The 68,362-nt window shown below is 49.1% G+C and overlaps 6 protein-coding genes across 6 annotated transcripts; 3 read left to right on the forward strand and 3 right to left on the reverse strand.

Annotated features, from left to right (window-relative positions):
- The first annotated feature begins 4,682 nt into the window (after nucleotides 1-4,682).
- Wbp2nl (WBP2 N-terminal like) lies at nucleotides 4,683-19,128 on the forward strand. The gene is made up of 6 exons (XM_051159409.1): nucleotides 4,683-4,744; nucleotides 14,457-14,565; nucleotides 15,152-15,293; nucleotides 15,433-15,525; nucleotides 17,197-17,301; nucleotides 18,638-19,128. Exons 1-6 carry the CDS (start codon nucleotides 4,683-4,685, stop codon nucleotides 19,126-19,128), a joined length of 1,002 nt encoding a protein of 333 aa, XP_051015366.1.
- A 9,686-nt stretch (nucleotides 19,129-28,814) lies between these two features.
- On the reverse strand, nucleotides 28,815-37,436 carry Naga (alpha-N-acetylgalactosaminidase). Its single transcript, XM_051160070.1, has 9 exons — nucleotides 37,263-37,436; nucleotides 36,353-36,488; nucleotides 35,705-35,876; nucleotides 34,795-34,972; nucleotides 34,427-34,521; nucleotides 33,659-33,820; nucleotides 31,731-31,928; nucleotides 29,460-29,603; nucleotides 28,815-28,984 (listed from the first exon to the last, which is right to left on the reverse strand). The coding sequence occupies exons 1-9, from the start codon at nucleotides 37,276-37,278 to the stop codon at nucleotides 28,838-28,840; spliced, it is 1,248 nt and encodes a 415-aa protein (XP_051016027.1). The 5' UTR covers nucleotides 37,279-37,436; the 3' UTR covers nucleotides 28,815-28,837.
- A 3,044-nt stretch (nucleotides 37,437-40,480) lies between these two features.
- Nucleotides 40,481-43,745, forward strand: Pheta2 (PH domain containing endocytic trafficking adaptor 2). The gene is made up of 2 exons (XM_051160071.1): nucleotides 40,481-40,595; nucleotides 42,663-43,745. Exon 2 carries the CDS (start codon nucleotides 42,867-42,869, stop codon nucleotides 43,644-43,646), a length of 780 nt encoding a protein of 259 aa, XP_051016028.1. The 5' UTR covers nucleotides 40,481-40,595; nucleotides 42,663-42,866; the 3' UTR covers nucleotides 43,647-43,745.
- Nucleotides 43,746-45,608: 1,863 nt separating this feature from the next.
- On the forward strand, nucleotides 45,609-48,103 carry Smdt1 (single-pass membrane protein with aspartate rich tail 1). Its single transcript, XM_051160072.1, has 2 exons — nucleotides 45,609-45,875; nucleotides 47,929-48,103. The coding sequence occupies exons 1-2, from the start codon at nucleotides 45,690-45,692 to the stop codon at nucleotides 48,064-48,066; spliced, it is 324 nt and encodes a 107-aa protein (XP_051016029.1). The 5' UTR covers nucleotides 45,609-45,689; the 3' UTR covers nucleotides 48,067-48,103.
- A 3,702-nt stretch (nucleotides 48,104-51,805) lies between these two features.
- On the reverse strand, nucleotides 51,806-55,014 carry Ndufa6 (NADH:ubiquinone oxidoreductase subunit A6). Its single transcript, XM_051160073.1, has 3 exons — nucleotides 54,847-55,014; nucleotides 52,599-52,714; nucleotides 51,806-52,021 (listed from the first exon to the last, which is right to left on the reverse strand). Exons 1-3 carry the CDS (start codon nucleotides 54,980-54,982, stop codon nucleotides 51,890-51,892), a joined length of 384 nt encoding a protein of 127 aa, XP_051016030.1. The 5' UTR covers nucleotides 54,983-55,014; the 3' UTR covers nucleotides 51,806-51,889.
- Nucleotides 55,015-60,928: 5,914 nt separating this feature from the next.
- On the reverse strand, nucleotides 60,929-65,552 carry LOC127201478 (cytochrome P450 2D4-like). Its single transcript, XM_051160078.1, has 9 exons — nucleotides 64,999-65,552; nucleotides 63,699-63,870; nucleotides 63,307-63,459; nucleotides 63,077-63,237; nucleotides 62,576-62,752; nucleotides 62,252-62,393; nucleotides 61,856-62,043; nucleotides 61,291-61,432; nucleotides 60,929-61,189 (listed from the first exon to the last, which is right to left on the reverse strand). Exons 1-9 carry the CDS (start codon nucleotides 65,185-65,187, stop codon nucleotides 61,011-61,013), a joined length of 1,503 nt encoding a protein of 500 aa, XP_051016035.1. The 5' UTR covers nucleotides 65,188-65,552; the 3' UTR covers nucleotides 60,929-61,010.
- Between the last annotated feature and the right edge of the window lie 2,810 nt (nucleotides 65,553-68,362).

The following is a 68,362-nucleotide window of genomic DNA, read 5'->3' on the forward strand; positions in this document are numbered from 1 at the left end:
CTAATGGAAAATACCCAGTGGAGGGCAAAGCCCCCTACAGATGCATGAATGTTTGCGAGTGTTGGCTGCCACTGCCCCACACACTGTGTCTTTATAGAACCCTCCCTCAGCAACCCTGCCTGCCATCTCCACCTGGATACAACTCGCTGGTGACTTGGGGGCCACTCATCTACAAGTCCTGATGGAACAAGAGGCCCTAGCCTAGGGGATGCTAGCACGACCCATTTTTAAAATGTTATCAGTCCCAGGCAATGTTTTGGTATATTCCAGTTTATTCTCCCAGCTGAAAACAAGCCAACAGACACTCTGACCTGGCTGTGTAAATGTTGCTGGCCTCTGTGTTGTACAACTAAAAGTTACTGTTTGAACAATAACAGCCTGGCCTTTGTCTTATTTGCGTTTCTTGCTCCTTGATCAAGTCAGCCACCAATGACACCCGTGTGTGAGCTAGGGACACTTTTGGCAAGAAGTAGCCACAGATATTAGATATTGAACAGGTGGCATCTTTGTTTCTATGTGACGTGAGGCCATATACCACGCTTTTCCTGGAACTTTCTAACCCCAAGTGAGTGGGAGAGCTGACACTTGATCCCACAGGTCCTGTGCTTAAGTATTTAGTCCCAGTTATTCAACTTCTTAGCATCTCCTCTGCCCTGAAGGCATAAGGGACAAGTCCATAAATGAAAGCCTAGCCTTGCCTAGAAAATGATTTTACCATGAATATATTAAGACTGTAAAGAAGTGCGGCTGGGAAGGGAACTTGCTGCCCGGGCTGACAATCTGAGGTCATTCCCTGGGTGCTACATGGTGAACAGAGAGAGTTAACTTCTATAAGTTGTCCTCAGACCTCTACATGTCCTTGTGCGTCTGTGTGTGCCACGTGCACACGCATGAACAAGGGCTCTCTCTCTCATACATAAAGGAACCTGGGAAATGGCTCAGCTGGTAAGAGTGATGGCTGCACAAGTATCAGGAGCCCTAAGACCCAGCCAGGCCTGGTGGCACACACCTTTAATCCCAGCACTCGGGAGGCAGAGGCAGGCAGATTGCTGTGAGTTCGAGGCCAGCCTGGTCTACAGAGTGAGTCCAGGACAGGCAAGGCTACCCAGAGAGACACTGTCTCGAAAAACCAAAAAAAAAAAAAAAAAAAAAAAAAAAGAAAGAAAGAAAGAAAGAAAGAAAAAAAAGAGCCATAAGACCCATATAGAAAAAAACAGGACATGGACCCAGAGGCTCCTGCCAGCCATTAGGTGCTGGTGTGGTAGATGAGGCACAGGTGCCACTAGGATGAGCAAGTATATGATGGACAGATGAGAGAGAAAGAGAAGTGGAATGGTTTGTGCACTATGAAGAGAGGCAGGACTGGAGATGTGAGGGTGATGAGGACCAGCCTGATGCGAGTGGCCTGTGATGCTACCTGAGGCCATTGGCGATGTTCTGGCCCGTGCTGTCACCAAGGACCATGTCTGGGTCCGAGGCCCTGCTCCATCATCTGCAGGGGTCTGTGCCGATGTTCATGGCCTATGTCACCAACAAAGGCCATGAAGACGTCCCTGGTCTGGGTTGCCAGCTGGGGCCGTGTTAATGTTTGAGGACTGCACACAGCTGGCTCTGCCCCTTGCTTGGGAAGCTGGAAGAGATGGCCCTGGTGGCATAGGCATGGGGAGAGCTGGGCCCAAGCTTGAAGAGATGGCCCTGGTGGCATAGGCATGGGGAGAGCTGGGCCCAAGCTGGCCCTGCCCCTGAAGAGCTGCCCACGAGGGCATGAGAGTGAGAGACTGCCCTGCACCCGGCCTGGGCAGCACAGTGAGCCAGCCCCAACGGTGTGAGCATTGGAGAGCTGGCCCTGCCCCTCACTGAGGCAGTGTAGGAGGCCTGGCCATGATGGCATGGATGCAGGATTGCTGGCAGGCTGACTAACTCAGATGCCATCCAGGCCCAGATCCTGGGCTCTGAGTTGGCCCACCCCAACATCTGCTCCATTTATGAACTTCTGGAGCACATGAAAGGGCCAGTTCTGCCGAACCAAAGCTGCAGGATCTCCATGACACAAGGCAGCAACAGGCTATCTGAGGAGTCCTGGTGAGGATCCAGTATTGACAGTGTAGCAGAAGCCAGAGGCTTCAAATCAGGCCAATGACACATTGTAATATTTTTTTGGGGGTGGGGGAGGTTGCAAGGGTAGAGGATGGATATGGAAGGATGGGGAGATGAGTGAGATTGGGGTGCATGATGTGAAATTCACAAAAAAACAAACCAGGTTTGGCCCCATGGGCCTTGCTGGTCAACCAGCCTACTTCCAGGTTCAATGAAATATTCCTTCTTAAAGTCTTTCTTGAAGAAAGAGGAGTGATAGGACACATGACATCCTCTTCTGGCCTCTTCAAGTGCACACAGGCATGCACAGTCAAACACATAAAGTGTACAAACACTACACATGGGCACAAAGGTAAACTAGCATTTTTCTTGAATTTAGGATGATCCTTCCCCTCATTTGTGGCTTAGTAAAATATTACAACTCTTATCTGTTTATAATTTGCCTAAATTGTAATGTGAATTTTAAGCAATTATTTGGGACCTTGGCTTTCTTGTGAGGTGAATTATAAAGTATAACTAAATGGAGAGACACAGTTTGGAGGGGCCAGAGTGGAAGAGGAGTCAAGAGGTTCTTGAATCCATGCAGGAAAAATGATGGAAGATGGCAACACAGATGAAGGGAAGTGAAATTTGAAAGGCAGAACTGTTTGGTGGACATCAGCGATCACAACGGCAAAAACCTAAGCTCTCTTCTGCCTCAACACATGTGGAAGGTGTAATTCAGAGAACACAGTCTTCTTGTTCAAGGTTGTATTCATCATGACGGGAGAGGCTAGATCTTGATGCTCGCACCACTGCAGTATACTATTCCTATTGAATTATTATTATTATTATTTTATTATTTTATTTTGTTTTTGTTTTTTTGAGACAGGGTTTCTCTGTGTATCCTTGACTGTCCTGGACTTGCTTTGTAGACCAGGCTGGCCTCAAACTCAGTGATCTGCTTGCCTCTGCTTCCTGAGTGCTGGGATTACAAGCGTGCTCCACCACTGCCTGGTTGATTTTTAATTCTAGTTAAGTCTTGTACTTAAAAAAAAAAAAAAAAAAAAAGCCTGGTGCTGGGTGTGGTATGCACGCCTTTAATCCCAGCACTCGGGAGACAGAGGCAGGTGGATTGCTATGAGTTTGAGGCCAACCTGGTCTACAAAGCAAGTCCAGGACAGCCAAGGCTAACACAGAGAAACTTTGTCTCAGAAAAAAAAGAAAGAAAGAAAGAAAAATTAGCCTGTGCTATGTGTGGTGCCACACGCCTTTAAAGCCAGCATTTGGGAGCCAGAGGCAGGAGAACCTCTGTGAGTTTGAGACCAGCCTGGGCTACATACCGAGTTCAGTTGAGCTGCATATAGGACAGTCAGGGATGCATAGAGAGATCCCTGCCTCAAAAGAGAACGAAACAAGACAAAAAATCTGAAATCAGGACATGTCTTAACAATGATAACATGTCTGTTACCTGGCAACTTTCGTTTCTTCTCTGGTGGGCACACTGATACTCTAGAGTGTCTTGAGTAATACAGTGTGACATAAACAAAGGCTCAATGGATCCCGGAATAGGACCCACTCAAGGCTGAAATTCACTGTCCACTTCCTAACCCAGCTCACCTTTTCTAGGTGTTCTCTCACAGGACCATCGGTTCTGGTTCTAGGCCTTCTTTGTTTCCTGTTTTTTGTTTTTTGTTTTTTTCTTTTTTGAGACATGGTTTCTCTGTGTAGCCTTGAGACCAGGCTGGTCTTGAACTCACAGCGATCCGCCTGCCTCTGCCTCTCAACTGCTAGGATTAAAGGCGTGTGCCACCACCAGCCCAGCCCGGCCCTAGGCCTTCTTTGATGGAAGAATGCTCTGGTCTTAAAAAAGTGGAGGAAGGGGGCTGGAGAGATGGCTCAATGGTCAAGAGCACTGGTTGCTCTCCCTGAGGACCTGGGTCCAATTCCCAGCACATGTGGTAGCTCACAACTGTCTGTAACTCCAGGATCTGACACACTCACACAAGCATGCATACAGGCAAAACACTGATACACAATAAATAAATAAATAGTAAATAAATTCTTTTTTTTTTTTTTTAAGTGGAGGAAATGTAGACCCTCAATTTGGGTTGGTTTAAAATAATCTGGACTGAGCTTTTGAGTTAATGGGTACTTTTAAAACCATCAACTCCTAGCAGGACCAAGGCAGGCAGGATCATGCCTACACTATGGAGTCTATTCACCCATCCATCAGCCCCTCCCTGTTCTAGGGGGTGGAGCCAGTTCCATGAACACACCTCTCTCTCTCATCTCTTTGTCTCTCTCCGTGTCTCTCTCTCTCTGTCTGTCTCTCTCTGTCTCTGTCGGTCTGTCTGTCTGTCTGTCTCTCTTCCCCCCTCCCTCCCTCCCTCCCTTCCTCCCTTTCTCTCTCCCCCTCTCCCTCTCCCTCTCTCCTGACTCTTGTGACAGTTCCTCTTGTGACAGCGGCCCACTCAACTCCACGTTTCTGCGCCATAATCTCCCCGCCCTCTCCTTAGGGCCCGCCCCCTGCTTTGTAGGCCCCGCCCCTTCCCGTTTGAAGGGAGGGCGGCGGAGGGCGGCGGCGGGAGGGGACCGAGAGCAAGATGGCGGTGAACCAGAACCATACGGTGGACCGCCGTGGGGCCGCCATCCCTTCTGGCGAAAGGTGCCTGAGGGGACTTACAGGCTGCTGTTGCGGACTGAGGAGATGGTCATGGTAGACACGCGCGCTAGAAAGCGCTCGGCGAATCGAGGACTCTCCCGCCCTTTCCGTGCGCGTTCCTCTGAGCTCCGCCCCTGACGTCTGAGGCGGCTGCTTGGCGCATGCGCGGTGTGCTAGGGTCGGGGTGGGGGCGCGCAGGCATCCTCAAAGGAAAGGCCAGAGAAGAGTAGGTCAGCAAGCGTCAAACAACCGCCATCAGTTGTGCGTGTGACTTTAGGGGGAGGGGGTTGGCAGTCATCCGAAGGGCCCTGGTTGTGCCTCACGCGATCAGGAACAAAGGCCCAGGCCAGGCGAGTTGGAAGAGGAGCTAGCATGTAGCATGTATGTAACTGCAGGAAGACTCAGAGCCGTCACAAGCTTTCTCAGAATTCCCCCGCCCCCCAAAGCTTCCTTTCTTTGTTGTTTCAACCTGGGACATGACCGCATCGCCTTTATTGAAAAGATTGGGAACAAAAGGACGAGTGTCCAGGAAGAATGGCACCCCCAACCTCTCATGGTGCTGGTGTTAGGCCCACATTTTGAGAGACTCCCCAACAGACCACCCAAGAGCCGAGGGTCCAAATGCAATTGCAAGGAAGTCTTTTTTTTTTTTTTAAGTTTTTCAAGACAGGGTTTCTCTGTGTAGCCTTGGCTGTCCTGGACTCTCTTTGTAGACCAGGCTGGCCTCGAACTCACAGAGATCCGCCTGCCTCTGCCTCCCGAGTGCTGAGATTAAAGGCGTGCGCCACCACACCCGGCCTGCAGGTTTGAGCCCGGGCCACCGCTCCTAAGCAGTGGCACAGCAGATACAAGGAAGTGGCCTCGAGTCTCAATTGAGAGGTTTTTTTATAGATTTTAGACAAAAGAAATGAGTTTTACAGTATATGATAGGCCGGCATTTGGGCAGAAAAGCTGCAAGCAGGGAGTTATAAGCCTTGGTGTTTCGTTGGTTGGGTAATAGGTGTGAGGGCAAGTTGGCCTATAGAAAAGATTGGTTGAAGCAGTCATGGGGGCATTAGGAACTTGGGCCTGCCTTCTAATTGGCTGTTGCTATGTGCCAGACCACCTGCTGGTCAGCTTGACCAGCAGAGAGTATATTTGGACTTTCCCAAGGTGAGCTGATTGTGTTGCTAGGGGAACATTTTTCTGTTTAGACTAGTTTGTGGTTTTTATGGAATCTGGGTTCAGCCCTCGGCCAGGTTTAACACAAAATGGAGTTTCTTTTTCAAAATGGAGGGTGTCTGGTCCTTACACTGGGACTTGTAAGGTGGCTTCTGTCTGAGGAGAAGCCCATCCCTAGACAAACTTAAGAGCTTGCTGCACTCCCCTCTCTAACCCACCACTCTCCCACTTCCCTTGCGCTGTCTCTGCCTCTCCTGAATTACATCCTCTCTGTTGAGTTTCCTTCATTTCCCCACCAGGCTGTGAGACTCAAATTCAAATCATAGAACTCCTGAGAACAGTTTGAGGCCAACCTGGTCAACAAAGAGCTGCAGGACAGCAAAACCTCAAAAACCCCAAAAGAAGCTGGGCGTGGTGGTGCACACCTTTAATCCCAGCCCCCCCTTTTTTTAAAAACTTTTTTTGTTCCTTTGACTTTTAAGAATCTGTGTTCTTGAATATGCAGCGATAATTTTCACTGAACAGCTAATTATGGCAAGCATTGTTCTTTGTCCTTCTAACTGTTGTGTCTGCAGTGAGGACAGAACGAAAGTATTCTCATTTCACAGGGAAGAAAATGAGAAATCATTTGTTCAAAATCCCTTGCAGTGCATATGAGAGAGCCTGAATTTGGATTTGAGATTACATGCTCTGCATCAACTTCTCTTGCTCTCCTCTTCATCAAAGGTTGTTTCTCTGACTTTCCCAGTTACAAATGGCTGTAGGGAAGTAATTTGAGAAGGGGAAATTGCTTCTATTTTTAGTTTTCCTTATAGTAACAATGCACATTTGAAAGTTTAATTGCAATTGTGCAATTGAGAGTGTAGCAATGGCCGGTGTGGGAGGCAGCACTCAGGGGCCGGGTGTGGGAGGCAGCACTCAGGGGCCGGGTGTGGGAGGCAGCACTCAGGAGGCAGAGGCAGGTGGATCACTGTGAGTTCGAGGCCAGCCTAGTCTACAAAGAGAGTCCAGGACAGCCAAGGATACACAGAGAAACCCTGCCTGAAAAAAAAGAAGAAGAAAAAAAAAAGAGCGAGTATAGCAACAATTGAGTGTGTGGAGACCAGGTCTTCGTGTTTGTTTAGCTAGGGCTGGCCCTGAACTTGTGATTCTTCTGCCTCAGCCTCCCAAGGAACGTTTGTAGTAATTAAACTACACCAAAACATCCCAGAAAAATCTCAGATTTGGAGTCGAACAAGGATTTATTCATACCAGAATACCAACCATTGGCATATTGGCTTAGGTAGTAACATTGAGAAACATCCTCAGCGTATTGGTAAACAAGGAAAAGACATTACAGAGAGGGGGGTGGGGTGGGGGTGGGGAAACATATTTCAGCGATGAGGAAGAATGTAGTGACTCAAGCTGAAATTAAAGTGTCTCGTTTCTGTCTTGTGTTGGCACAGACATGTTAAACATCCCTAATCTAAAAACCCAAAATGCTCCATTGAAGCCAGATGTGATGGTACAAGTCTGCTGGGATTATGTATGGCATTGTATCTGCCTTGTAGAGAATTTGTCAGCATGGCCTGAGAAGGCCAGGCTGTGTTGTAAAAATGGAAAAGATTCTCAGGGAGGCAGAGGCAGGTGGATCTCTGTGAGTTCGAGGCCAGCCTGGTCTACAAAGTGACAGGACAGCCAAGGCTACACAGAGAAGCTCTGTCTAGAAAAATCAAACAAACAAAAAATAGTACATTGTTTTATTTTATCCATTATTTAAAAATTTGTTCAGATAATACTTGATATTATGGTAGGAAAGTCAGGGGGAAAAGTTCATTACCCGAATTCCAACATTTAGTGGGTTTGCACTGTGGTGTTGCTTTCTCTGTACTTCTCCCTGTGGAAGCTCATACTTGTTACCCCCTTGCCACAGGCTTTGTAACTAACTTACATTTGCTAATAACATATCGGGTTATGTATCCATATCTATGTTATTAATGTCAATGGCTGATATTCCAGTGTGCATAAATTTTTGCTTAATTCTCAATATGAACTATTCTGAGATTTTCCCCTTCATTTGTAAGCATTATTATTTGGATTTTTAAAGAAAAGGTTTATTGCTTATACAGTACTCTGCCTGGGTACCAGAAGAGGGCACCGGTCCCATCATAGATGGGCCACCATGCAGTCACTGGGATTGAACCCAGGAGGTCTGGAAGAACAGCCAATACTCTGAACCTCTGAGACATCTCTTCAGCCCTACTACTAGGGATTAAAAAACAAAACGGGCTGGAGAGATGGCTCAGTGGTTCAGAGCACTGACTGCCCTTCCAGAGGTTCTGAGTTCAATTCCCAGCAACCACATGGTGGTTCACAACCATCTATAATGTGACCTAATATGCACTGTATACATAATAAATAAACAAATATTAAAAACAAAACAAAACAAAACAAAAAACAAAACAAAACAGGTCAGGTGTGGTGATGCACACCTTTAATCCCAGCAGAGGCAGGCAGATCTCTGTGAATTTAAGGTCAGCCTGATCTACAGAGTGAGTCCAGGATGACCAAGGCTACACAGAGAAACCCTGTCTCAAAAAACCAAAAGAAACAACCAACCGAAACAAAACAAAAAAATCCAATGTGTGTGTGCGCGCATATGCATGTGCCACAGCACATGTACAGGTCAGGACAACCTGTGGGAGGCCTCTTACCTTCTACCGTGGGAGTCCCAGGGATCAAACTCAGCTCAGTGGCAGGTGCCTTTGCTCATGGAGCCACCTTGCCAGGCTTTGCTTGAAAACATAGCTTTACCCATCTATCAAAATGTATCTTTGAGCCTGGTACCACCTGGCTCTGTGCTTTACCTGTGATGCTGAGGATGCTGTGAGAGGCAGGGAGGAGCCCGGGTTGAGCCTCTTTTCTGGTGTCCCAGTCCTACCCCATGTGAAAAAACCAGTAGTGACTTGGTTTCCAGTAATAGCTTAATATATGCGTCCAACTTGCCCTTTCAGCTGATGAAAACTTACCAGATGTTTTTCAAGTGCAGTTGTATTTATCTGACTTTTGGATAAAAAGTTACACCAGGACGGGCGTGGTGTGATCCCAGCACTTGGGAGGCAGAGGCAGAAGGATCGCTGTGAGTTCGAGGGCATCCTGGTCTACAGAGTGAGTTCCAGGACAGCCAAGGCTACACAGAGAGACCCTGTCTTGGGAGACGAGAACCAACAACAGCAGAAAGTTACACAGTTGTTTAACGAAGTGCTAACGGTTAGCGGTGCTGTCAGCGCTGGAAGAGTGGCTGAGTGCATCTGAAGGTGAAATGCCTTGACCAGGAGCCAGGGCCTGTGCAAGAAGGGGACCTCCAGGTTGTTTCTGTCCTAGAAATATGCTTGGAGCGAACCAGCCTCCAAAAAGAAAGAAAAACAGAGAAGTTGATATGAAGGGAACACCCTGCTCAGTCAGGCCAAGGCATCCCAAAGAGCTGAAGCCAAAGAAAATGATGAGTGGAAAACCGGGGCGAAGTCTCAATGTCACATTCACTACGCCCAAGGATAAAGGAAGAACTTAGGGCTCAGTGTTAATAATGGTGTTAGTATCACTCATATAAACGCCTTGCGGAGTACCAAGCTCAGTTGGGCTGGAAACCAATGATTACCTTTAGGATTTGAGCACAAGAACATCTACTACCGAACAGGTTTTGTTGGTGGTGGTGGTGGTGGTTTTTTGAGACAGGGTTTCTCTGTGTAGCCCTGGCTGTCCTGGAACTCATTCTGTAGACCAGGCTGTCCTTGAACTCACAGAGATCCATCTGCCTTTGCCTCCCAGTGCTGAGATTAAAGGCCTGCGCCACCACACACGGCTCTGAGTAGTTTTTTAAAACTATAAAATAGTTCATAGGAAAACATTTAAAAACTTTAAAGTGTTATGTTTCTATCTTGTCTTCACCCAGTACAGGCTGAACATTCCAGATCTGAAAATCTGAAATCTAAAATGCGGCAGTGAATTCAGGGGTGTTAGGGTTGGAGGGACGGCTCATCTATTCAGAGCATACCCTGTTCCACTGGAGGACCCAGGCTCAGGGCCCAGAACCCATGCTGGATGGCATGCAAATGCCTGGAACTCCAGCTCTAGAGGGCACTGGCCTCCTCTGGCCTTCAAGGGACCTACAGACATGCACATGCCACTCTCCCCCCTCGAGGGCAGACAAAAACACTTTTTAAAAATTCCAGGGGGCTGGAGGGAAAGCTCAGTGGTTAAGAGCACTGCCTGCTCTTCCTAAAGGACCCGGGTTCAATTCCCAGCGCCCATATGGCAGCTCACAACTGTCTGTAATTCCAGTTCCAAGGGATCTGACACCTTCACACAAATGCACATAAAATAAAACTAAATAAATTAAAAAAATAAAAAATAAAAAAAAAATAAAAATAAAAATTCCAGGTGTGGTGGTACATACCTGAAGATGAAACCACCTTGAAAATGCTAACACTCGGGTTGATGCAGGAGGATTGTGAGTTCTAGCCTAGCCTGGGCTATAGAGCAAGACCCTGTCTCTCCAAAACAACCCTTGAGTGCCACCAAATACCCCATCTGAAAAATTCCACTCCATGATACTTTGTTTTATGCATAGCATTGTTTAAAGGTTATATGTGGAACGTATATATGGAACCAATGAATGCCACATTTAGACTTGGGTCTCATTCCTCCCAAATCTCCTGTATATGCAAGCATTCCAAAGCCTAAAACTGTTCAGATTCTAAATATTTCATTAAGAAACACTCAAGTGATACTAAAAAACCAAGACTTTCTAGAAACTATTTTTGAATTCATTTTAAGAAAAGTAGGAAAATAATATAACTACCACATTGTTAGTTATCCCATCATAAAGGCTTTATTCATGTCTGATTGGCTTATGTGAGATTTTGCTTTTGTTTTTGTGGTGGTTTGAATGCCAATGGCGCTCATAGGCTCACAGAGAGTGGTACTATTAGGAGGCGTGGCCTTGTTGGAGTAGGTGTGGCCATTGTTGAAGGAAGTGTGGCACTAAAAGTAGGTTTTAGGGTTTTGGAGGCTCAAGCCAGGCCCAGTGTCACTCTGCTGCCTGCCAATCCAGACCTAGAACTCTCAGCTCCTTCTCCAGAACCTTCTCTGCTTGTGAGATGCCATGCTTCCCACCATAATAATGGACTAACCCTCTGAACTGTAAGACAGCCCCAATTAAATATTTTTCTTTTTAAGAGTTGCCATAGTCATAGCATCTCTTCACAGCAATAAAACTCTGCCCCACTCTTTTTTTTCCAATTAGTTTGTTTATTTGTTTTGTCTTGTTTTTCTGAGACAGGGTTTCTCTGTGTAGCCTTGGCTGTCCTAGACTCACTTTGTAAACCAGATATCTTAGTTTACAGGAATATAATTCAAACAATTACCACCTTATTTTTAATAATATAAAAAAATATTTTGTCCTATAGAGCTCTGCCTTCTCCCAAAACTTTACTGTCACAAACTACAGTTTTATATATTATCACTCTCACAATAAATATATAATTATTATTTTATCATATGATCTTAAACTGATCTTTGCACTATACCAACCTTCTACTGTATCAGCACATCACCATCTCTTCTTCAGTCATGTAGCTTCTGTGCCAAAAAATCTAGAGCTTGCAGTTTCTTTTTGTCTGCCTAGGGAGTCCCTCAAGTTCAAATCCCAGACAGCTTCCCAACTTGGTCTCACGGCTCTTCCTAGTGTTACTCATGCCGTGGATTGGTTCATGCCTATGGCATCTTCTCCCAAGTAGACAGTTTGCTTTCCATTTCTCCATCGCCGTTAGGGCTGTCGACTTTCCTGTCTGAACTGCCCCTGTACCATTCCCTCTGCCTAGTTAAACACTACCTATTGCTTTCTCTTTTAATTCTTTTGGTTTTAAATTTGGTTTATTTTGTTTTTTGTTTTTTGTTTTTTGAGACAAGGTTCCTCTGTGTAGCCTTGGCTGTCCTGGACTCGCTTTGTAGACCAGGCTGGCCTCGAACTCACAGCGATCCGCCTGCCTCTGCCTCCCGAGTGCTGGGATTATAGACGTGCGCCATCACATCGGGCTCCATTACTTATTTCTTAGCTTCCTAGAGTCAGCTCTAGCCACACCCTTTTTATGAGATCTTTCACAATTGTTTCCACCATAAATAACCCCTCCTGTTAAGTTACCGGGATATTTTTGTGCCATTTACATATGTCTCATTATTTGCATTATGTTCCGGGTCCGTGGTTTTTTGTTTGTTTGTTTGGTTTGGTTTTGGTTTTGGTTTTTGCTTTTTGCTTTTTCGAGACAGGGTTTCTCTGTGTATAGCCTTGGCTGTCCTGGACTCACTGTGTAGACCAGACTGGCCTTGAACTCACGGAGATCCACCTGCCTCTGCTTCCCTGAGTGCTAGGATTAAAGGTGTGTGCCACCACGCCCAGCTCCTCTCTCCTTTTAAAAGTAAACATTTAATGACTTACCCTTTGCTAGAGACAGAGTAGTGAAGCAGGCACTTCTTGTTTCTTTTTTTAAAAGATATTTACTTATTTATTATGTATATGAGTAGGCTGTCTTCATGCACACCAGAAGAGGGCATCTGATCGTAGTACAGATGGTTGTGAGCCACCATGTGGGTGCTGGGAATTGAACAAATACACTTAAAAACCCCAGCCAGACTCTGCAAGTGAGGAAAGCATGAGTCTGAATTACTCACATTTAGAGTGAAGACGGCATGGGGTGCTGGGGTTGTGGCAGTACCTGTCTGCCTGGCCTTCTACACACCAGCTGAGTAGCCCAAGAGCCTAGTTCTTCCAAGTTACGGCACAAGAAGTTTAAAGTTAGTGACACACATTGAGACTAGAACTAAGTTTGAAAAGACAAAGACCCATAAAGGGAGAAGATGTGTAAACCTAACTTTTATTTACCTGTTTCAGTTGTTTGTCTCAGAAGCTTACTGCCTCTGTCTGCTAACATAGGCCTAATCCTGGAAGCTTCTAGCCTCCGTACAATCTAACCTAGGCCTAGAATGTTTTCAGCCTCTGAGACTTACTGCTGAATAAGCTCACCCTTTCTTGTTCTTACTGAGCTTATAGCTGGCTCGTTCAATTTAGCTGTTCTGGCTCAAGCTTCTCTCCCAGTTGATTTATTCAATCTGGCTTCTCTCTTGGCCTCTAAGTTGCTTTTCTTGACCTCAAACTAACTCCAACAATCTGCTCTACTCCTGTGGCTCCTTCTTATTCTCTGGCTCATTCTGTCTTCACCCATGTCTAGTTCTTTCTCTCATTCAACCTCTGTAAAACTCTCGAGGTGAACCTGCCTCCCCCCTCCCTTTGCATTGCCCCTTAAGTAGCTTCCCTTTCCTCTCTCTTCTTGTGAGAGTTGGGCGTATCCTAGTCTGTCAAATCTTTCTCTGATTCGTGACTTTTTCTGCCACTCAATTAAACATCACTTTCAAACATGGGTGCTTCCTTCTACAGACTAACTTTGCCTTCATTGTAAGGTGTGCACTACCATGTCTGGACCTAAGCTTTTCTTTACCTGAAACTTGCTCTATACCAGCCTGGCCTTGAACTTAGATCTGCTTGCCTCTGTCTTTTTATTAAAGGCATGTTTGTATTCACCCTGATCACACAGAAATAGAAGGTCTTTGGATGTGATCTCTTGCCAGAGCAGCCGTGTTCTGAATTAAAATTCCTCTACAAAAAGGGCCTGGAGAGATAACTTAGTAGGTAAGAGCCCTTCTTGCTCTTCTGAAGGACACAAGCTTGGTTCCCGGCACCCGTGTCAGTCAGCTCACAACTACCTGTGACTCCAGTTCCAGGGGGGCCTAAAGCCCCCTTCTGGTCTGTGACCATCCACACACCCATGACCCACCCATGCATAAACTTAAATTTATAAAGAAGAATAAAGCCTGTTTATTTTAAAAATTATTATTTTGTGTGAATGGGTATTTTCCTTGCATGTGTCTGTGCACCATGTATGTGAAGGTTCCTTGGAGACCAGAAGAGGGCATCAGCTCTCCTGGAACTGAGATGCTAACTCTCGTGAGCTGTCATGTGGTGCTGGGAATCAAACCTGGGTCCTCTGAAAGAGGAGTCAGCGGTCTGAACCGGTGAGCCATTGCTCCAGCCCCCAAAAAATCTCCTTTAAAAGGGAGACTAGGAGTAAATTGTTCAAGAATAACATTGTTTGTCCCTTCCATTGCCCCAACTGTGAGTAGCAGCTAGTGCCTCTCAACTGACACCTTTGTTTGTGCTATTTTGCTGTGCTCTTCGGCAGTGCTGGGGATGGCATTTCGCCTCACGTGTTCTGGGCAAGCACTCAAGCCCAGAGTTGCATGCCCAGCCCTGTGTGTGTCATTTTATGTGCTTCCCCCCACCCCCAAACAAGGTCTACTATATAGTCCTGCCTGTCCTAGAACTCACTTTGTAGACCAGGCTGGCCTCGAACTCAGAGTACCTGCCTCTGTCTCCAGAGTGCTGGGATTAAAGACGTGTACCACTGCTGCCCTGCTCATTCTGTGTATTTTAACACTCGTTGCCTGCCTTGCCTTTCTGCAGCCTCTTGAAGAAGAGTTCAGATGTGGACCTGTCCTTCCCCCAGCCACCGCCAGGCTCCAACCTCTTCAGTGGTACAAAGAGGGGAACCCTGTTTCTTACCTCATACCGGGTAATTTATACTTTTCTTTTGATTGACTGATTAGCTTATATTTGTCTTTTTCTTAAGCTTAAAAAAAGTTAGACATGGGGCTGGAGAGATGGCTCAGAAGTTAAGAGCACTGGCTCTTCTGCCAACGGTCCTGAGTTCAATTTCCAGCAACCACGTGATGGCTCACAACCATCTGTAATGAGATCTGGTGCCCGCTTCTGGCATGCAGGCACAAATGGGGGACAGAATACTGTATTTAAAAAAAAAAGTTAAACATCTGGACTTGGTGGCACATACCTTTGTTCTCAGCACTTGGGAGCCAAAAGTGGGCGGATCTCTCTGAGTTCAAGGCCAGCCTGGTCTTCAAATTGAGTTCCAGGACAGCCAGGACTACACAGAAACCCTGTCGGGGGGTGGGGGGGGGCGGGGTGGTTACACCTTGGCTTTTAAAGTGTGCTACTGTGAGACTTCCATTTTGAAGAAGGATGGAAGATGACCTTTTTTTCAATTGGGCCACATTGCCCAAGCGACCTTGGCCTTGCTTTTGCAAGTCTCTACCCATGGACAAATTCTGTATTCCTTTTCCAAAGTTTCCTTTCTCACTTAGGTGATTTTTGTGGCTTCACGTTCAGACAATGACCCCATGTTGTCTTTTATGATGCCTTTCCATCTCATGACCAACTGCACTGTGGAGCAGCCAGTCTTTGGTGCAAACTACATTAAAGGGACAGTTCAGGCAGCTCCAGAGGGTGAGTTTTTTTCTCCTAGAAGGGCCTTCCCCACAACCCAGAAAAGATTCTAGAAAGGTTCGGTCTGGTTTCATGTTAGAAACTGCCCTACTCCAGTGTGTTCCCCGCATCTGTAAGGATTTGCCATTTCTTCCCCCAGGTGGCTGGGAAGGATCCACTCCTTTTAAAATAGTCTTCAGAAAAGGAGGTGCTATCGACTTTGCCCAGCTGATGGCCAAAGCTGCGGCTGCTGGTGAGTGGTGCCCACAGTAAAAGCTTTAGGGGTTAAGGAGCAGAAACAAGACTATTACCCAGCAGAGACTGGCTCGCCCTGCGTGGGTTGGTGTTTCTCCATGAATTAATTACACAAGCATTTCCTGAGTGTATCTGTTGTGTGTCAAACCCCACACTGTAGCTTATTAACCTCCCCCTGTCCTGGAGGAGCCGGGAGCCTGTGGTCAGACATCTACATGACTAACCTGCCTGCCTCTTGTGCCACGTCCTGCACACCATGGTCCTGGATGCCTGAGTAAAGCAGCCTGGGGATAAAGAACAAATAGCTGGGATCTGGTAGGCGGAGCTTGCTCTGAGGGAGCGGCAACCAACGGACAGACACAGCTCATAACCTCAAAAGTGTTTATAAGAACAGCACAAAGCCGAGCGTGGTGGTGCACACCTTTAATCCCAGCACTCAGGAGGCAGAGGCAGGCGATCGCTGTGAGTTCGAGGCCAGCCTGGTCTACAAAGTGAGTCCAGGACAGCCAAGGCTATACAGAGAAACCTTGTCTCGAAAAAACAAAAACAAAAACAAACAAAAAAAGAACAGCACAAAAGGAGAGGTCTGGCCTTCTCAGCAGGAGTCTCTGTGGGAGCAGTCTCAGGCTGGGAACACAAACTATCAATGTTTGCAAGTGGATTAGAGCAAGGCTTTGCCAATCCCCTGTGCCTGAGGGAAGACTTTGCCAGGTTTCTTTTGATCTTCTCACCTCAGCCTTGGTCTTGCGTCTCTTTTGTTTGTTCTTATCTTCCACGAGAGGGGAGTTAGTGATAACTTCTGTCCTGCAGTACTGTAGGACTGTACTAATGACTGTACAGAAAATGTTTTCTGTGATGGTTCTCTGTGTAACCTTGGCTGTCCTGGAACTCACTCTGTAGACCAGGCTGGCCTTGAACTCAGAGATCTGCCTGCCTCTGCCTCCCGAGTGCCGGGATTGCGCCTCACTGCCTCCTGTGCTCTTACAACTCACTCAGTTTGCACCTTGTGCTCTCTCTTCTCTGCGTTGTCATTTCATTCTGTCTGGAAGGCTCTTTCCTTTTCTTTTTTTGCTGCCTACCTCAAACTCCAATCTAAATGCTGAAAACACGGCCTAATAAAGACATTTGCAGACACGTTTTTATTTGCTTTAACAGAGGCATGAATATGGTGCCACAGATACAAGGGAAGAGGATATAATGTGTCTAGGGTACTACAGTGAGTGAGCCGGATGCTGTGTGCCATGGTCAAGACCCATAGTCAGTGTAAGTTGGAGAGGAGATGAGTTCAATTTAAAGACATGTAATTTAGTTAGCACTTTGTAAATATTTGCTACACTGGACAGGTGTCTAAGCCCTTTTACGATGGTCAGTTTAATGCTCATAAAACCTCATGATATAGATACTTGTTAGATGGGGAAACCAAGTAAGTGGTGGTTATATAGTAAGCACTACGTTAGGCCCAAGGTAACTGCAGGCAATGAGACAAAATCTCTGCTCTCAGCAAGTATGCAGTTTAAGAAAAGGGCCACGTGTGCTTTTTACCTGGTATCACCAAAGTGTTGATGGCTCACATGTAAGATGTCAGTCAATACAATTAGTCAGTTCATAGCTGCTGTATATCTGATTTAAAAGAATAAAGAGTTTGTATTTTGCCGAATTGTCTTCTCAGCTGCCCAAGGAGTTCCACTCAGAGTTGCAAGTTTCTGGATGACCCCTCTAGGAATTTATGTCATCGCTGGGGAGAGGGGCATGTATGCTCCCCAGGCATGCCAAGGTGAGAGAAAGGAACGTGTGTGTGCCCCCCAGGCATGCCAAGGTGAGAGAAAGGAACGTGTGTGCCCCCCAGGCATGCCAAGGTGAGAGAAAGGAACGTGTGTGCCCCCCAGGCATGCCAAGGTGAGAGAAAGGAACGTGTGTGCCCCCCAGGCATGCCAAGGTGAGAGAAAGGAACGTGTGTGTGCCCCCCAGGCATGCCAAGGTGAGAGAAAGGAACGTGTGTGCCCCCCAGGCATGCCAAGGTGAGAGAAAGGAACGTGTGTGCCCCCCAGGCATGCCAAGGTGAGAGAAAGGAACGTGTGTGCCCCCCAGGCATGCCAAGGTGAGGTATTGGAAGAGATGCCCCCAGGGAGTGGAAAAGTGCGCCAGGGACCTGAAGACAATTCACCACAGCCTTGTTTCAGCTCCAATTTGAGAGAAGCGCCAGAGTTTGGTTTTCTTTTTCTTTTTCTTTTTCTTTTTCTTTCTTTCTTTCTGCCCCCCCTCCCCCCCGACGGGGTCTCTCTGTGTAGCCTTGGCTGTCCTAGACTCACTTCGTAGACCAGGCTGGCCTCGGACTCACATCGATCCCCCTGCTTCTGCCTCCTGAGTGCTGGGATTAAAGGTGTGCGCCACCACACCTGGCCCAGAGTTTGGTTTTCATGGCTTTTCTTCCTGGTTGAAACCCATCAGTGAGTAAGCAAATGACTGGACTTGCATTTCAGACTCTATTCTTCTTGTCTGTCACTCTGCATGTTTGTGACAGGGCTGGTCTGTAATTCACTGTCCTGCCTCAGCCTCCTGAGTGCTGAGGTTCTGTGCGGCCGTGTCTTAGACCGACTTTGATGGTGGTGCACAGGCACAGCACCACCTCAGCAACCCTGCTGGCGAGGAGTGCACCTCCTGCTGAGAGCCTGAGCAGGAAGCTCAGTTCTGTGCACCTCTCCTGACTTTACAGGATTATGGCCTTCAAGGCTGCTGTGCCTTCCAGCCCCACCCTGGGCTTCACCGCCTGTGTGTGCCCTTTAACATTTGGTGTGCCTTAGAGGGGCAGAGCTGCGGGCTTCCATGAAGACCTACCTGCCTTGCTCAGTAGTATATGAGCCAGGCACCCCCTTCTTTTTATTTATGACGTTCTCGAGATAAATATTACTGGTGTGTTAAAATAATATCTCTAAAGCCCTGAGTTCATTCAGATCACCAGAGCAATGCTAAGACCTTCACTGGGCAATGGCTAGAGGTAACGTCTTAGCATGGTTGAATTCTCATGTGTGAGTTTTTCTTGGCATTATTTTTTTGTTCTTTAGTTATTCTTTGCAGGGTAACCATTTTCTTTCTTCTTTTTGTCATCCCAGTTGCCCATGGAGCCCCACCTGCAGGATACGGACCCTCACCTGCAGGATATGGACCCCCACCTGTAGGATATGGAGCCCCACCTCCTAGATACGATGTCCTGCCTCCTGGATACGGGTCCCCTCCTCCTCTATACATAGCTACCCCTATGGGCTATGGAGTTCCACCTCCTGGGTACAGAGCCCCACCTGTGAGCTATGGCGCCCCGACTGTGGAGTATGGAGTCGTACCTCCCACACACGGAACTACACCTATGGGATCCGGGTCCCCACCTCCCAGATATGAAGCCCCGCCCATGGGGTACGGAACTCCTCCTTCAGGATATGGGTCCGTACCTCCGGGATCTAGAGCCCTGCCCACAGCACATGACACTCCACCTGCTGGGTCTGAAGCAAGGCCTTCCATTTCTGCAGCAGCCCAGACTCGTGGATTTCAGGCATCTTTTCCATCTACCTCGTCTTCACCGGCCTATTCCCCCCCTTCTAAGATGTAAACCTTGAAGTTTCACCGAGCAAAGCCACACCCTAACGTTGACGTCAAGATAAGGAGAAGCACGCAGGTGTGAGCTCACAGGTCTAGGTAGTTGGCCTCCCCTCTTGGAAGTTCAGTCGTAGGGCGAAGCCTTTCCTCCACACCTTGGCTTTAGAAGCAGTGTCAATTCTTGATTAGCTGGATAAAAGGGGAGTAGCAGCAGAGGGCTAAGTCCATAATGGCTTGGTTGACATTGGATGCATTTTAAAACATACTTTGGTGTGAGTTTGCAAAATGTCTCCTGCCTTTCTCCTGATCTCCATTCAAATGCCTTTATACTAATCTGTTTGGTAGATACTAAGACCTGCTAAAATGTCATGTTGAGATCTGGGCCCGGTGCTGCAGGCCTGTAACCCCAACTGCCAGAGAGGGTGAGGCAGAAGGATAGCACGTTCAAGGCTTGCCTAGGCTACAGAGTCAAAGCCAGCCTGCACAGCTTAGTGAGCTCCTGTCTCAAAAGCTATAAAAGGGCCAGGGCTGGAGCTTGGCTGTAGTTTGCTTGCCTGGGGTGCTGATGTTGTAGGGTTAACCCCCAGTACCAAAACCTAATTGATTAATTGCAAACCTAGGTGCCAGGCATGGGTACATATGCCTGAAATCCCAGCAGCACTTGAGAGGTTCAAGGTCACCTCTGGCTATCTAGGGAGTTAACTGTCAGCCCAGGCTACATTAGACCCTGTCTCGAAAACAAAATCCAAACTGCATCACACTGAACACATGTCCCTTAAAGAGTGCTCTTTACTGGAAGAGTGGGACAACCTTGAGTGTCCAGTGAAAGAGGACCTTACAGATTACAGTATATGCGCACAGTAGAAGAGTAGACTTGGAAAGCAGCCTTTATGGTGGCGCATGTCTTTAATCCCAGCACTCGGGAGGCAGAGGCAGGCGGATCGCTGTGAGTTCGAGGTCAGCCTGGTCTACAAAGTGAGTCCAGGATGGCCAAGGCTACACAGAGAAACCCTGTCTCGAAAAACAAAAACAACAACAACAACAAAAAGACCAAAACAAGCAATAAAGCAAAAACACCACAGGTCCAAAGCAGCAGGCTGGGGCAGAGTAACTCCCAGCATGCACACTAACAGCCTACAGTCAGAACACGTGAAGAGCTAGAAAAAGAAGAGTGGACTCAGAGAGATGGTCACGTGCTCACATGCGTCTCACAAGCAGAGGTCCTGACGTTGATCATTAGTGCAAGTAAGAAACCAGATCCGGTAACACATACCTGTGTTCCTGTTCTGTAGGTGAGGGTGCAGAGACACATCCTTGGGGCTTGCTGGCCAGCAGTCAATCTGAATCAGTGAGTCCTTGGATCAGAGAACTTGTTTCCAATAGGCTGGAGAGCAATTGAGGAATATGCCTGACATTGACCTCTAACCTTTTCATGCACACTTAGACATGCACACCTTTACTCAGTGTGTTTAACTTTAAAAGGAGAGAAATGTATATGTGAATTACCAATTAGCAACGGAGGCAATAACATTAACGGAGGCAGTTAATGTTTATGACAACATTTTTGAAAGGATACTCGACTTGAAATGAGAAAACATTTCCAAATGTTGAATGGGTTTGTTCCCACGCTGCTGAGGATTGCGCCCAGGGTTGTGCACACACTGGCAGGTGCTCTACCACTGGGATGCCTTCTCCACCACCATTAAAATCTGTGCTGTAGCAGTTTCTCATCTCAGTGTCCACCCCTAAGGGATGTTTGCACATGCCCACAACGATGCATATGGACAGGGTCCATTACACTCTTTGTTTCCCATAGCACAAAATTAGAAATAACTTGCACGATGGTTAATTTCTTTTTTTCTTTTCTTTTCGTTTTTTGAGAAAGGGTCTCTGTGTAGCCTTGGCTGTCCTAGACTGGCTATGTAGGCCAGGGTGGCCTCACACTCACAGCGATCCTTCGCCTGCCTCTCAAGTGCTGGGATTAAAGGTGATGGTTAATTTCTATTGTCAACTTGATCAGATTGAGAAACTCCTGGGCATACTGGGACACATTCCTGCGTGTGTCTGCGAGGCTGTTTCCAGAAGTCTAACTGAGAAAAATCCAAGTGCTGGGGTCCTCCACAGGATAGAAAGGGCATAAAGCAGAAAGGGCAGGTGGGCACTGTCTGTCCCTTTCTCTGCGTCCTGAACGGTGCTATGGACCCAGACCACATGTCTTCCCTATACGGACGGGCTGTACACCTTTGATTGAAGTTGCCGTTCGTAGATTATTTGGTAGTGACAAGAGTAATTAACAAAACACATGCCCATTAATATGAAATCTTGTCAAAGACTAGCTTCAACACCACAGAGTAAATTGAGGCGAGGCATAGATCCCCAGCTGGCTGGTCACCCCACAGACTTTCTCTGAGGGTAACTTTCTAGGCTGGAACTGATTGGTATCAGCAGGGGCTTCCACTGAGGGTGGCAGTGGGCCAGTGCTAGTAGCTTCCGGGGGGGGGGGTGCTTATACCTATTATGGTAAGTGTGGGTTAAAGCTGATGGCTCTTAGCAAGGGTGAGGGTGGGGGCCATGTGCTTTTTGTGGCAAGTGTTTTGAAAAGAAAAGGAAAGAAAAAGACCATACACACACTTGATGAAGTAAGACAGATTCCAGCAGGTAGATTCTAACAAGCTTCTGTAACTTCACATACACACACACACACACACGTTGGGTGGATGGAGAAAACTCCAGAGAGCGAATTCCAACAACTTTATTCTTTTCTTTTTTTTTTTTAACTTTATTATTTTACCCACGGCTTATATATCCCAGAAGATCTTTCAAGCAGTTCAAAGATCACACTGTGATTACAGTCTATTTTTCTTTAAGTGAATGATTATAATGAGCCTATGTAAGGAAAACATGTTCCTGATACCCTCACATGATCAGATGTTTTACATACTATGGGTGAGAAACAAGTATGAAAAACAAGTTATTCCCAAGAACCCATACAGGTTCGTGGCTAAGCAACTTGTTACATAGTACAAAGTGTGAGCAAGCAAGGTAATTTCTCTGCCAGCTTTTCTTTACTAGCAGGCTGCAAATTGCCGTTACAAAGAAAGAATCATCTTAAAAGGTAATCTTATAAAAATCTTAGAGGAATAACAAAGCAAACAAAACAAAACAAAAGAATAACAAAACCCAACAAACAAATAAAAAAACAGGAAAAGCATGTGTCTATGTCTATGTTGGGGATGTGCATGTGAACACAGGTGCCTGGGGAACAGCAACATTAGATCCCCCTGGAGCTGGAATTAGAGGCATCTGTAAGCCTATCTCTTCAGTCACTGTAAGCAAACAGATCATTCTGGTGGGAGAACGGCAGGCCCGAATGCTGAGAGAAGTGTGTTCAGGTGGGGCCCAGCTCGAGGTTTCAGAGGGCGAAGGGCTCAATTGTGAGCCATTGTGCCAGCACTTGGGAGGCTGAGGTAAAAGGCTTCAGTTGGCTGGGCATAGTGCATGCCTTTAATCCCATCACTCGAGGCTAACACAGAGAGATCCTGTCTCAAAAAAAAAAAAAAAAAAAGGCTTCAAATGGGCCAGTCTGAGCAGTACAGTGAGGCCGTTACTGGAAAAAAAAAAAGCATCAAGCAACAATTCTAACCTCCAAAATACAACGAATGAGAAAAGTGGGGTCACTTCTCTTACATCTGTAGTAACTGACCAGACGTCAGGAAAAACCTTAGGTACACAGGCTTCTGGGTGGGCAGCTGCACGAATTGGAAAAAAGACTGGAGGGAGACCATAAACTCCACTTGTACCTTTTGAATCTTGTTCTGTGTGCACGTAAAAAACCTATTTTTTAAATGAATAATTTAAAAGATAACTTGCTTAGTTCCCCTTTGCCTCCAAACTGCACAGTAGCTCCCCACAGTCTCTGGGGTCAAGGTTAGACTTCCAGTTCTTAAGCCTAACAGGGACCTTGTTATTGTCCCTGCTGGCCTACACTGACCTCTCCAGCTGCGTGATCCAGCTGTGCTGAGGCCCTGGCAGACACTGAAGTGAGCTGGCTTTGCGTCTGTGCCTTTCTCCCCACACCATTCCACTCACCTTTGAAAACCGCCCGGAAGTCCTTTCTCCTAAGAGCCTGCTCCTGGGCTAATTGCCTTCCTCTGAGCTTGTGGGGTGCCCTTCGTGTGTTCCAACAAAGTCCTGTAGGGACTGTATGTATGTTCTCTGCCCTGCAGCCTGTGGGTTCCCGGAGAACAGAAGCTATGTCTCATTGCTGGGGCTTGCCGTAGAGTGGATGGTACTAAGAATTTGTTGAGGGAAAAAAGACACATCGTGTTTTAACACACACACACACACACACACACACACACACACACACATACGTGTGCACACTGCTGATTTCTAGCCTCGAAATGAACAAATGAAGGTTATAAATTGTAGGATCAGTTTTTTTTGTTTTTTTGTTTTTTTTTTTTTTTTTTTTTTGGACCATAAGACACACTTCCCTCCCAAAAGTGGGGAAAATTAGGGTGTGCCTTATGATCCGATTGCTGTCCATCCAGAGGTCACTTACCAATGTCTTCAGTGTGCCAGCTGACACCGCAACCCCTCTGACACCTGACCCCACCTCCCCACCCAGTTTGTTCTAGCTATCATTTGTCCCTCCTTAACTAGATTAACTCTAGTGGGGCCACATTGCTATGCAGAAATCGTTACTGGGCATACGGGAGAAGACAGAATTGTTCGTTCTGCATATAGGAGAAGACCGATGGATTGGAAAAGTGTGGTCCAAATGTCCTGGAGGGCTTCTGAAAAAAAATCTGCTTTATTAGTGCTTGACCAGTTCAGAGCACATATTAGCGAAACAACAAAAAACAGACTTAAAGAGGGGAAGAGTCATCCAGCTGGAATTCCTGGGGCTCTTACCAGCCAGTTGCAACCTCTTGATATTTCAATTAACAAACTACTTAAAGTCTTTATGAGAGAAGAGTGGACCAAATGGCTGGCTGCTGGGAATCGTGATCTGACTCCAACAGGATGAATGGAGAGGCCCACTGTCACTCAAGTCTGTGAATGGGTTAAAACATCATGGCAGTCAGTGAAGGAGGAAATCCAAAGATCACTCAAAAACTGTGGCATTAGCAATGCCTTAGATGGAACTGAAGAGAATATATGAAGATAGTGAAGACAGTGAGAAAGTGACTGTCAGCAACTGAGCTGCCTAAATTCTGACACTAGCGATGAGTGTTCGGGGTTTCCCGAAAACTAGAAAAGTGCTTGAGTATCTAAGTCTTTCCTCCTGTTGACATTGTTTAATGTTATCCTGTTTTGTTACATTTTAATAAATAATTTATTATACTAGTATTAATTTGGTTCAGAATATTTTTTTTCCTGTTTTACTACTCTAAAAACCGGGTATGTCTTATGGTCTGGAAAATACGGTATTTATTTTTTATATAATATCCTGCCTACATGTATACCTGCATGCCAGAAGAGGGCACCAGGTCTCACTATAGATGGTTGTGAGCCACCATATGGTTGCTGGGAATTGAACTCAGGACCTCTAGAAGAACAGCCAGTGCTCTTAACCTCTGAGCCATCTCTCCAGCTCACAGGATTAGTTTCGTTCGGCAGACTATTAGAAGAGATAAAAAAAAAAATCTTCAGATCTGGGGGAGAACTATGATCTCTCTGGCTGCTTGAGATGTTCAGTGTTGAAGGCCGGGCTTTGCCCCACTTCTTCCCAGGTCTCAGTCATGGTTTATAGGTGCCAACTGGCTAAGCTGGCAAGTTCTATGGTCCCACAGGACTCTATGTTCAAAAGGCTTTTGAAAATGCTCAGTACCATAGTTAGTTGCCAGGCACTACGCCAACTTAATTCTATAGGGATCCATCGAGGTAGGTGCTGTTTATAGCTCCATCCTACAGCTAAGCATAATAAAGTTTGAGGACCTTAGAATACCAAAGAATCTACAGCCATTCAGAGATGGAGACATCCAGGTGTGGCAGTGCACGCCTTTAACTCTAGAGGCAGGTGGATCTCCGTGCGTTCTAGGCAAGCCTAGTCTTCATCTACATAGTGGATACCAGGCCCGCAAGACTGCATAGTGAGAATTACAGCTGACCATGACCTCTGGAAAGAGACTATGGTCGCCAAGTCTTCCAATTAGGAATCTTCCAGCTATTTTGTGAAAGCCCACACCAAAGTCTCCATGTGACTGATCCTGGCTCTAGCTGTGGCTACCATGTAGGATTGTTCTTTTTTCTTTTTCCGAGACAGAGATTCTCTTGTAGTCCTGGCTATCCTAGACTCTTTGTAGACCTGGCTGGTCTTGAACTCACAGAGATCTGCCTGCCTCTGCCTCTCAAGTGTTGGGATTAAAGGCATATACCACCATGGCCAGCAAAGATGTTTATTTTATTTATATGAGTGCTCTGTCTTTTAAAAAATTTTATTATAATTTATTCACAGTACATCTTGATTGTAATCCCCTGCTCTTATCTTCCTGTTCCCAACCACCCTCCCTTTTCCACCCTGTTCCCCTCCCCTAGAGCTCTGTCAGGTGGAGTCCTCCTCCCCCAATGTCTGACCACAGCTTATCAGGTCTCATCTGGATAGCCTGCTTCTCCCACAGGGCCTCTCTGCCAAGGGACGGGTATCAGTGTTCCTGTCAGAGGCAGTTCCCTGCTTCCTTCCGCCTCCCCACCCCTCCATCTCCATGAGGGGAACAAGGCTACATCTGAATAGAGGGGCTAGGTTCTCTGCTGGCAATGCCCTTGATTGGTGCATCAGTTTGTGCGGGCCTCCCTGGGTCCAGATCTGCCAGCCTTGAGAGTCTCCCTGTGGAGCTCAAGTGCTCTGTCTTTGTGCACATCAGAGAGGGATTCAGATCGCATTATAGATGGTTGTGAGCCACTATGTGGTTGGTGGGACCTTCGGAAGGACAGACAGTGCTCTTAACCTCTGAGCCATCTCTCCAGCCCTCCTATTAATCTTCTTTCTCCTCTCTCTCTAGTCAGTTAGAAGGGAGGTAGAAGTGTTTAAGAGTCCTAAATAAAGTAGCTTTTGAAAAAAATCTAAGCCTACAGGCTGCTCTTCCAGAGGATGCAGATTTCATCCCAGGCCCCACATGGCTGCTCACAGCTGTGTGTAGCTCTGACATCCTCACCTGCCCTCCACAGGCACTGGACCATACATTGTGCACAGACGTACACACAGTACATACAGGCAAAGCACTCATGCCTATAAAATAAAAACTCCAGGCTCAGCGAGAGACCCTGCCTCAAAGGCACAGAGCTAAGTGATAAAGGAGGATACTCAATACTGTCTTCACACACACACACACACACACACACACACACACACACACACACACACACACGACTGAAGAGTGAAGAGAAAATGAAAGGTAAGCTGTGCAAACGTGACAAAACATGTAAGGTACCTATCATAGGCGAGCCAAAAGGAAAAAGAACCTCACAGAATGACAGGGCGTCTCTCACAGGTGGGATGGGGGACCTTCCTGCCTCAGGACAAGAGCACAGTCTGCTCCTCAAGAGCTTCAAAGACAATGAGATGAAGCAGCTAAAATTCCATAGCTAGGGAGATTATCCTTAAAATAAAGTAGACATATTTTTCTCAGGCAAACGAAATTGAATTTGTCCTTGGTAGAGCCTTTCGGGAAAGGGCAGCTTGCTCTGGTGACCTAACTGCCAGACTGGTCAGATGTGGTGGCCTCATCAGCATGACGGGTTTGTTGTAAACATCAGTTGTCACAACCTACAGTCATCCCATCACACGGACTCAACTGAGGAATTATTCACATGCAACTTGGCCTAAAGGCTTGTCTATGGGGGCATTGTCTTGATTGCTTTCATCCACATGAGAAAATCCTGCCCAAATCTGCGCTGCACCTTTTGGGCACAGCCCAGATGTAAAGGACAGGGAAGGAAGCTGGCAGCGTCCCCTATTGCTGCTGAGTCCTTTGATATCACAACTAGCTTTTCTGGCTTTCAACAGAGACAAGAGCAGCTCTCCGGGAACTCCCCTGGGCCTTCCATGTCGGGCTGAGATTGCAGGAGCACTCAGCCTTGGCGACTGAGCAACTGCAGGCCCGTCGGCTTCTAGGATATGAGACAGGTGTTGGTGGACTACACCCGTTGAGGCATTATCTAGCAATTATGGGTTCCTGACATTTCATGTGTGAGACAGCTACTAGCGGGACCATTTTGACCGTATTTCCTAAATCAACTTACACACACACACACACACACACACACACACACACACACAACCAATACACCAGTTCTGTTCCTGTAGAGAACCCACACATAACATTGTCAAATGTGTTGTTTTTTACACCTTACTGTAGACTCAAGGACCTCAAAAAACTCTGAAGGTGGAATAAAGATCTACTCAGAAGAAATCTTGTTGGCAGGACCAACGCAAGGCCTGCAGCACAGGGCACCCCTGCATTTAAGACATAAGAAGGACCTAGCTAGCAGGCTCTGCCACCAGCATTGTGAATGGCAAAGAACCAGAGCCACCGGCTAAGGTAAGTATCCCACATCCTAAGCTAAATAACAAGGGAGCTTGGAGTCAGAACCAGTAACAGGCTGTCCAGAGCCTGCCAGTCCTTGAGTGTTTCTTCCCTTAGGTAGAGCAAGGGCCAACAGACCTCAGGACAGAAAGGTCCCCAGACTCGTGAACACACAGGGAAACTTTCAATCTCTTCTGCTCAAGACTAGGAGAGTTTAAAAAAAAAAAGAGTGGGTAGTGGAGCCCCTAGGTTGAGGAGCTAAAGGGGCGAGGGAACAGCCCTAGACAGAGCATATGCTGTGGGGAGGCAAACCTCGCGTTTCCAGAAAGTAGGAAATGTAGGAAAAGAGATTTTTAAGAGGTATAGCCGGGCGTGGTGGCGCACGCCTTTAATCCCAGCACTCGGGAGGCAGATCGCTGTGAGTTCGAGGCCAGCCTGGACTACAAAGCTTACAAAGCGAGTCCAGGACAGCCAAGGCTACACAGAGAGACTCTGTCTCAAAAAACAAAAAAAAAAAAAAAAGAGGTATAGGGTCCGAATGTCAGTCTGGAAAATGAAGGCACCACGTGTAGGATGAGACTTGAAGGCAGTACCTGGGGAGTGCTGCTCACAGCCCCTCACAGGTCTGCCCCCCCCCCCAGGCCCATAGTAACCCTTGTTGATTAGAGGAATGGTTAAAAAACAAATGGCTTTATTGGTGACCTAAGGGAGCTAAGGTCCTCAATCCATCCCTCACTCTTCAGGGTACCAATGGCAAAGGACTTCTTTTCTCCAGTACGGAGATCAATTACATGATTAGTGAGAGTTTCTGGCACGGGGTCAGATCTCTACTCTTAATTCGAAAAATTCCAAATCCTGATTCCTGAGTCAGCAAAGTCAGAGGCTAGAGTCCAATGGGCATCAGTGCCCTGCCTGTGGGAGGCTCAGGAGGCTGGCTGAGTTGTTCAGCAATTTCTACAGAGCCGTGGAAGGGGGCCAGAGGCCAGGAGGCCACAGGAAACTGCCCCAGGATTTCCAAGTTTCCAAGAAGGCTCCTGTGCCAGCAGGGCGTGGAACCTGGCCCTGCAAATGCACTTCGGGTATCCTGGGGGGGGGGGGGTGGCGGGTCACATCTCCGAGCAGACTGGGGAGGACAGAGCCCTGCCATGTCCCGGCTCAGTGGGGCTGCCATCGCCTGTCATTCTTGGGTCCTCACACGTGGGACAACCGCGTGGGTAGCCCCAGGTTCTTGACAGGATAAAGGTACCACATCACAACCCCTGAAGGACTAATGATCACGGAGAAGTTGGTTTCACTCTGGAGGCCACTGATGATATCGCCTGTGAAAACGTTCTGGCCCTGTATCAGGGAAAGATACATCGATATCAAGGCTAACTCGGGGAACAGCTATACAGAGACACCCCCCCACTCACCCCCACAGAGGACCAAGAACCCTGAATTTCAGTCTATCTGTGCTAGGCCTCCAGTATACCCCAAAGAAGTGCAAACATTATCTGCCCCACCCCATGGCAAGCTGTTAAGGACAATGGGACCAAAAGCTGACCAGTGAGGACCCGTTTGGGAGGCCAAGGGTGGTCATTTCACACCCAGGCGCTCCATCCACAGAGCTGGAAACACCACCAGAGCCTCTAGCTGCAAACCTCATGTACCATCTAGTACTCCAAGGCACAGGGGAGCGCTCGGTACCCGGGTGCCCAGATACCTGCCCCACCCCAGGTACCATCTAGGTCTCCAAGGTATAGGGGACACCCTAAGGGCCACCTGGATGCCAGAGGGCTGGGCCAAAGACTGCTGCATGTGGCATGGCACTCACCTCATACACTTGGGATCTGGGGAATTTCAGTTCCAGAAGGGAGCAATGGAAGCGGTAAGGCATGTCTGTCCTGCGGCTGAAGAAGACCAGGGCCCTAGCATTATTAGACAGATGCCGCTTGAACACTTCGATGTGGGATTTACTCTAGGGATAAAAGATAACCATTGGCAGGTGTCTCTCCTTCAGTGTGGCCCTGTCATCCCTGCCTTCTCTATCATGGCCCCAAGCTCTTTCTTGTTTTTGTTTTTTCGAGTCAGGGTTTCTCTGTGTATCCTCGGCTGTCCTGGACTTGCTTTGTAGACCAGGCTGGGCTCGAACTCACAGCGATCCTCTTGCCTCTGCCTCCAAGTTGCTGGGATTAAAGGCGTGCACCACCACCGCCCAGCCCACAGTTCTGTCACAGGGACTGGAGGACAATGTGACGTCACGGCCATCTGGCGCCTACACTTTTCTCTCCCTTCCTTCTTGACTCGGCAGATGCTGACTGACACAGACTCTGTGCCAGGCCCCTGCCTCAGGATGATAAGAGGCACAGACACAAAGAACTGAGGGCGCACTATATGAGCACTGCCAAAACCATCCCAGGGCTGCGGTTGGGGGCACTACTAAGAGCTAACAATGAGCGCTGCTGGGGGAGGGCACAGCTGGCCTCAAGTACGGCGAGTTTCACTGTCCAGAATATTCCTCAGCCCAGCTCCAAAACTGGCACCAAGCAAGGGACTGGTTAGCTCCACAGGACATCAGTAATTCAACAAGGGCCTTCTGGGTTTTGGGTTAAGATTTATTATTATATTTCTATGAATGAGAGTTTTGCCTGCATGTCTGTAAACGTAGTGTGAGCATGCAATGCCTGAGGCCAGAAGACGGTGTCGGATCCCTGGAATTAGACCTATGAACAACACAGGCATTCTGAGAATGGAGCCTGGATCCTCTGGAATGTAAGTGTTCCTAACTACTGAGCCATCCCTCCACCACCAACTTTTATTAACTATTAACACCTGTGGGCATGTATCAGTGAACTTGTGGAGCTCAGAGAACTTGTGGCATTTGGTTCTCGCTTTCTACCTTGTGGGTCTCAGGACTGAAATCAGGTCATCGGGCTCTGCCACTTGACCAGCTAGCTGAGCCACCTTGCTGGTCCTCAGCAAGTGGCTCCTATGATGTGATACACTTCTTTTCATTAGAGTCAGGGATTTATGCACAGAACAAAAGCTTTGGGGTGACACTGTTGAATTCAAGCACAACCGTGTGGCCTTGTTGCTTAGACTCTGGAAATTCCAATTTTAGCAAGACTGAGTTACTGAGAAAATGCATGCTGTAGGCCCAGCCCTCAGACACTTGCAGCGGCAACAGTGCACAGTAGACACTTGGAGCAGCAACAGTGTACAGTAGACAGTAGACACTTGCAGCAGCAACAGTGTACAGTAGACACTTGCAGCAGCAACAGTGCACAGTAGATGCTTGCAAGCAGCAACAGTGTACAGTAGACTGTTGGGGGATGGTCTGATTTATTTTGATGTTAATTAGTGCTTACTGTCTCTGACCAACATTTTGCTTAATAAAAAGCCATCCCACCTGGACAGGGCAAAGGAGATAGGTGGGGCTAGGAGAGAGAGGAATTCTTGGAAGAAGGAGGACACTGCCACCAGGAGAAGGAGACCTGAAGTGAAGAGAGGAAGGCCCCCATGGGTTAGCTGGAGAAGCACGTGGCCCCTGGTGTGGATGGAGAATCCAGCCCAGATGAAGAACATGAGCAAGTATTTGGGACTATGGATGGGAAGCAGCTTGATAGAAGTTATTAAAAGTAGATGGTATGAGGTTGAGACAGGGATCCCACGCCTGTCCCACTATGGGAGGCAATTTAGAGGATTGATATCTGCCCTGTCCCAGGTTAACTAAGGCTATCTTAAAATATAACAAGTGTCTGTGTCTTGATTGCTAGCTAGGCCTACAGATAATACAGGTAATTTAAAAAACAATAGTAGACCCTTGCAGCAGCAACAGTGTACAGTAGTCTTTGGCTAAAACATTCTTGAAACTCTGGAGAAAAGTACTTATTTTCTGCAGGACCTCACCTGCACACAGCTGCCGTGACTTACCTGTGTTCCTGTCATGTATTGCCACCCTGACTCTCAGGAGCCATCCTGCTCTGACCCAGGCAAGAAACCAGCAGCTCCATATGATTAGGAGGGAGACCTAGGCCTAACTCCGCTGCTCTCAGGGGAGCCCATTTCCTTAGCCTTCTCTTCTGTTCCGCCCCCATTCCAGTACCTTGAAGATCCTGCGTCCCTGGATGCCTAAGGGGTCCTGATTGATTTTGATCATGAGTGGATTCTGGAGAATGTCTATGTTCTGGGGGGAGATGGTCCGCAGGTCCGTGGACATGAAGAGGGGGGCTGCCAGCATTGTCCATAGGGCCATCTGGGCCTGGGATTCCTCAAAGCTCAGGCCAAAGTTCCCGATGAGCAGCTGGGGACAAAGGAAAGGAACGGTCAGTGCTGGCCTCCTCAGGGAGGCGAGAGCAGTGGGGGGGACAGATGTACGTTGGGGCCTGGCTTAGCACAGCCAAGTGGCACTGGGACAGCAAGTCACACCCCATCTAGGATCAGCGTTCACTTCCCCTGTGCAAAGTGGGGGGAGGGGGGAAGGCGGTCTTTTTGGGCTGCTCAGAGCTCAGATGATGCAATGGGACCCTGTGGCCAGGAAGTTTGTGAGGAGGGAGGTGCAGGTGGGTGGGTTCCTGTGGCTCCCACCTGTCATCTCAGCACTTGGGAGGTAGAAGTGAGGGGATCGTGTGTTCAAGGCCAGCCTTGGCTACACGAAGTCTCCACTAAAGGAGATTGTGTCAAAACCAAACAGAGGACTGTGCCCCACACACCTTTAACCCAGGCACTTGGGAGGTAGATGCAGGTGGACGCCCTTGAACTCAAGGGCAGCCTGGTCTATAAAGCCAAACAGGGCTAGACAGAGCCTTTGTCTCAGAAGAACAAAAACAAAAGCAAAGAAAAAGACAAAAACAAAAACAAAAAAGAGGGAAGGAAGGAGAGGAAGAAATGCTAGGGAAAACTGTCTGCCACCCTCTGCTGGAATCAGCTAGGATTCCATAGTGAGACCTGGGCGGGCGGGGGGGGGGGGGGGGGGGGGCAGGGAGAGAGAGAGAGAGAGAGAGAGAGACAGACAGACAGACACAGAGACCAAGAGAAGAACTGGCTAGGTTAAGTTCCAGAGCTAACGAGGAGCACAAAGCAGGTGAGCTCAGCTCAGCTCTCCAGGCAAGCCTCCTCCTGCCTCATTGTCACTGATTGATGATGTTTGCGAGAAGGATCTGTGTAAGCCCTCAGGGCTATGATTGAGACCTGAAGGTCTAAAAGCAGGATTGCAGGGTGGAACAGGGCTGGTGGGGGGGGGGGGGAGGAGCGGGATGAGAGAGTACAGCATCAGAGGAGCAGAGACAGGGAAAGGGACACACAAGCACAGGAAAGGTGGATGGATGCTACAGAGGGGCTTTCAGAGCTTTAAGACACATCAGCGCGTCCGGGGGAGGAGATGCTTATCAGTGGGCACCCCCAAACTCTGCTCTTGAACAGTCTGATGTGAAAGAGGGAGCAGGGCGGGGCTTAGAAGACCCCTATACTCTCAGTTCAGAAACACAGTTCAGTGCTGATTCAGGCCCTAGAACAGCGGTTCTCAACCTGTAGACTGAGACTCCATTGAGAGGTCACATATCAGATATCCTGCATATCAGATCTTTACATTAAGATTTATAACAGGGCCAGGCGTGGTGGCGCACGCTTGTAATCCCAGCACTTGGGGAGGCAGAGGGCAGGTGGCTCTCTGTTGAACTCGAGGCCAGCCTGGTCTACAAAGTGAGACCAGAAGAGCCAAGGCTACACGGAAAACAACAGCAACAACAACCACAACAACAAACCCTGTCTCAAAAAAAACAAAAAAACAAAACCAACCAAACAGAAAAGATTCATACCAGGGGCAAAATGAATTATTAAGTAGCAACAAAATAATTCTATGGCTGCGGGGGGGGGGGGGGGGGGGGGAGGGTCACCACAACAGGAGGAATCGCAACCAAGGGTCGCGGCATGAGGAAGGTTGAGAAGCGCTGCCCTCTAAGAAGGAGAGCACAGGGTGCTATGCTGTGCGGGCTGCAGGGATGGCACGGGCGCTTCCCCCTTCCACACTGGTACCATGTCTGGGTCGTTCCAGTGCCCGGGACCTGCTACTGGCTGCAGCACGTCCTGGTGCTTCACGAACCAGTCCAGGATGGACAGCACACTCTTCCAGGAGTCCTGGATGTCCTCGTAGTTGCGCCACAGATTGCAGATGCGGGACATCAGAGTGTAGTTCACCTGGATGTTGGGAAAGGCACGAGCCAGCACTGGTCACCTCGCTGCTGGAGAGGCTTGCAGCCAGGCAAGGAACAGGTTCTCAGGAGTGTGGGGTCCGGGGAGGTGGTTCCATTCAGGGGATGCCAAGGCCTTCCCTCCATGTGGGTGGGGGTGTCCCCATCACCCTCCCCACCAGGTGCCTCCTACATGGCGTGCACTCCCAGCTCTTCAGCGACAGTGCCGCTGCTTGCCTCCTTCAGAGTTGGAGGTCTGAGCCCCTCCTGAGGCACTGGCTTGGCCTCAGCCAGCCTTCTGGGGTTTTCTGGCCCACATGGAACCAACCAGGGATTCTGGCCACTTGCTGGGCATTGTGACTGTGGCTTGCCGGCCTTGGATACCAACCCCAGCTACCACCTGATGAGCTGGCAGAGTCCTCCCCCTGCCCCCCCCCCCCCCCCGCCATGGTTCAGTGACCTGGTCTCTAGACACCTACCAATGGGCGTGTAGGCTAACTATGATGAAAACAACTCTGGCTGTGGTGGCAGCCTCCCTTAAGCCTGGCAAGTAGGAGGTGATGGGGCCCTGGCAATAGGAAGCTGCGGCTGGCAGGTGCACAGAATGGCTTACCTTGGGCGGTAGGCCCCCTTCGTAGGCTGGCCAGCTGCAAGAAAAGGCGATGGGACGGCCTGTGGCATTCAGGGCAGCAGCCATCTTGGGGTACCCTGCAGAAACCTCAATTTGGTGACAGGTACAGGGAGGGGACAGTCTAGGAAATGCCTCCCTGCACCTAAAGGCTTGCTTCCTAGGTGCCAAGCCTTAGGAGGTATCTAAGGTGCCATTGCATCTTTACAGAGGGGTGGGGGGAGGGCACCTGGGAGCTGCAAGCCGGAGTGAGGGATTTGGGAAAACTAGCAGCACCAGGTGCAGTCTGACAGATGGAGCTCCACAGCGGCCGCTCCCTCTCCACGCAGTGGCCCTGTGGGACGTGAACTCACCCTCTGCCCGTTCCCTGGCAGTGGAGAAACAGCCGTCCAGCTTCAGCATGTCCACCTTCCACTCTGCGAAGGTTTCCGCATCCAGTTCCACTTTGTCTAGTGTGGTGCCAGGGTAACCCATGCAGGTCATTTTGCCCATGTCCTCATAGATGCCCAGCTTCAGACCCAGGGAATGAGCCTGCGGGGGACCGGAGAGGCAGAGGGGTGGCCCAGGTGAGAACCCTCTTTGCAGGCCTATCTGACCAGAGCCCATTAAAACCATCAGTGGCTCCCAGGGCTGGGGACATAGCTCAACTCGCAGAACGTTTTGCCTAAACATGCATGAAAGCCCGGGTTGGTGGCACGCACACCTTGCATTCTGGAGGTAGAGGCCAGAGCATCAGACAGTTCTTGTTTGTTTGAGACAGGGCCTCTATAGCCCCTGGCTTTCCTGGAACTCTCTATGTAGACCAGGCTGGCCTTGAACTCACATAGCTCTGCCTGCCTCTAGAGCATAGAAGTAAAGGCATGCATCACCATACCCAGCTAGCACCAGAACTTTAAGGATGTTGAGGGTCATCCTGGGCTACACAAAACCCTATCTCAATAAAATAGAGACTGTCAGTGAGTCCCACTGACCAAAGGACAGGTCCTAGCTGGCTGACCTCTGCCAGCTACGGCCACTTTCCCAGCAGCTGTTTTTTTTTTTTTTTTTTTTTTTTTTTTTTACCTTGAGGCCTTATCTCTGTGTTCAATTGAACCAGGTGCCTCCTCCTGAGATCTTTCTGGCTCTTACCTCATTGGGCCAAAAGTAGGTATTCATTTTTTCAGTTTCCATCCTCATACTGAGTTCTCAAAGGAGACTGTGCTAATGAACCCCAAATGAGCCCCAGGCCTTTACACTAAGGGGCAGGGCTGGAGTGAGGCTTACATAGTCAGCCAGGAAGGGAATCCCATGAGGGAAGCGCTTGGGATCAGGCAGCAGGCGGCCCGTGGCATCACGCCCACCAATCCAGCAGTCATCGATGTTGAGGTATACATAGCCCAGGTCCCGCCATCCATCCTGGGCCAGCCGGTCAGCCATCTCCATGAAGAGCCGTTCACTAGCGAGGGACAGGAGGATGGCACTGCTCAATAGCCCAGGCTGTCCCTCACTCCTGCCCTTTCCCTCTCCTCTGAGTGTGAATTCTGCCTGTCAAAAATCATGCCGCTGCTGTCAGCTGAGGCCCAGGCAAGATATCGAGTGTAAATGACCTCCTAGGATTACGTTAGGGTGGGGCAAAAAGGGTGGTCTGGCCCCTAGGCCAAAGGGCAGGACTAGGCCAAGGGTAGCCTGTGGGGCCTTTCTGGCCTTTTATCTCCTTTTCAGTTACCTCAGGGGCCAGGTCCCCTTCAAGGTCCCTACCCACTGAGGCCCCAAGTAGGTCACGGGATGAGGCGTGTCAGGTATACCTCAATCAGTCCAGTCTGCAGTATTTCCAGGCAGGCTTCACAATGCTGACCTTACATTTCTTCCTTACTTTTTTTTTTCCCTTCTGGTTGAGTGTCCTCCACCCGCTGTCCCTACTTCACTGCTCACCTGATGCAGTTCTTCGGGTCCTCGTCGCAGTTGACGTTGCACCGGAACCGTTCCCAGGCCAGCCAACCCATGGGTGGCGTCCGCAGGAGGCCATTCTCCAGCAGCAGGACCCGAGCCACCAGGGCCAGTAAGAGCACTTACGGGAAGGCGGAGGTAACTTGTAAGTGGCTTCCACCACCTCTCCCCGCCACCCCCCTGACACTCCTCCCCAGTCATGAAGTCACTCAGATGCCCATTGGGGTTAGAGTTGGCTCAGCCTGTAAGTGCTGAGGGGAAGGTGCATGGGGCAAGGCAATGTATCAAAATAATAATAATAAATAGTAATTATAAATAAATAATAATAAAATAATTTTAAAAAAAAACTGGGCTCCCCACCTGCTGTTGCCACAGGCTGGGAATCAACAGAACTGACCCCTGAGGTCATGCCCTTGATATATGTAAGACCAGATCCTCTCTTCCCTTCCCTACACAGAAATGGCAGTGTGTGGCGGACAGACTCTAGGCCTTAGGCTTCTTTGCCCTTCGCCTCAGAAAGTTGCAGTAGGGCCTGAAGTGGTTGTTCAGGATGGACTGTACCCTGCGGCTCACCTACGTGAGCCCTTCCTCTTGCACCCGTTCCCTTCCATATAAAGCACTGTACCCACTTTACCGGGCTGCTAACGGCAGGCAGGCCGCGGTGTACCAGGTAACAACATTGGGCCGCTGAGAAAGGAAGTGGCCTATTTGGAGCGGAACCGATTCTGGGGTGTGCAGTGTCTCTTTGCTTTTCCTGGCCCAGCTCCAACAGGAAAAGGAGAAGAACCCCTCTCCACACATAGCCACATCAAGAAAGAGGAGGGCAGGCGTGTCCTCTCTACAGTCCCCTACCCTACCCCACCCCCAAAGCCACCCCAGTAGTGTGGGTACCTACCTGTCTTCTGCAACATTGCCTTGGGGTCAAATTTCAGGATCCAACCGAAACTTTTCTTATTAGCTTTATGTTGAACTGTGGAAGATAATATCTGTTAGGTATCTCCCCCCGGGTGTAGTGGACCCGCCTTTAATCCCAGCACTTCGGAGGTAGAGGCAGGAGGATCTCTGTGAGTTCAGGCCAGCCAGGGTTATTATGGCCGGGCGTGAGGCCCACGCCTTAAATCTCAGCACTCTGAATTGGAGGATGACCTGATCCACACAGCGAGTTTCAGGACAGTCGGGGATATTACATAGAGAGAACTTGTCTCCGAAAACAAGCAAGTAAGCAAGCAAACAAAACAATTAGGGATTCCACACTTGGTACCAAGTTGCTTTCATTAACGTCACTCCTTCCCTAGTAAACACTTTCAGGAATCTGAGCTCTTCTTTTAAAACCACACGTAGTTTAGGCCTTTTACTAGACCAGTGTCCGAGAGCGACCGGTTCCAGGAAGCCCAGGAAAAAGGGAGAGCCCATGGGTCTCGCGAGGCTCCAGATACTTATGTGGGTCCCGGTTCTCGGTCTCCGCTCTCAAAATCGCAGGTCCAGGGTCCCCTTTGGTCCTTACCCTCACGCTTGCTCAGTCCGCAGTGCGCTTAGTCTCCGGAGCCTCGGACCACCGCAGCACTAACCTTTAGCTACCCAGCAGGCGGAACATCGCGGGGACCTCCGGAGCAACCAATCAGAATCCCCTAGCAACGACGGGCCCTCCCTCTATGCCCCGGCTCCTAGCCTCCATAAGCTCCGCCCATCTAAACTGGCGTTCTGAGCGCTTCTGAGGCGCGCTGCCATAGGAGTCAGCTCCGGGGCCCTGTGCGCGCGCGCCTGTGCCGGCTAGTGCTCAGCCCGAGAGGGCGTGGGAGGTGGCGCGCACTGCCTGCGCTCAGTAAGTGGCTGTGCAGTGAATTCCTACAGAGGAGGAAATGAGACAGCCCAGAAACCTGGCCCTTAACCGCTTAAAACAAAACAAAAACAAAAAACAAAACAAAACAAAACAAAAAACTTGGGTGGCAGAGGCAGGTGGATCGATGTGAGTTCGGGGCCAGCCTGGTCTACAAAGTGAGCTCAGGACAACCAAGGCTACACAGAGAAACCCTGTCTCGAAAAACAAAACAAACGAAAGAGTCTGGTAGGATTTCACCTCTCAGAAGGTCAGGAGGCTGCCCCTCTATCTGACACCCAAGGGGTTGTTTCGTCCATCTACTCCCCACATTTATTTATTTTTGGTTTTTCGAGACAGCATTTCTGTGTGTAGCCTTGGCTGTCCTAGACTCACTTTGTAGACCAGGCTGGCCTCGAACTCACAGCGATCCACCTGCCTCTGCCTCCCGAGTGCTGGGATTAAAGGCGTGAGGCACTATGGCGGGCTCCAACTTTCTTTATTCATTCAGTTATTTATTGGACACACTCTTGGTGTCAAACGCTATTCCTGGATGCCATCATAGCCTCCCCTATCGGACTATGTACAGTCTTCCACATCTCAGGATAATGGCAAACCTGGATGCCATCATAGCCTCCCCTATCGGACTATGTACAGTCTTCCACATCTCAGGATAATGGCAAACTACGTCCGTACCTATCATACCTTCTCTTTTCCTTCAGCCTTCACGGGTAATTCTCCAAAAATCCCGTGCTTTCTGCCTTCAAACTCCACCCCTCGTCTCACACTGGGCTCATGGTTGCAGACTGCCTGGATGGTTCAGAGAAGCTTCTCAATGGGCCTCCTGCTTCCATTTTACTTACTCCACAGCAGCCAAGGCAAACCTTGAAAATCCAGTCCCATGGGCTGGAAAGATGGGTCAGTGGTTAAGAACGCGTACTGTTCTGGCAAGAGGGCAGGTTCCATTTCCAGACTCACATGGTGGCCCGTAGCCATCCCTACTCCAGTCCCAGGGGATCTGACACCCTCTTCTAAACTCTGAAGCCACCAGGCACGCACATGGTGCACATACATACACGCAGGCAAAAAAACAAACAAAACAAAAAGCGCTCATACACGTTAAGATAACCTAAAACGAACCCAACCCAGCCCTGGTCGCACCTCTCTCAAGTCCACGTGACGGCTAGTCTCTTAGTTTGGAGAAATGGCTTTTCTAAGCCCTACCAGCTACCTTTGGACTCTATTTCCTGCTGTCACCTTCCTCACTGCCCTCCTGTGGCCCATCAAACACAGCAGCCCCAGGGCCTTTAGAGCTGTTCCCTCTGCCTAGAATGCACCTCTAGAAATGGGCAAAGCTGATCCCTTCATTTCCCTAAGTTTGTCCAAGTGAGGCCTACACTGCCCATTCTATTTAAACTGGAAAGCGCCCCTCCTTGCCCCCCAAAAAACAATGCTCTGTTTCCCCAGGTGAACCTTCACCTTGTAACATATTTGCTCTGTTTACTATTAAAGTTAGTAAAAAATAACAACAAACACCCACCTCCCTTCCCCTCCCCCCAAACAAAACAAAACCCATCCAGTAAAACTCAGAATGTAGAGTGTGCTTCTCTGCATTGTGAGGTCAGGGAGGGGACCTGAGAGCTGACAGCTGACACCCAAATGTCAAGGAGCTCTGAGTGGGGGTAGGGTGAGAAGGAAGGGCCGGCTGGGCTTCAGGAACTACAAAGCGAAGGTTGAGGTGGGAACCCACAAAGGCCCTGAGCAGGCATTTGAACGCGCTTGCCTTCGGGGCTTCTGGAAACCCCTGTCTTCCCTGCAAGCCTATGTGGATGGACAGACTTCAGGTAGAGCCGCGGGATCACAATGGACTGCGGGTGATAGAAGCTGTCACAGCCAAGCTCTAGAGGCAGAGATGGCGCAAAGCCAAGGACTTGGTTGAGAACCTGGGCAGGGTTTTGCAGGTTGTGTAGAAGCTCTCCTTAGGAAACACCCTACCGGATGACTTGCCTGGCTTGCCTCTGCAAAGATTAGCTGGGAGGTAAGGGAAAACTTTTAGGGAAAAAAGAACAGCCTGAATTCTCCTTTGGTGGCAGGCTGGAGGCCTGTGTGTAGCGTGAGGTTGGGCTCAGGGTTCAAGGCCATCTCTCACCGACGAGTCCTGTGGCTCAGGCAGGTCCCCACCCTCCAGGGCCTCAGTTTCCCTCCGGCGTGAAAGCCGAGGTGACTTTGCAGATCCCGAGGCCTGGTGGGTACTGGGCGGGGAGCGGCCGGGGCGGTAACACGAGCCTCCCGGGCGGGGTCTCCCGGCTCCTGCGGCCACGTTCACCACCCGAGCGGAGGCGAGGGGTCCGAAGCGGGAAAGCCTAGGGGTCGACCGCCTCTCACCGGACTAGTCGGGCTCCCGGTATAGAGGTGAAAGCGGGCGGGGCGGGCTCCGGGAAGGGATGACTGGGAGGGCGTGGCCCTGGACGTGGCTGGAGAGCCGGGGCGGGATCCAGGGACCCAGGCAACCCCAGGCAGAGGCCTCGGCCGCAGGCGCCCGGTGGGCTCAGCCCTTCTGTGGGGCCCACGAAGGGCTGCAGCTAGACCGGCCTTCCTCTATTCGGGGCCTGCTTGCTTCTCTTTGGAATCTTTCTCCTTCCCCTCCTGCATCCTGGATGCAGTTTCATTACTCACTACTTGATTAATTCATTATTTATTTTGTAGTTTTTATTCATTATTTATTTAATTGTATTTGCTTACTGCATGTGTCTTCTGATGGAAAGTAGATTTCGGGAGGACGGGGACCTACTTTTCTCCACGGATGTATTCCCAGGAATTTAGCAAGGCTGCACAAGGCTGATTATTGGAGGTTACTGAAAAAACCAAGCTTAAGCCACTCTAGACGCCCTGCAAATGGGGACAGTGATAAATGAAACCGTTGCGGCGACCAAAGGGACAAAGCCAGAGATAGAGAACCTCTGGCCAGTTGACCATAGATCAAGCCACTTTGGGTACAGACTTCTCTGCAGTACTGTGGTGACAGTGCTAAAAGTGAAAGCTAGGTCCCCTTGTCTGGCACTTAACTGACCTACCTAATCTCGGGGGTCCCAGAGTTACTGGCAAGAGACAGTGGACAGTGGCACACACCTTTAATCCCAGCACTGAGGAGGTAGAAGCAGGTGGATCTCTGAGTTCAAGGCCAGCCTGGTCTACAGAGTGAGTTCCAGGAGAGCTAAGATTACACAGAGAAACCCTGTCTCAAAAAACAAAACAAAAAAGCAGAAAAAGAGAGACAGACACAGAGAGAAACCAAGACATAGAGGGAAGTTCAGTTGCCCTGGGGGGATGAGTGGGGCATTAAAATGGGGAGGCAGCTTCCTGCAAGAGGCTACCCTTTGCCTGGGGCCCTATAGTTAGAAGAGCAGTTCTCACATTCTTTGAGAACTGTTTTGCAGGCTCCCTGGAAACCACTAGGCTGAACTGTGTGGTTAGATAAGAGGCCAGTCTGTCCCCCTCTGTGGGCACCGCTGATAAGCGGTGTCACCAACAAGGCCCCGCCTAGAAGGTTGTGAGACCAAATGCTGACTCTCCATCATGTGACCCTTGTCAGTTCAGCTGCCTTATAGGAGCCATGTCTTCAGTGCAGGCCACTGGAGTTTACAGAGCAGGATGCCTTTGACCCCTCCCTGGCCAACCCCTCCACTGCCTCCATCTGGCTCTGAGATCACAGGGTCTTATTAAGGTGGTCTGGACACCACTGAGAGGCTAGTATGGACCCAAGAAGGCATGGTTGCCTGGCTTCAGACTCAGAGTGAGCGGCTTAGGAATGGTTGAAGACAAAAGTTTCTTTGTGCTTGGGGTCCCTTTCATTCCTCCTGGGGGTTATTTTTTAGGGGGGGTGGTTTTAAAAAAAAGTATCAGTAGCAATAACCAGGTTAGCCAAGGATATGGTGTGACCCCGTTTGAAAACCATAACAGAGCCGGGCGATGGTGGCGCACGCCTTTAATCCCAGCACTTAGGAGGCAGAGGCAGGTGGATCTCTGTGAGTTTGAGGCCAGCCTGGTCTACAAAGCGAGTCCGGGACAGCCAAGGCTACACCGAGAAGCCCTGTCTCGAAAAACCAAAAAAAGAAGGGGGGGGGGGTGGAAAAAAGAAAAAGAAAAAAAGAAAAGAAAAGAAAGAAAGAAAACCATAACAAAGACCAGTTCAGTGTGAGGTTCAGTGAGCTCAAAGCCCCACCCTGCCGTCAAACCCCAGCAATGCGTAGACTGAGCTTGGTGATAGGCCGGCAGTCCCGACACTGAGAAGGTGGAGACGGTTGGATCGGAAGCTTAAGATACCCGTCCTTGGCTACATAGTGAGGGGAGCTCAAAAGTAACCTAGGTTACATGGGACCCTGTCTTTAAAAGAAAAAGAAAGAAACAAAACACCATGTCCGTGTCCTGCTGTCTCTCCTCTCCTAATACAATTACTGTCTTTTCTGGTTTCTGCTACAGTTTGTTGATGTGCAGGTTTTTTTGTTGGTGTGACCCTTAGTGACCTTCGCGATGAAAGGCGAGGAAGGCTAGCCCTTTACAGCTAACGTCTGAGCGCTGCAAGGACACAGACAGTAGGAGCCACAGGACTGGGCTACAGTCTTCTGTGCTGGATTCTTTCCTGGGGCGCTGCCCTCTCTCTACCTCACGGTTGTCGTGGGAGCCATGAAGCTGAACAAGAGGAGTGTGGCCCACTACGCACTGAGTGATTCTCCGGCGGACCACACTGGCTTTCTTCGTACTTGGGGAGGACCAGGCACCCCACCCACTCCCAGTGGCACTGGCCGAAGATACTGGTTTGTTCTCAAGGGCAACCTGCTGTTCTCTTTTGAGAGTAGAGAAAGCCGGGCCCCCCTGAGCCTGGTGGTATTAGAGGGCTGCACAGTGGAGCTGGCTGAGGCTCCTGTGCCTGAGGAATTTGCCTTCACCATTCGTTTTGATGCCCCGGGAGTACGCCCACACCTGCTGGCGGCAGATGGGCAGGTTGCCCAGGAGGCCTGGGTGAAGGCACTGTCTCGAGCCAGCTTTGGCTACATGCGACTTGTGGTACGAGAACTGGAGAGCCAGCTGCAGGATGCCCGTCAGAGCCTGGCCTTGCATCGCTGGGCACCTCAGAAGGCTGTGGCCAGCTGCAGTAAGTCTCAGGCTCCTGACTGCCGGCCCCCGGTCCCCGAGAATGGCCACTTTCTCCCCAGGGACCGCAGCTCCCCTGGTACTGTGGAAGAAAGGGGGAGCAGGTCAATAGGTCGGGATATGACTGAGTGGGAGTTACAGGGCCCTGCCAGCCTCCTCCTAAGCAGAGGGCAGAGTCCTGTGTCCCCTGAGACTTCCTGTTTCTCTACCCTGCATGACTGGTATGGGAAGGAGATCATGGCTCTGAGGCAAGGGTGGCAGCAAAGAGCTGAGGGGAGCCAGCCAGAGAGCGAGCAACTGAACAGGCCCTGAGCTGGGGCCTTTTCAACTGTGGCCCTGTCCTGCTGGTCAGGACCCCAGGGTCAGAATTTCAGGAGTTAAATGCTTACTCGCTTACAGGTTACTGTGTGTGTGTGTGTGTGTCCCTCCTGCTTTGTAGACTTTCTCCAACTTCCAACGTCCTCTCCTCTCCTTGGGGTGAACTGAAAAATCGTGACTTCTCATGTATTTTCTAAGGCCTAGAAAGACCAGGTGGCCGATGGGAACATAATGTAATGCAGGGACATTCTAGCCATAATTTCCAACACAGGAAGTCTTGGGCATCTGAATGTCAAAGGTAACGGAGAAGTGGCTTGAAGACTGACATTGACATGCTTTGGGTGGGGCTCTCTGTAGGAGAGGGTCTTCAGGTGCTAACGGGCCACCCTGTCAATGTACAGTGCTGGACACTGTCCCCAGAGAGGCAGGCAGTCTTATATAGGAGGAACTTTCCCTGATCTGTTGTCATGGCCACCTGTAGGGACTCTGTCACCTATCCAACTTGCTTCCCAAGGTTTGTCTGCAGAGAACACTCAAGGCTACTCTCTCCTGTATCATGCCAAGTATCTTTGTCTTTTGTTCTAAGAGGTCAGATGGCTGGGTCCAGAGGCAGAAGCCAGGGCCATCTGTTCCCTTTATATAGGTGTAGTGACAGTGACGGTGGGAAGATGTGTACCCTCTTCCCAAACAAAATCTGCCCCTTCTTGACCTCTCTTCTTTCCCTACCTGAGGCCTCGGGACAGCCTGGCCAAAACCTATGTAGGCCTAACAGCTGAACTTTGCCTCCAGGAGACTGAGTTGTATGGTCTCCTTGGCCAGGGCCAGTTTCTGTGATGCCAGCTGTGTTTCTCAGGCGTGCATCTAACACCATAGCCATCTGCCCTTGATTGTACACACAGGTACTGCTGGGCTTTGCTAACTTTCTTGTTACAGTAGTTTGTGTTTGCTCTTTAAGTAGTTTTGGGTTTTGAAGACCAGGTCTCACTTTGTAGCCCATACAGGCCTGGAACTCATTCTTAGGTTTGCAAGTGCTGGGATTATAGATATGAGCCACCACACCTAACTTGTTTTTGTTATCATCGTCGTTTGTTTTGTATCGGGACCTGGTGGGAAGGCCTTGCTAGCCCACCCCCCTTTCTCAGAGGTTACTGTTAATCAGGATAGTAAAGTTCGCAGGGTTGGTAGCAAGGAGGTCGAAGACTTCACCTTGACTACACAGTAAGCTTTTGGCTAGACTGAACTACACATGAGACCCTCTCAGAAAATTATTCATTTGGTTATTATGACCGGTGTGTTTACAAACGAAGAAATCACCAGTCAGAGTTGCAAAGCTGGTGTCTGAGGCTAGCAACTGAGGTAATCTGGGGACCTGTCTTACTGATACAACTTCCATCAGGCCAGTCCCCCTATTTCCTTCTTCCCTAGCCCTGTATAGGAAGCCCGCTGCCCGCTGTATACGTTGTGGAATGTTAACAGACATTATGGGCTCCTGTTAACTCGTTTTTGTTTCTTCTAGACAGGGTCTCACTATGTAGTCCTGATTGCCTTGGAACTTACTCTGTAGCTCAGGCTGGACTGGAATTCACAGAGATCCTCCTGCCTTTGCCTCCCGAGTGCTGAAATTGCTGTGCCCAAATTGGAAAGGTGTGCTATACTTCGCCCGGGTTTTTGTTAACTTTTTATATTACAGTTTATATATACATGCAAATACCAAGTAAAGTTTTTCTTTGCACATTTTGGTTCCTTAATTCAAGTCTTCCAGAGGTGAGGTCCATCCCCCACGCCCCTCAACACCTACAAAGGGAACCCCAACTGACGGCCCCGCCCTTCGGAGCCCGAGAGGAGCGTCGTCCTGACATCACCACGTAGGGCGGGCACCAAGGGCTTTCCCACCGTTACAGGAATATTTGCACTGCGGAGGCGTGAGGGCGGTGCTTCCCGTGTACGTCGCGAGTCTCGCGAGTCTTGAAGGCGGTTTTCTGCGTGGGCCGCATTGGATGTGCGGGGTGTGGTTCCCGGTGGGGGGTGGAGCTAGAGATGGCGTCCATGGCGGCTCGCCGGCTGGCCTGGGTAACAGTCCGGCCTGGGGCTCTCTGGAGCGGGCCGAGGGAGAGGAGAGGTGGCGATGTCTACGCTGTACCAGGCAGCTCAGGTCGCAGCCTGGTACCGTCGAGGTCAGTCATCGTCACTCGCAGCGGTGCCATTTTGCCCAAGCCGGTGAAAGTGAGTGTGGGCCTAGAGGCGGGGCGAAGGGATTGAGGCCAATCGCTGGAGGGAGTGCGTGTGGCCTGTGCTGATTGACAGGCCTAGAGGCCAATCATAGTGCTGGCATAGACGGCTCATCAGACCTGGGACTCAATTTGCGCAGTTGGGTTGCGCTAACTTTGACAGGTAGAGGAAAATGCATAAAACCCAGTGTTAAGCTGGGTTCCTGGACACACAAGCTGGAGGTCAGCAGCGGAATGTGCGCTGTTTTACTTTGAGGGACGTAATGACCATTCCTCTAGGGCCAGAAGAAGGGCCTTGTGTCGATTTATACAAGTCATGCAATCTCTGTCTCAGAGGTGCTGGCATAAAACAATCCTGAAAGACTGAGGAGGGAATATTTACTAAGTGATATACTTAGTAAAAATAAAATGAAGGAAAAAGGATGCGGGGACGCAGAGCAGGATCATCTGTCCCGAGAAATGTGCCGGGAATCTTGCAGTAGGGTTTTTAATAGAAGACTCAGGGTAGAGCCGTGAAGCCGGCGTCCGAGGCTGGCAGCAGTTAGGTCTTGACAACCAAGGACCACGTCCTGGTTTTTCCACCACTGAACTCTTGTCACTTGCGCACGGTGCCCTTAAGGAAAATGGAAAGTCTCTTATACCAAAGGTGTACATTTTGACTGCGGGGCTGTGTGGAGTTGAAGGGAAAACAAAATCCTTTAGAGTTAAGTTTGACCTGTACTAACAGTTGACCGCAGTCCGGGTTCACAGCAAGAGGCAGGAAAGTGCAGCTGCTTTATAAAAAGGCACAGCTAGGGAAAACAGAAAGCAAATAGTAATGAAATCTCACTGGCATCCCTCCAATCCATGTTGTCTTTTTATTATTTATTTATTTATGTTCGTTTTTGGTTTTTCGAGACAGGGTTTCTGTGAAGCCTTGGCTGTCCTGACTCACTTTGTAGGCCAGGCTGGCCTCGAACTCACAGTGATCTGCTTGCCTCTACCTCCTGAGTGCTGAGATTAAAGGCGTGCACCACCAACCGCCCTGCTGTCTTTTTATGTTTTTAAAGTTTAATGCCAAATAAAGTTTCTCAGCAGGAACAAGTTACTTAAAAGAGAACTGGGTGGAAGAACCCTTCCCTACACACCTTTTGTTTTATGAGTATAGATGTTTTGCCTGCATGTATGTCTGCGCAGTACTTAAGAGCTAAATGCCCACAGAGGCCAGAAGAGGGTGTAGCACCCCATGGAACTGAAGTTACTTGCTTGTGAGAGGCCGTATGGATGCTGAGAATCAAACCTAGGTCTTCAGGAAGAGCAGTGAGTGCTCTTACCCACTGAACCATCTCTCCAGCCTAGAAACTCACTTTTTAAAAAAAACATTTATTTATTATGTATACAGTGTTCTGTTTGCATGTAGGCATGCTGGCCAGAAGAGGGCACTAGATTTCATTGTAGATGGTTGTGAGCCACCATGTGGTTGCTGGGAATTGAACTCAGGACCTTTGGAAGAGCAGGCAGTGCTCTTAATCTCTGAGCCATCTCTCTAGCCCAGAAACTCACTTTTATGTGTATAGAACTAGTTACAGAGGCCGGGCATGGTGGGGCACGCCTTTAATCCCAACACTAGGGAGCCAGAGGCAGGATCACTGTGAGTTCAAGGTCAGCCTGGTCTACAGATAGATTCTTGGACAGCCAAGGCTACACAGAGAAACCCTGTCTCGAAAAACCAACCAAACAACAACAACAAAAACTGGTTACAGTTCAGCCATCTTGGTGCTCACACCGAAGCGTTTATAATTTTTGCAAGGAATTAGCTAGTTGTGCCCTAATTTTTAGTTGCTTAGTTTCCTAAATTTAGTTTAGCTTTATGATTTTCTTTCTGATGTCCATTTTGATGGCCACAAAAGCTCCCTTTGTCTCTTTGTTGCTCTGAGTTTTCCCAAAGACTTTGAACACTAAGTGGTGTCTGGCTCTGGGGTCCATTGGAGGAAATGCTCCTGAGGGCCAGGGCTTGAGATGCAGCCACTGGCCTCCCTCTGGATCTCACAGCATTCCTCTCTCCGCAGATGTCCTTTGGTCTTCTCCGTGTGTTCTCCATTGTGATCCCCTTTCTCTATGTGGGGACTCTGATTAGCAAGAACTTTGCTGCTCTGCTTGAGGAGCATGACATTTTTGTCCCAGAGGACGACGACGATGATGATTAACAGGTAAGTAAGACTTGCCCTTCCCATCAATGGACAGGAACGCGTAGGGTGGATTATGTGATCTGAGCTATAGTCTGGCCTGCAACAGCATTTGGACGCTTGGCAGAAGCAGCAGTGAGTTCACCCACCTGGCACTACTCTCTGCTGTGTTGGCTGGTTAACGTGACTGACAGAGTCACTGTTCTCTCACCAGTAGGTTAAGGCCCTAGCTAGCCTTTCAGTTGCTTTTGACGTACCTTCTGTCAAGTGACATTTTCCTGATGACTTAATATGCTTTCTACTTTATAAAGTTATGCAGTCTCTGCCTCAGAGATGACAACAGTGAATCATGAAGGAGGGCGAGGGATGCAGAAGACAGCAGTAAGAAGGGACGATGGGAAAGTGTAGTGATGCTGAACAGAACCTTCAGTCCTGAGGACTCTGTGAGAATCTTGCAGCCGGGCTTTACAAATGAGTGAAGACAGAGCTGTGAAACTGGTGTCTGGGGCTGACCACAGCAAAGTTAGGTCTTGGCACCCAGGGTTCTTCACCAGCTTAGTGAGGTCAATAGCTTAAAATTTAGAAACGTGCAAGGGGTAGGAAAGATGAATCAGCTATTAGCCCTTGCCGAGGACCCAGGTTCTATTCCCAGCACCCAGTTTGGGCTGCTCAGTCACCTGTCACTCCAGCTCCAGGGGATCCAACACCCTCTTCTGGCCTCTGAGAGCATCCATACACATGGCATAGGTACACATGTAAATATAAGTAATTTTTAAAAAACGCAACTAGCAAATCCTCACTGCTCTCAGGTTTGTTTGTTTGAGACAGGGGCTTTGTAGCTTTGGTTGTCCAAGAACTCACTATGTAGATCAGGTTGGTTTCAAACTCAGGAGGCCTGCCTTTGCCTCCTGAGTGCTGGCATTAAAGGTGTGTACCATGTTACTGCTGTCTGCTTTAAACTGTGCACTGGTGTAGAGGAATATTTATTTAGAACATGGCTGTTCTGCCATGAGATCACATCTAAAGATCTTCTAGGTCGTGTGATCCAGCTGGTAAGAGATCACATCCAAAGATGATCTAGATCTGTGTGATCTAGCTGGAATACAAACACGCCTGTAATCCAGGAGACAGAAGCAATAGATCTGAGTTGAACCAGCCAGCCCAGAGCTCAGAAAGAACAAGAAAGGGTGAGCTAATTAGGCAGTAAGTCTCAGACATTCTAGGCCTAGGTTAGGTTGTACGGAGGCTAGAAGCTTCCAGGACTAGGCCTAGGTTAGCAGAAGGAGGCAGTGAGCCTCTCAGACAATTGAGCCAGGAGAACAAAAGGTACTTTGACACACTGGCCTAGGCAGTCTCCTGCTGCAGGGCTCCCACTGCTCTTCCCATTCAGCTTTCCTATGCTGATGTGTATACTGCATGGCTAGACTTCTGTCACAGACGAGGACACTCCTGCCATACTTGTCACACCTCCTAGTCCATTTCCATCTTCCCAACCATAGGAGGAAGTAGTCGAGATGGCCAGGTCTTCTGTGGTGATGCCAGAGTGGGCTTTCTTATGTGTGTATGTGTGTGAATACAGTACTCATGGAGGCCAGGAGCCTGTCAGATCCCCTGGAGCTGGACTTACAGGTAGCTGCCAGCCACTTCTTGTGAACTCTGGTCCTCTGCCAGAGCAGCTAGTGCTCCTAACCCTGGGCCATCCCTCCAGCCCCGGCAGCCATTTATAGAGTTACGCTCGCTCTTTCCCACCTCCAAGTCTTGGCATTGTTCTTCCACTGCTGTCTTAACCCCACCCACTCTTCATTGTCTTTGCCACATGTTCCTTTACCCTCCTATTGGAAAGTGACTACTGCCAAAGTCTGGTGTGGTAACCCTGAGCTTCTGTGATCCCAGCACTGCAGAAGAGGCAGAGCTCAAGGATAGCCTGAGTAACAGGAGACCTTAGTTCAGAAAACGAGAAAAATGCCCTAGGCCCAGTGGCACACACCAATGATCCCAGCACTGGGGAAGTGGAGGCAGGAACATCAAAAGTTAAGATCACCTGGTGTGGTGGCACACGCCTTTAATCCCCACACTCAAGAGGCAGAGGCGGGTGGATCGCTGTGAGTTCGAGACCAGCCTGGTCTACAGAGTTAGTCAAGGACAGCCAAGGCTACACAGAGAAACCCTGTCTCGGAAAACCAAACCAAACCAACAAAGAAATAGTAGTAGTAGTTAAGCTCGCCCTTGGCTCCAGCGGGCTTGAGACTGCGCTGGGCTTTGTGAGGCTGTGTTTTTTAAAAAGTGTCTGATGCTTGCCTTTCTTCTAGGGTGTAGAGAAGCCCAGAAAGGAGAAAGCACTAACAGAAGTGGTGACATGCTCAGTTCCTTCCCTGTCGGCAGAAGGGTTGAGGACAGCCCTGTCTCACCTCATGGTTGTGACAACAGTCCAGAGTCCTGTGCTTTGGGAGACTCCCTCAAATGTGCTGTCCACGGAGCACGAAAATAACAAGCAAGCAATGAGTACATAATAAAAATGAGTCATGTGTGACTGAAAGGTTGTCTCCCTCCTCACTCCCAGCAGGCTTAGCTGCTGCACTTTGTTGTCTCCTGTCTCCAAGAAGCATCTGATTTAGAGCCAGGATGCCCCAGCTATACACAACTACAGTGCAAGTAAGGGGGACTGGGACCTTTTCTTCCAAAGGGTTTTTAAAAATTATCTTTAACTGTGTGTCTGTTTGTGGGTTCTCTTGGAAGCCAAAGGCATATGATCCCTCCTGGAGCTGGAGTTAAAGATAACTATGAACTGCTTGATGTGGGTGCTGGGAACCGTCTCTGGTCCTCTGCTAAAGCAATAAGTACTCTTAACCCACTGAGCCATCTTTCCATCCCCCACACTTTAATTTTTTTACTTAAGTCCCAGCAGAAACTTGCCTCAGAGTCACTTAGCCTAAATGAAGCCTTAAGCCTGGAAGGGTTGCCATGTGCTGATCATGCAGTTAGGGGTTTTGTTTTTTAGATCATGCAGAGTTACTATTATTATTTTAAGATTTATTTTTTATGTATGAGTGCTCTATCTGCATGTACACCCTTAGGCCAGAAGAGGGCCCCGGGTCACATTATAGATGGTTGTGAGCGACTATGTGGTTGCTGGGAATTGAACTCAGGACCTCTGAAGAGCAGGCAGTACTCTAAACCATTGAGCCATCTCTCCAGCCCCATGCAGAGTTATGTTACTGCTTAATAGAGTATTTTGTAAAGCTTGGGCCCCTCAGGGGGAAGGGGCTTCCTGGTGCTGTGGGGTCACTCAGTAATTGAACCCAAAGACTCTGAGTGCCTTTCTCTAGCATTCAGGACTGTCCAGGGTAGGAGAAGCAAGAACATCAGTAGTTCAAGGTTACCCCTGGCTACACAGTATGAGGCTCTCCTTGGCTACTTGAAAAAACAGTGCAGAAGTAAAAGGGCGATTCTGTCCTGCTTGTACCGAATAGTTGTGTCCCTGTACAATAAGCAGGAAGTTAATCTCATTTTAAGGACCAGTGCTGCTCTGTCCCCTCTGATAGAGCTTTGACACCAATATGCCCAATCCTGGAAGGTGTATAAAAACCATCACAATCCAAGCTACCCAGCTTACTATCTCCTGGACAGAGCCTCGTGCCCCTTCCTGCTTCCCCATGCAAGGATCTGATTCCACAGCAGCAAACAGTACACTCCAGGAAAGGGGAGTAAGAAAGACGTGTACTCTGAGGCCCCACATACTTAGGCAACAAGTGAGAGACCACAGGGATTTTATCATAAAGCCACCATCAATGAGTTTATTTCTACTCTAATTAAATGTTAACATGCACCTTCCCGTTGGGTGGCCTCATGGGTCATGGCCAATATAGAACTTGGACAGGAAATCCTTTGGCCTTGGTGTTTCTGTTTCATGGAAGAACCGCATAATGTGTGTCTTCTGCTTCCATATCTCAATGGTTTCCTGGAGCTCCATCTTCCCCTGTGTACATGAAGGGAAAGGTAGTCAGCTATAACCATCAAATGAAGAACACAGTACTGGAGCTCAGGAGTCTGTTGTGTTTGGCACAGACTTGTTAATGACCCTTGATAAGGAACTCTGCTAAGACAAGTTTCTGCATCTGGAAGGTACTGGAACTAAATGGCCTAGGCCTTTCCAACAGAACAGGTCCCAGGAGACTCCAGGCGCCCCACAAGTACTCAAAGTTGTTAAAATTACAGAGTACAAATCCCAGTAGACATCCCTGTCAGCAATCCAATACGCTTACTTGGGGGCTGAGGCAAGAGGATGTCTAGTTCTAGGGCAGGCTACATAGTGAGAGACTGTCTTAAGGTGGAAACCTCCAAGTGGGGCGTGGTGGTGCAAGCCTTTAATCCTGGCTCTCGAGAGACAGAAGCAGGTGGATCTCAGGCCAGCCAGAGCTACATAGTGAGACCTTGGCTTTAAAAATAAAAGAAATGGAGTCCAGGTTGAAGTATGAAACAGCCACCGTCTTTTAATGGAGGTGGTATTTAGTTGAAGACGCAGAAGCACACAAGCTGGCAGAGAGGGTCGTTACCTTAATGACCAGGAGATCAACCACCCTGGGGTCTGTGACGTGCGCATTCTTCATGAACATCTCTCGGACTTTATCCCGTCCCTGCTTTACGGTGATATCCAGCTGGAATGAGTGCACTAGAGAGGAAACAGCACTGTAGAAATCAGATCACTTAAACATGTCTTTAGAAGCTTATGTTGGTGGATGCTCACTGAACACGTACAAGTGGCTCATTTACTTTATGCCCCACAACCTGGACGCAGCCTGGACACCGCTCGTACTGCGCTGCCCAGCCTAGAGCTAGATGCTCTTGACTCTGGAGGAGCTGGTACTACAGAGGTGCCCACCTGCTTTAGGGGAGGGAGCGGAGGCGGTTGGGATAGAATCTAGGATTTTCACGTTAGGCAAGAGCTAACTGAGGAATATCCTTACCATAGTAGTTTTATATGGAATAACCAGTAAAATAAGATGCCAGGGTTGAAATTTGTGTAAAATATGTAGTGGAGGTTGTAAGTAGTATATGAACGTGGGAGCTGAGGGGTAGTGCTAAGGGTTTGTGCAGGGAGGGAAGGCTTTAATCAAACAACCAGACTACTGGGGGAAGGAGAGATGTTTGAGATTTAGCATGGGAAACTCAGGCTGATGGATCAAAGGTTTGAGACAAAATCCTAATAAAACCAAAAACAATCCCACTGTGGTGGCATACAGAGGCAAAATAGATCTCTATGAGTTCAAGGCCTGCCTGGTCTACTTAGTAAGATCCAGGACAGCCAAAGCTACAAAGTAAAACCCTGTCTCAGAAACACTCACTCACACACACACACAATATGCTGTGTCTAAATCAAGTTTGAGTCATTTACACTCATTCAATGACCACAGAAATGGTAAACTACAAATTTAGGTTCTCAGCTGGTGTCCTAGGTCAACCATACACATAGAAATTTCATAAAGAGACGGGCGTGGTGGTGCACTCGAGAGGCAGAGGCCAGCCTGGTCTACAAAGCAAGTCTAGGACATTCAAGGCTACATAGAGAAACCCTGTCTCAAAAAAAAAAAAAAAAAAAAAAAGAAATGTCATAAAAACTGATCAATGACAACAGTACAAAAACACTGATACAGAACCTGGAATTCAGGATGACTTATTTGTGAAGCATCAGGCCTAGAGAATGAGGTCGTCAGGGTTGTAGAGCTGCTCTTAGGTAAACGTGGGCCTGAGGCTGGCCTGGGCTTTTCACTCTCAAGACACTTAGAACACCAGTCTACTGTTCTAAGAACTAGGAGGGATCTTCTCCCCTCCAAGCTCTGTCAGTTACTATAGTAACCCTTCTAATTCAGTGGGTCCCCGAGGGAGACAGTATCCTGACAGTGTCACAGATGAGCAAACAGCACAGGCGAAAAAAATCTTACCCAAGGTCACACAGCCAATAAAGGGCAGAACCTGAGGAAAGTGCTCCTGCTGCTGCTGCTGCTGCTGCTGCTGCTCAGCAGCGCTTGTGTGCTGTGCGCCATGGAGCTGTCACTCACTGGGAAACGCCTTCCCTCTCAGATCAGCTGATGGTCCAAGTTAAATACACATCTACTCAACAACAGAAGATATCCCTGGGGTCGGACGACACCTGAACTCTTTCACTCCCTTTGAGCATCCACTGTACTGGGAGGGAGGTATCAAGATATCACACGCGCCAGTCAGGTGAGCAGATTAGATTCTCCGGCATCTAAGGGAAGAGAGGGACTCTGCAGCAGTAGGGCTTAGACTCCAAAATACTAGCTTAAGCTGAGCTAGGGAGCTAGGTGAGGGAGACTGGAGAGGCCATTTCGTCTGGAGGCTTCAAAAAGTACCAGAAAGCTACTGGTCGACCTTGGCCAAGTCGTTTCCCTCCTATGCTGCAGTTTGTACCCCAGAGCGGGGAATGGATAACTACTGAGGTCCTTCGCCACTTTGGTTACGAAATCCAACGGGCACCTGGAACTGTCAAGTTGGCCCTGAGTTCCCGGAGCACCCGGAGCTAGCTCTGGACCGCGGGCGTCAGTTCGTCTCTCTCAGTCTCTGCTCGCCTCTCCCAGGGGCTCTAAGAAATACATTGAGCAAAGGCCACCAAAGCGACTGGGCGCTCGGAGGCCCTGTCCCGGTGGAGGGGCATTTCTGGTTTGTGTGACCCTCTTCCCCGAAGCCCAGGAGTCGATTCTGCCCTAAGTCGGTGACCTCAGCTCGGCCGAGAGACCTTGGGCAGGTGCCTCCGGGGCCCTGAATACACCCCCTGCATCTCACCGGTGTTCGGCACCTCCCGATACCAAGCTCGGTAGAGCTCGCGCACCCTCCGCTTGGCCTCGTTCAGGTCGCGACTGAAAATGGGCTTCACCGAGGTACTGGCGGCGGCAGCCCGGCGAAGGCCGCTGGCCGCCATCTTTCCAGGGAAGCCCCGCCCCTCTGCGGGCGCGCGCACGCGCCGTGGCACAAGTACGCGGACTGGCTGGAACAGGGCTCTCGGATTGGCTGCAATCCTCTGACTGACGGGTCCCGCGAGGCGCACGCTCTTCCGCGGAAACGCGGAGCAGAGGCTGTGTGTGGTTCGACGGCGGCGCTAAGCGTCTACGGAGCCATCAGGGGGCGCAGCGTTGAGGCGTCTCCTGAGCCTTCCCAAAAGTTTGTTCCTTCAGTGCTGGCGGCAGGCTGGGAGAAGAACAACCCTGGGGTAGGTCCCGGAGCCAGGCGTTGGCGGCGGTCTTTCCGCAGTAACAGTATATACTGCTGCGTATATTGTGTATGTATTTCCGAAAACCCGTTTCTTCCAGACATGATGTAGATCGTAAAAGCGCCTCTGGCTTGAGCTTTTTGGCGTTTCTCAGTCCTGAGTTTGTAGTAAGACCGTTTTGTTTGTTTGCTTATTGTCATTTTTTTTTTTTTTTTTTTTTTTTTTACTACTGTCGTCTATTTGGGTGTGGTTTGATACTCGCTGCGTAGCCCAGCCAGGCTGGCCTCAGGACTTGCAATGATTTCCCTGCTTCTTCCCTGTTTGTGCCCACCGCATCTGGCTGTGGTTGCCTTTTAAAAAAATTAACATGTATGTGTGTTTTGCGTGCTTGTATGTCTGTGCACCACGAGTGGTTTGTAGTGTCCACGGAAGCCAAAACAAGGCCACGAACTCCCCTGGGACCAACAATTGTGAGTTACTTTGTGGACCTGGGAATTGAATCCCAATCCTCTGGAAGAGTAGTCAGTATGCTTAACTGCTGAGCTGTTCCGGTCTTGCACTCCCGATTCGCCCTGCCTCAACCTCCTTAGGACTGGGTGTTACTACATCTAGCCCAATCGTCTCTGTTTTAGACAAGGAATTTTGCATCCCAAACCATGGAAGCTGGAAGGATCCTTAAATCATTCATTCTGGCTACCTCTGGCTTTGCTGGCCTTGACTCATTAAGGTTATCACTGTAAAGAAAAAACATCATGATAAATGGTACCCTAAGCATTTAATGTATTTCAATCTCATAACATGGATAGGTATTGTTAGCATCCTTATTTTACAGGCGAGAAAACTGGGCAGACTCTTGGTCACCTGCCACATTAGATCATCCCCCTGCCTCATTCCTGACTAAAAGCCACTGTCTTTTTCCTGAAAGCTCAGTTGACGGGGACTCAAAGTATTGAAGAAGAAGAGGTGAGGGATGAGATTGAGTAGATGAGTGCTGACCTTGCTGTGTGACTCCACTTTGTGTGTGTGTGTGTCTGTGTGTCGGTGCGTAGAGGTCAGAAAACAACTTTCAAGAGTTCTCCATGGTTAAAAAAAAAAAAAAAAAAAAGAGCCGGGCGGCGCATGCCTTTAAATCCCAGCACTCGGGAGGCAGAGGCAGGCGGATCTCCGTGAGTTCGAGGCCAGCCTGGTCTACAAAGCGAGTCCAGGACAGCCAAGGCTAATACAGATAGATCCTGTCTTGGGGAAAAAAAAAAAAGGGCTGGAAATTATGGTCTGCATAAGTGGAGACAGGTGATCTGTGGGGCTTGACTGCCATTCAGTGTGACCTAATCAGGGAGCATCAGGTCCCAGTGAGACACCCTGTCTCATGGCTCCTCAGGAAGGACATTGGAGGTTGACCTTTGTCCTCAGGCATATCCTCACACACACAAACACAGACAGAGTGTATACAGTAATGCTCTCTCTATATAACCATAATTTTATGCTATATAATAAATAGAGCAGAAGAAATACTGCCTAATGACATTCGAACATAGTAACTGCAGTGTGCAGTATGAATATCTTTGTGATGATGCAAACAAACTTATAGTAATTCCAAAGTGCAGTACACACAAACATGCTCAGCACATGGCATTTAGATTATTTATTTATTATGTATACAGTGCTCTGTCTGTATGTACACCTGCCCGCCAGAAGAGGGCACCAGATCTCATTATAAGTGCTTGTGAGCCACCATGTGGTTGGTGGGACTTGAACTCAGGACCTATGGAAGAGCAGCCAGTGCTCTTAACCTCTGAGCCATCTCTCCAGCCCCCAACACACATCATTTAATAGTTATTAGTTTATATATTTACTACTTTCCTAGCTTCAGTCTTATTGCTTTGAAGGCACCATGACCAAGGCAACTTATAAAAGAAAGCATTTAACTGGGAGCTTGCTTACAGTTTCAGAGGGTGAGTTCATGACGCTCGTGGCTGGGAGGATAGCAGTAGGCAGGCAGGCATGGCGCTGAAGCAGTAGCTGACAGCTCACATCTTATCCTGAAAGCTGCAGACAGGGAGAAACTGGGCCTGGCCTGGGCTTTTGAAACCTCAAGGCCCACCTCTAGTGACACATCTCCAACAAAGGCCACACCTACTCCAACAAGGCCACACCTACTCCAACAAAGGCCACACCTACTCCAACAAGGCCATACCTACTCCAACAAAGGCCACACATCCCAGTTCTTCCCAAAATAGTTCCATCAAGTAGAGACCTAGCATTCAAATATATGAAGCTATGGGGGGAGGGGCAAACCACCACATTACTGGTGACTTTTGTTTTATGCATGTTTTTCTTTCCTTCTCTCTCTCTCTCCCCCCTCCTTTTAAAAACCTGGTTAACCAACTGGGCGTAGTGGCGCATGCCTTTGATCTCAGAACTCAGGGAGGCAGAGGCAGGTGCATCACTGTGAGTTCTAGGCCAGCCTGGTCGACAAAGCGAGTGTAGGACAGCCAAGGATACACAGGGAAACCCTGTCCTCTCCTTTGTTCTGACCCTTCCCTCATCTATGCCATGTGAATTTAATATACCATAGGATTGGGCTACCTGCAATTGAATGCCCCCATGTGGTTTCAGGGAATTGAACTCAGGACCTCTGAAAGAGTGGACAGTGATCTTATCAGCTGAGGCATCTCTCCAACCGGATGGCTAAATATTTTTAGTTATCTCTGATTGGCTGGCATAGAAGCAACAAGGTTTGTTTGCTTTAGTGTTTATATGAGACCTCTTTGTCTCATGAACAGGAGTTCTGATTCTCTTTGTTCTGAAGAACAGCCTCCACTAAAGAGTCTAACTGAACTTCCAAATTGGAAGCAGAATTTTTAGATGGCCCAAGTCTATGCTTACTTGAATACTGATGGGTTTTTTTTTTAAGGTTTTGTTTTGTTTTGATTTTCATAACAGGGTCTCTTTGTGTAGCCCTGGCTGTCCTGAACTCACTCTGTAGACCAGGCTGGCCTCAAACTCAGAGATCCACCTGTCTCTGCCTCCCAAGTGCTAGGATTAAAGGCATGTGCCACCACCACCTGGTGAGTACTATGTTTTTTTTTTTTTTTAAAGCTTTCCCCCCATAACTAGGGCTGAAGCTTCAACTGCAGCAGATGCCCCACCATCTGCTGCACTATCCGATCTCTGATCTCTCCAAATGGCTACATGCCTCACACTACCACCACACACCACACCTCTCTCTCCGGCTCTTCTATTCATCTCCCTCAGAGTCCTAGACCACGACTCTCTCATTGTCTCACGAGGCCCACCAGCTGGCAAAGACCATGCCCTGCAGCAGACAGTTATTAGCTGTGGACATGCTAAAACTCAAACTAAAATCCCAAAGTTGGGATTAAAACAAAAACATATTTACATAATACAACTGAGTTTACAAAGAAACCAAAACTTCCATTACAAATAACAGACTAGATGACCTTTGAACTTGTTTCCTTTTTGGGATGGAAGTGTTAGACTCCTCCAAAGCTTTAGGGAGCAAGTGATCAAAAGGAGCCCTGGAGCTCTGGAAAGGATTCAGGTTGTGCACTCTTAGGAGCCCCTTGACCACCATACTCTTCCTTGTTCTGAGGGGATCTGAGACCCTGCTGTCTCAGGGTCTGTTCTGTGGGAATCTTGATAGAACCTTCAGAAATGTGGTGGGTTATCCACCAAAGACGACTACTCAAATATGGGTTTAAGCCAACAGAAGGTCTTTATTAGCTGGCTAGTGACACACTTGGTGTTTAGGACCCCGGTGTGGTCCCGAGCCTTTCTCAGGGTGAGCTTTTACGTACAACAATCATATCCTGGGTTGACATACTTCAATTAGCAAGAACAGTTGTCAGAAACAGAACTACAGAAGCTGAAAGGCAACGTTAGTGCATTTAGAGCCTTTCCCTACAGACTTTGATGGACTAGGTCTTTTGTTCTCATTATGGCAGGAGCTGCTGTCTCCGTGCTGGCTTTGATGGTCCAAGTGTTACTTCCACCATGGGGTCTCTTGTGCTAAGGTCTGGGGGCCTGTTTTAACACCAAGCTTGCAGGTCCTACCAAAGCTGGTCACGGGAGCACCTTCTCGCCAGTGTCTCTGATGGGTCACATGATTGGTGATGACCAAGAAGCTTGGGAGGTAACTCCCTTCTGTACTCTCATAAAGCCTTTCCTGGGAAGCATGTGGTACCCAATGGCCAACTTAGCCTGAGTGTCATTTCCAGTCTCCTGACTCCTCTACATCTCTCAGATGTCACATAAGAAGTTAGGCAATATGACTGTGACTGAGGGGGACCTCCTCCCCCTGTATATGCTTATAGGGTATCGAGTCTCTTCTTGGTAGCCTCTTATCCTTCCTCTGAGTGCCACCAGGCCTCCCTTTCTGGGAGACGTGGTCAAATATGGGGCACCAGAGTTCATATGAAAGTCAGTTCCCACTCTCCACTCAACTGTGGAGAATGTCCTATTCGTTGGCTAGATCTGGGTAGGGGTTTGAAGTTTACTGCACGTATTGTCCTTGGCTGGTGCCATAGTTTGAGCAGGACCCCTGGACCCAGATCTGCCCATCATAATGTTCTTCTTGTAGGTTTCTAGGACCCTCTGGATCCTTCTATTTCCCCATTCTCCCATGCTTCTCTTACCTAAAGTCCCAATAGGATGTCCTCTGTCCCACTTTCCTGGTAAGTGAAGACTTTCATGGGACATGCCCCTTGGGGCTAGTGTCCAGGTATAGGTGAGTATATAGCATTTGACTCTTTCTGCTTCTGGGTGAACTCACTCATTATGTTCATTTCTAGTTCAATCCATTTAGTAGGGGGAAAGCAGGAGGGAAGGAAGAATGGGAGGATATAAGGGATGGGATAACAATTTAGATGTAATATGAATAAATTAATAAAATATTAAAAACAAAACGAAACAAAAAAAAACCCAAAAAAATGTAGATATTGTTTGGGTTGTCATGATTGACAAGCTGGGGTGGGGACAAGCATCTAGGTATATATGCATGGATTGTGGGCATATGTTTTGTTGTCACAAAAGCTCTTAAAATCCTAGACCATGATTTATTTGGTGAATAAAACCTCCAGATATGCCGGGCGTGGTGGCGCACGCCTTTAATCCCAGCACTCAGGAGGCGGAGGCAGGCGGATCGCTGTGAGTTCGAGGCCAGCCTGGTCTACAAAATGAGTCCAGGATGGCCAAGGCTACACAGAGAAACCCTGTCTCGAAAAACAAAAAAACAAAAACAAAAAAACCCAAAAACCTCCAGATATTAAAAAAAAAAGAGAGAGAGAGAAGCAGAAGAAGTTAGACAACAGATGTGATGAGGCTGGCTGAGCAGTAGCCCCGGCTGTGTGGCAGTGGAAGGAAGTTTGAAAGGGGAGCTTCTAGGAGGAGTCCTGCCCTTCCCTCATCAGTGTAGCATATACCGTCACATCTCAGCAGTGCTTTCTGGCATCTGTGTATAAACCGTATCAATTTAGATGAAAGAATGGGGTCAGAGGGTAAAGGCAAGAATGGTTGTCATTTCTGAGGTTCAACAGACCAGTCCTTCCACTGGGGTCAAGTGTCAGGTAAGAATAAGTAGGGGCTTGTGGATGTCCATAGGGAAGCTACTGAGGGCCCGCTCCAGCCTGGAGATCTCGCAGGGGTGATTTAGTTTAGAGCACAATGACTTATTGCACATTAGGACCCTAGGAGGGCAGTGAGTGAGATGTTGTCCCTCCTCTCAGCGGGGCAGAGCACAGAGCTGGTAGGGGAGTGGGGTTGTCAGAGCACCAAAGACACCATGGTCGCTGGGCCTGGGCTGTCCATCAGGCACGGAGAACTTAAAACGCTGCAGGAGGCAGGTGAAGAAGAGGAAGAGCTCCATGCGGGCCAGGGGCTCCCCCAGGCATGCGCGGCGGCCTGAGGGTGGGAGAGAGGCTCAGTTAGTCTGGGACCTGTTTGATGCTCCACCCTCCAAGGTACTCTGGTGAGAGACAGGGATCCAGGCACCCCGCGGGCACCTGCGGAGAATGGCATGAAGGCCTCATGCTTCACAAAGTGTCCCTGGGCGTCCAGGAAGTGCTCAGGATGGAAGTGGAGGGGTTTCTCCCAGACGGTCTCGTCCTTCAGTGCTGAGGACAGGTTGGTGATGAGGGTCGTCCCCTGGCAAGAGACACACTGTGTGAACATGGATTGGGGTAGGGCTGCCAGGGCCCTGGTCACCATTGTCACATGCACAGTCTCTACCTCACGTACTAGATTCTGTCATGTAACCTCAGCCCTAGAAGCTTCTCAGCACTCTCTGATACTATGACAGGGATAAGTGACAGGTGACATAGTTTACACACTGTCCCTGTATTTGCACATAGTGGATGCTACAACCACTCCAGCCATATTTTATCTTGTTTGCCTTTCTAGCTAGGAATTTGGGTGTACAGTTCTAGTTACTGTTCCATTCCCCATACTCACTCAGGGGAAGTTGGTACTGTGGAGCATTGGGTTACCTAAATTCCAATCCTCCTTAACTGGGCAGCTCAGGCCACTAGCTGGCTGGTAACACTGGACATTGGAGGGCTCCAGGCCTACCTTAGGGATAAGAAAGCCCTGCATTTCAATGTCGCAAGATGTCTTGTGAGGCACGCCAAGTGGGAGGACGTCACCAAAGCGCTGCACCTCATGGATGACAGCATTGGTGTAGGGCATGTGGGCCTGGTCAGCCATCTCTGGGTGCTGCACCTGGCCTATGACTTCATCAATCTCCTGCTGGACCCGGCCTGGAAAGACAGCATCCTCTCAGTGAAGGAGCCCCAGGGAGATTCCCCCTGTCCTTCTACTTCCTCTCTGCTAAGGGCTGGGTCCATGGCCATCACCCGTGCTGGAGTCTGGGTCAATCCCCTGCCAGGAGCCACAAGTGTCCCAGGGAAACTTAAGGACACTGCCTCATCCCTCCTCCTTCTTTCTTCCCAGCCCAGCCAGGCTCACGCTGCACATCCGGGTGCAGGATCATGAGCAGCAGGGCCCAGGACAGCGTGGTTGACGTGGTCACCATCCCTGCAGTGAACAGGTCAGCCACCACCATGCGCAGGTTCTCGTCATTGAAGCTGCTCTCAGGGTTCCCCTTGGCCTGGGCCAGGCAGAAAGGGTGGGCTCAGTGGGGAGAGGAACCCCATGAGGGCCTCCCATTGTCCCCAGGCTGCCCAGGTGCTGAGTCACTTGGTGATAGACAGGACCCCACCCACCTGGCCTCACAGCTCACAGGACCTCAGCCCACAGCCCCTGGCCCCATCACTTGGAGCTGTCAATCACCTTCTCCACCTCATTCAGGAAGGCATCAATCAGGTCTCGGGGTGGTTGGGCAGGGTCCCACGTCATCTTTTGCTCGGTTAGAAGCTCATCCAGCATGGTGGCAAAGGCCTTTTGTCCAGGGAAGATGTTGCCAATTAGCCCTGGGATGCGCAGGAGCACTGGGAACACGCCCAGGAACTGTGACCAACAGAGAGAGACCGATAGAGGCCTGGGTGCTTCCTGCAGGAACAGCCTCGCATCCCAGCCTCCTCTAGGTACACTAGTGACATAGTCCCTTCCTTTTTGCCCCTACCTTCCAGAAATTTCACAGGCTTGTGTGGCTTCTACATGGCTGGGGAGCATAAGCACTCAGCATTTACAAGCACTTGACCCCAGTCTACCCTCTCCCCTCCCAGCCCCTCCCAGAATATTCTCTCCCTGTCACTCCTGCACGTCGATCATCTTCCTGAGAGGCTCCACGGTAGGACGTTATCTGGGTACAGACACCCCCGAGCCCCGCACCATGGGCAGGAATCCAGCTTCCTCCTTAAGGGTGTCCTTCAACGAGCCCTGTAGCTTGATGAAGCGAGGGTCATCGTACTCAAAGCGGCGGGCGTAGAGGAGGGATGCGATCACATTACACACTGCGTTTTCCAACAGAGAGGTAGGGCTGAAAGGGCACCCTGTAGCGAGTTGAGATGTTAGAGTGTTGGTTGCCTATCCCCACCTGTACCCACCAATCCATCACCTACCTGTGTAGGCAGCGAAGGCGTCACAGAGGCACCTGGCCTCCTCAGTCACCCACTGCTCCAATGACTTCTTGCCCAGGCCAAAGTGACGAAAGGTGGACACAGAGAAGTGTCGCTGCTGCCGCCAGGCAGCTCCATACTCTGCCAGGACCACACCTAGGGGACCACACTTAGGCCTGAGACTTGGTTTTCTTGTCTGCTCCTAAGGCACTTTCTCCCCGCTACAGTCTTGAGTGCTACTGTAAGTCCCTTTGTCTGCCCTTTAACCATCAGCCTTTGCTTTCTTTTCTCTGTTCCTGTTCCTCCCCCCCCCAATTAGGTCTCAGATTGTCTATAATCCCTGAACCCTTTCTAGCCCTCATTTCCCCACCACGTCTGTCACTTCTTGTATTTGCCTTGAGAGCGTGGTCCAAAGCCCAATTGGTCATTGAAATGCAGTGGTGGGCGGTCAGAGGTGTCCTCGCTGTATTTCACCAGTGCCTCGCGCAAGGCCGTCACGCCGTTGAGTACAACCACTGGCTCAAACGCCAGCTGTAGGCTGAACAGGTCCCCAAAACGACATCGCAGCTGTAGGCAAGGAGTTAGTGTATCACTGTCGAGCCTGGATCCCTGGCTGGACTTGGCAGGGGAGCCCCAGGGCGAGCACGCAGAAGGGTGATAGCAGCTACTATTTGTCTGGGGACTCGCTTCGGACCCTATCAATCACTCCACCATGACCTTGCTAGTGTTACACGTTTGCCAGCTGGTCCCACTAGCATCCCCTTGTCACATGAGGAAACTGAGGTTCGTGGATGTAAGGAGGGGAGTCTGAGAATCCAAAGTAACCAAAGGATGGAAGTGGCCTCTGCACCTCACTCATCTTTGACTTCCTGACAGAAACAGGAAGTGTTTAGGATCTCATCTTCTCCCCCATTCTCAACACATTTTCCTCTGGTGGAATGAGATGGAATGTGAGGCCTATATAACTTGACTTTCTGTGTACATACACTCTCACACACACACGCACGCAAACATATACATGTGTTTTATTTTATTTTTTGAGCCAGTATCTCAGTATGTAGCTAGGGCCAGCTTGCAGCTTGCTATGTAGACCAAGCTGACATTGAATTCACAGAGATCTGTTGGTGTTTGCCAATAATACTGAGATTATAGACCTCCACTACTGCTTTGGGCCTTTTCTTCTTTTAAAATTGTAGATTTTTGAAAAAAGGTCTCATTATGTAGTATGGGCTGGCTTTGGAACTTGACATTTTAGACCAGGTTTGCCTAGAACTCAAGGTAATATGCCTGCTTCTGCTTCCCAAGTGCTGCGATTAGAGAGGCATGCCACTACCACAGCTGACCCTTAAATCTTGGTTTTAGAGATAGTTTTGGTGTGTAGCTTAGGCTGGCCTGGAATGTATAGCCCACGCTGGCATTAGAATGCAACCCCGGCACCATCATGAACCACCACATCCTGCCCTGTTAACTGGATCCCAAATTGTCTGCTCGATCCTGTCCCATCTCCTGGCCATGGCCTTCAGAAAGGCTGGAGTATCCTCAGGTCCTGCACCACTCTCCCCAGGAGGAGGTTCTTAACTTACTTTCCCCTAGAGGGCCAACTCCTTGTCCAGAATGGAGTTTCACTATCACCCACTGTGTTCTGATGGGAGGTGGTTACCATGGCCCTCTGCTGCCCTCCAACAATTCTCCTACCTTTTGGAAGCCTGCTGGCATATTCTGGAAGTCTATCTGCAGCAGGTTCCCAAGCACAGGCCATGGCATGGGGCCTGGTGGGTAGCGGGCAGTCCTGTGCTGGCGCCGGTGCATCAGGTCCACCAGAAGCAGGAAGATGACCACAAATATGGCCACGGACCACAGCTCAGCCCCAGTCAGCAGCCTCATGGCTGCTCTGCCACTCTCTGGGTTTCTCAGGAAACACCTCTCAGTCTTCGCTCCAAGCTGCCTAGGACCAGGAACAACAGTATCAGCACACCCTGGACCTTCAGCTGGCCTGGGCTAGTCCTTTATAAAGGAGCCTATGCTGCCCTTTGTCCTCTGCCTTAAGGCACGCTGGCGCATTGACCATGCAGAGTGCAAGGGGGTGTCAAGGCAGGCCAGAGGCAATGGTAATTTTAGAGGTGCCTGCCCTCTAAGGCCTCAGATGCTTATGCAGGGGAAGGGGACAGAAACCCAGGGGAATCATGTGGGCCTGGCATACTGGTTATGCTTGGCTGGGCACTGGGAGGCCGCCTCGCATCCCTGTGGGCCAGACGACAGATGCATCTCCTGCTCAGGCACCTGGTCAAGGGGAGGCGTGCAGACAGCAGATCTTAGAAGGGCTTGGGGATATTGCCTCAATCAGGAGTGAGACTTCCCTGGAGGCTTCACTGAAGGGCTTTTCTGGAAGCGAGTGAGGACTCGAACCGCACTGCAGGCCACTGGGCTGTGGGACCAGGTGCCACTGGAATGGACTGTGCAGGTGAGTGAGGGGCACTGGGAGGATTTATTATATACAGTATTCTGCCTGCATGTACACCTTTATGCTAGAAGAGGGCACCAGATCTCACTATAGATGGTTGTGAGCCACCCTGTGGTTGCTGGGAATTGAACTCAGGATGTCTGGTAGAAGAGCTGCACTTGCTTTGTAGACCAGGCCGGCCTTGAATTCATAGAGATCTGCCTGCCTCTGTCTCCCTGAGTGCTGGGATTATAGGCATGCACCACTTCGCCCAGCAATGGGCTAATGCTCTTAGCCACAAAGCCATTTCTCCAGCCGGCGCTTTACTTTTTAAAGACATATTTTCTTTTAGCCATTTGAGCAGATTGTGGTGAGCTGATTTAGAGTCTTCATCCAGCAACTTCAATGTCCGGGACAGTTTGCACTCACTGCCTATTTTCTCCCGTATGGGCTCTTCTTTCTGGCTCTTTGGCTGGTCTCATTATTTTAAGCTGGATGTTTACATCACTACTGTGTGGTTACTCTGAAAACAAGTTGTTACCTGGGTTTTTGTTTTTGTGACAAGTGCTGAGAGAAAAACTTACAAGGTGGAAAGATTGATTTTTGGCAGTGCTTTTAGGTGTCTCACTCCACAGCAACTCGCTCCATGGTGTGGGGCTATGGCTAGACAGAACATCATAATTGTGAGAGCACGTGGAAGAGCGAAGTGCATCCCGAGACAGCCAGGAAGGAGCGGGGAAACACTAGGGACAAGACCTAACCCAGGAACTAACTTCCTCCAGCACAACCCTCCTCCTACAGTCCGTTCAGCTATGAGCTTATCAATGGATTAATGCATTGGATTGAAGCCCTCATAGGCCAATCATCTCTCAATAGTACCATCATGCAGGGACTTCAATGCAGGAGCCTTTTTGGGGGATATTTCCTGTGCAAACCTCAGGAAGGAAAGGGGACTATTAACCAACCATAGCAACAACAATAACAACAGCAGTAGCAGCAGCAGCAGCAGCAGCAGCAGCAAAACTCATATATGGGCCAAAGAATGAAAACTCAATGGAGGAAGCCAGTAAGCCAAAGTAGCTTACTATGGGGATGGTAGGAGGTCACAAGAAACCTCCAGGTATGGGGCAGTTGAGTGACCCCAGACTAGGTTCTGAGAAATCCCCTATATGAGGGCACTGACTGACCCTAGGGAATCTATGGATTTGCACTTCCCATAGGGGAAACTGAGCAGCTCGGAAAGACTGATCCATAAGAGACCCCTCGTATCTTGGGGAGGAAGAAAAGATTAAATGTGTTAATTTTTTTCCTGTAGCTGTATGCTTTCTGTGTTATCTGAACTTAAGATGTGTGCCTGTGAATGTGAGGGACTAGGAATTACACATTCCTGAGAGGCAGGAAACAGATGATAAAGATGGCAGATTCCTGGTTTCTTTCTAACATTCCTGGCCTAGCAGCTTGAGACAAAGGCCTGGTAGGTTTTTCCTTCTGGACAGTCCTTCCCCCACCCCCTCACACCCTGGCCCCAGCTCAGTCGACAGGTTCAAGACTGGACCAGAGCTCATGAGCCACTTTGTTGGGTGGGGCTTTTAGGTGGTACAACTGCTTTCTTAAATTTTTTTTTCTGAGACAGGGTTTCTCTGTGTAGCCTTGGCTGTCCTGGACTCTCTTTGTAGACTATATTGATCCACCTGCCTTTGCTTCCTGAGTGCTGGGATTAAAGGCATGCACTACCACATCCGGCCGTACAGTCAGATGCTTTAAAGACATCTCTTTCCCTTGTAAATAATCCCTCACCCCACTCCTGTCAATAACGACGGTAAAAACTCATTAATTCACCACATTAGTATTGTTGTGACTTTGGTCTGTTGTGCATTCCTCTTCTGGGATGAGCATGTGTGTGTGTGTGTGCGCGCGCGTGTGCTCGCACACGCGTTGATTCTCCCCAAGAAAAGTCAACTACACAGCAGCAATTCAGAAAGAATAACAAATCATAGGTCCAGGGCAACGATTACTGATGCTACAGGGAATTACAAAGTCACGGCTAAGGGCTTGCATCCCAGGCAGAGATCTAGAGCTTGGAAGTCCCTGACATTATTTAGAGCCAGTTTCTCTGCAGAATCAGGTTATGTGAACTGAACCAGAAGACAGGCAGCAGAGCTTGGCTGGGCTCCTGTGCGGGGTCTCCCCCTCCCACACGCCTGATTTCAGCTACATGCTACTCATCAAACCGGATGGCCAAAGCCCTGAGCGCTTGTCAAGTGCTAGTAACTGTACAATGGAGAAGGCTCCCAGCTCATTTAATCATCAAAATCTAAAGAGAAGAGTCTGGGCTTTTCCTAGTGGCCCAGGCCATCGCTGTCCACTCCAGCTCCACCAGAAGGAAGATCATCGCTCTCTGAACCATCCACGCAAGTTTGTGAGTCAGTGAGTCTGACATTAGCTTCTTACACTACTCGACCTAAACACTTCCCAGCCTCTAAGCCAGACTATGGCTGTCTGCGACCAGGATACATTCACTGGCACTTTATGGAAACGCCTTTGTTTGTGGGCAAAGATCCAGGTAGGGAAGGAGCGTCCTTTGTTGAATGTAATTCAATGTTACTGAGTAGAAATCAC

This window comes from Acomys russatus, chromosome 17 (assembly GCF_903995435.1).
Source record: "Acomys russatus chromosome 17, mAcoRus1.1, whole genome shotgun sequence".
In the NCBI taxonomy this organism is placed as follows: Eukaryota; Metazoa; Chordata; class Mammalia; order Rodentia; family Muridae; genus Acomys; species Acomys russatus.

Excerpts from the sequence above, each read along its gene's own strand:
- Wbp2nl (XM_051159409.1), top strand. The coding sequence starts at position 4,683 with ATGGCGGTGAACCAGAACCATACGGTGGACCGCCGTGGGGCCGCCATC. Across the intron at positions 14,566-15,151 it reads TGTTTCTTACCTCATACCGG|GTGATTTTTGTGGCTTCACG; the intron begins GTAATTTATACT and ends TTTCTCACTTAG. Across the intron at positions 17,302-18,637 it reads TGCTCCCCAGGCATGCCAAG|TTGCCCATGGAGCCCCACCT; the intron begins GTGAGAGAAAGG and ends TTGTCATCCCAG.
- Naga (XM_051160070.1), bottom strand. Across the intron at positions 34,522-34,794 it reads TGCCAGGGAACGGGCAGAGG|GGTACCCCAAGATGGCTGCT; the intron begins GTGAGTTCACGT and ends AGGTTTCTGCAG. Across the intron at positions 31,929-33,658 it reads ACTGGAACGACCCAGACATG|CTGCTCATCGGGAACTTTGG; the intron begins GTACCAGTGTGG and ends CTTTGTCCCCAG.
- Pheta2 (XM_051160071.1), top strand. The coding sequence starts at position 42,867 with ATGAAGCTGAACAAGAGGAGTGTGGCCCACTACGCACTGAGTGATTCT.
- Smdt1 (XM_051160072.1), top strand. The coding sequence starts at position 45,690 with ATGGCGTCCATGGCGGCTCGCCGGCTGGCCTGGGTAACAGTCCGGCCT. Across the intron at positions 45,876-47,928 it reads TTTTGCCCAAGCCGGTGAAA|ATGTCCTTTGGTCTTCTCCG; the intron begins GTGAGTGTGGGC and ends CTCTCTCCGCAG.
- Ndufa6 (XM_051160073.1), bottom strand. The coding sequence starts at position 54,982 with ATGGCGGCCAGCGGCCTTCGCCGGGCTGCCGCCGCCAGTACCTCGGTG. Across the intron at positions 52,715-54,846 it reads TCGGGAGGTGCCGAACACCG|TGCACTCATTCCAGCTGGAT; the intron begins GTGAGATGCAGG and ends TTTCCTCTCTAG. Across the intron at positions 52,022-52,598 it reads TTGATCTCCTGGTCATTAAG|GGGAAGATGGAGCTCCAGGA; the intron begins GTAACGACCCTC and ends TCATGTACACAG.
- LOC127201478 (XM_051160078.1), bottom strand. The coding sequence starts at position 65,187 with ATGAGGCTGCTGACTGGGGCTGAGCTGTGGTCCGTGGCCATATTTGTG. Across the intron at positions 63,871-64,998 it reads TGCCAGCAGGCTTCCAAAAG|CTGCGATGTCGTTTTGGGGA; the intron begins GTAGGAGAATTG and ends CCTTGCCTACAG. Across the intron at positions 62,753-63,076 it reads AAGCTGGATTCCTGCCCATG|TTCCTGGGCGTGTTCCCAGT; the intron begins GTGCGGGGCTCG and ends TGTTGGTCACAG.